Below are 72,089 nucleotides of genomic sequence, written 5' to 3'. Positions count from 1 at the left end.
AAATTGAGATGCACCACTACGACCGACTGAATTGTCACATTAGTTATATTTGATATATTATATAACCTTGCGTACTGAGAATCTGAACAAAATTTAATTTAAAAAGGGAAATATGTACATACTGGAATGGTGATAGTTGTATGTCAGGCAGCATTAGACTTCAGTCACTGAAATTTTGTTTAGACGTTCACCCAGGCTCTCTCAGTTAGCATGCTGAATGGCTTTGAGCCACAGTTTTCTTTTCAGTTCTAGTCTTTCGGGGATCTTTATTTGCTATTCACAATTTTGTATTAATTCTGGATGTCTGAACATTTTCATTATGAGAGGGGGAGGAGGAAACTAACAATAACTTATCAAGCACTATTCCAATTTAGATGCTCCTTTGAGATTTCCCCTTGACTGGAATGTATTTCATTAAGTCAGAAGGACATTGTGGCATGGAAGTCTAATTAGATGTGCTTAATGGATTTCTTGTCACACGTGTATGTAAATCTTTTTATGGTCCTGCATTAGATTTTTTTTTTCAGTAACTCTTTTTGCTGCATCTGGTTTGTTTGTTTTTATTATATTTTGTTTTTCATTTTCTTACTGAATTTCAGAATTTTCTGAAATTTCTTGAATTTTTTGCTACTATAATACAGCACAGAGTTTTTCTTGTTTGGAGGAGTGGGGATTTGTGATGCAAGTTTTCTTCCAGTATTCTTATAACAAATTCCAGGAAATTACAAGATGCTTCACATGCTACCGCAGTCACCTCTGTGTTTCTGCTTTACTGCCCACATTGATGTAAATGAGTATTTGGGAATTACATCGAGTTGTCACTTTGTACTAACAACCAACACAACTTTGTCAAAATGTACATTCTCCTTTTAAAAATATTCTAAAAATCTTTAGTAGCAACTGCCACAGTTCAGGGCAACTGACCTGTATTCCATCTCTGTAATCCACCAAGGGCATTCAACTCTTAGGTTTCCAGCTCCTTAGCCATCACCTCTCTTGGGCAGTCTGTCTCCCTGCCGATAGGGGTTTTTCCAGGCTGCAGAGTTCCTGCCTACACTGTGAGTTTCCGAGCAAGCCAGAATGCCTCAGCAGGCCTGCTTTACTTTCTCCTCAAAGGCAATAAATACAGCAGAACCTCAGTGTTACAAACTCCTTGGGAATGGAGGTTATTCATAATTCTGAACAAAACATTATGGCTGTTCTTTCAAAAGTTTACAACTGAATACTGACTAAATACAGCTTTGAAACTTCACTATGCAGAAGAAAAATGCTGCTTTTAACCCCCATCTTAATTTAAATGAAACAAGCACAGAAACAGTTTCCTTACCTTGTCAAATCTTTTTCGTTTTTTTAAAACTTTCCCTTTATTTTTTAGTAGTTTACATTTCACACAGTAATGTGCTGTATTTGCTTTTTTATTTTTATTTTTTTCATCTCTGCTGCTGCCTGATTGCAAACTTTCCAGTTCCAAATGCAGTGTGTGGTTGACTGGTCAATTTGTAACTCTGAGGTTCTACTATACACCCCAACTCCAACCTTGGGGTCTGGCAGGCATCAGTCCTTCAACCTTTCCCTAAAGATTGGGGCCCCCCTTGGATCAGAGGTCCTGTCCATTTGCTGGATCAGAAAGAAGGTTGTTTATCCAAGAGTCCTTTCTTTTGTCTATTGGTCTCTGGAGAATCCAATTTGAACCAGTATATGCAAGTGTCTCCAGGTGGCAGAACCTCTCTGAGGTATTACAACCTGAGTTAATTTGCCTAATCACATCTCACTGTTCTTGGTTCCTGGAGGGCTATGGTCCCCATCCCCCATGGAATTACATATAATCCTTAGCCCACAATGCTACATACATTTAACATAATAAGATCTCCCAATGATATTGCAAGAAATTGCCATATCTGTCACAGCAAGATACAAAGAGAGTCAGCTATACTTGGTTTGGTGTCTACCTGAGAGAGAATGGTAAAAAGAGCACACTAACAGGCCAAATTTAATCTTTATTTTTATGCCGCCTGTGGCATCCGGATAAACTGACAAAGCAGATTACACCTAATGAGTTAAACTTTTATAAAAATTAATAACTAATTTACTTTTTCTAAGACAGACACTGGTAACTTCTGTAACACACATCCAGTGTACAGTTCAGAAAACTTCAGTTCTTCTTGCAATTAGTTTGATATTTTACTTGATGCGTTAATATGTTTATAATTCAACTAATCAATGCACTCACCTGCAGATTTTGTTATGCTCTGTCTGATATCACACAACTCTGAACAGATGTTATAAATATCCATGCAAGACGTCCAATTCCTCTTTGAATCTTGTGAATTACTTGGCCTCAGTAACATTCTCTGGCAATGAATTCCATGGTCTAATTATGTGTTGTATGAAAAAGTATTTCCTTTTACCAGTTTTAAATTTGCCCGTTTCCATTTTAACTGAATGCCCCCTTGTTGTGTGTTAAGTGACAGGAGAACAGAAGTTCACGATCAACCTTCGCTATACATTCATTATTTTGCATACTTGTCTTTTGCATTATTTTTATACTTGTATACTTATTTTGTATCTCCTTTTATTAGTCTCCTTTCTAAGATAAACAACCCTATTAGTTTTTTCCCCTCCATTTCTACAATATCCTTTTTGATAAGGAGTGACCAGCATACATTATTCCAGATGAAGACAAACCATTAATTTACATAACAGCATTATAATATTTTCCGTACTGTTCTCCATTCCATTCCTTGTGCATCTTAATATTTTCTAGTTTTTTGGACCACAGCTGCAAACTAAGGAGAGGTCTTCATTGACCTGTCCACAATGATGACTTGGTCCCTTGGATGTTCCTCACAGCCTTCTCTAGACTTGTCTAACCTAAATAATTTTGTGTCAGCTGTAGATTTTGTAGTTTGTCACTGCTCACCCGCTTTTCCAGATTATTAATGAAGATGTTAAAAAACACAGGTCCTGATACAGAATGGGGAGGCACACTGCTGTTAGCCTTCATTCATGATGCAAATTGACCATCTATTATTTTGAACCACCAAAATAATTTGTATTTGTCACCTAAAAAAAGAGCTGAACCTACGTCAGCAGAGGTGAAAGGTAATAGAAACATTCTTCTTATGCCCCATAGATTGTGTGGGTGGGTGTCTCTCTCTCACTCAGGTTCCCACAGACTGCTACAATGAAGACCACAGCCTGCTCTGTACCCTTGATACAGTATAAAGACCAGGTAGTAGCCTTTATTTCTCTGTCTTCAACATGATCACAATTGCAAAGGAGAGAAAAAAGATATTGAAACTTTTTGTTCTTGCTTTCAAAGCCCTAAATCACTTAGCTTATGCTCATGTCTCTAACTTCAACCATTTCACATTCTTCCTCCCAACATCTTCTCTCTACTCCACTAATACTACCAGCCTTGACACCAGAGGCATAGCCAGACCTGATCTTCTGGCAGGGCCTCTGGCTGACATGGGTGGGCCGGCTGAAAAACCCGAACTTCCTGCTTATGGTCCCGTGACCGGAAGCAAGAAGTTCAGGAAGCCATCGGCTGAGAAAGCTCCAGTTGTGCAGTTGTTTAAGCGGCGCTTGGGTGGGCCTGCTTTCAAAGTGGGTGAGCCCTGGCCCACCCAGGCCCACCCGTAGCTACGCCCCTGCTTGACACCCCCTTCATTTCCTCCTCTCACATTCATGTCCTGCCTTCTTCCTTTCTGCTCACTAAGTCTAGAACAACTAACATTTACCCATCTAGTCACCACCTTCACTCTGTTCAGCCTTATTACAAACTAACTTCTGTCATGAAATCTACAAGAGGTTAGCTAGTTAAATCAAGATGTGACACTCTACCCAGTCAAAAAATGTACTTGCCAAGAACTGTACATGAATTAACCAAGTCACCCATAATCTTAATGTTGTAATCCTACACACAATCTTCCTGTTTGTCTCTACTTCAATCACTGAGTCATGTTTATACAGAAGACTACAAACTTTTTTGGAGCAATCATCTGACTCTTTTCTGAAGTGCGCAGCTGTGGATGCAGTACAAATAATTAAACAAGAGCCAGAAGGCAAAAACATAAATTAAAAGGACACACTCACTTAAATGATTACTACCATGAACATTTTTAGTCCAAGTCAAAATCTGTTATAGATTATTGAAAGATTATATGATCTATAGTATTACACATGTCCTCTTCCCATCCATAAGAGATACAAGAGTGTGGCATGCTCTTGAAACGGTGTGCCCAAACATTACCAAAAACCTTCCTAATTATGAAGGGTGGAAATTCATCTCTCCAAATACAGAACACCTTTTTACAAAAGATAGCAAAGTATCATCTGCCATTTGAATTCATACGTACATATAAATTCTCAAATGTGACTAATGGTTTTGGTTGCCTCAGTTATTGAGTGCCCAATGAGAGATGAATCAGGCCACTTTAAGTTGTCTGAAGTTGAGCATCCAAACATTGAGGCATCCAGAATCACTAGTCATTTTTGAAAGTTTAGGTCATTATGTATATTTCAATGGTTAATTTAATTAACATAAAGACTAAGTTGTTATTCTTGATTAAATATTCTCTCTCAAAATGAAAAGAAACCTTCCTTCCTTCCTTCTATTATCTTGCACTAAAATAATGCTTTTTTTGATTACTTCATTTCTCCAGGTTACATCAGTCTCTGAGTTCAGGCTGGAAAGCAAACATCTTTCATCCACATCACTTAGTGTCTTTTTCAGTTTTACTAAGAATTACAAATACCTTTTGTGTACTTCATTACCATGGAAATAAAGGCAGGTCCTTCATACCCAGGACAGATCAACTGAGCATATTTGAAAAGCAAATATACAGATACATAAAAAATTTAAAATTAGGCAAACTGAATACAGCTTGTCCCACTAATCTGTTATCCTTTGACACAAAGATTGTCAAGGGATCAATTTCAATCCACATCAGTAATGACTAAAAGCCATTAGCATATATAATGGCTGTTCATTGGTCTATATGACATAAATTGGCGGTCTCAGTTCAGTTCACAGTGGACAAGTGTCCACATCACAAAACTACCAATGATTAAATAGGCACAAAGATTGGAATTATTCTCTCTAGATCAGGGTTGGGGCATATTAGAAAAGCAGGGTGGAAAAATAGGCATTGCCTATGTTTTATCAGTCGCATGGATGAACTTCAATATCTAGGGCTTCAGTTAGGTCCTTTTTTACAAAAAAACTAAATTCACATTTAAAAGAAAGAAAATAAAGGAATCTGCAACAGTGCAACAAAGTAGAGGGATTAATAAAGAGGCAGGTGGTTTAGTGGATAAAGTAGAGCCTTCTTACTTGCAGTCCCAGTTAGAAGTATATGGAAGTGATATAGTAACTACAACACAACATGAGACAAAAAGATGAAAGAAGAGTGTATTTGCAGAAATATTTCTAAAACATGAGGATACAGGTGAGGTTAAAATAATGACAGCAGACATGGCAACATGTTAAGCTTTCCGCTAAAGAGTAAGGGTTTAACATATTGAGTTTAGTGTCATGGTAACATGTTAAAGACAATTATTTGTCAAGGATTTTTTATTAAAAGATTGGGGGTTAAGAAAGGTTTTAGAGCAGCATGAAGGAAGAAAAAGCCGTCAGCTTATAAAATTCCTTGTGTTTGCCTGCTGTTTTGGGCTCCAATTTTCCAAAGGCTTGAAACCTACCCCTGAAATTCTGGCTTCTTTTTTCTTCAGTGTGTAGTTTATCATAATCATATTATATCAGAGAGTCCACTAAAAGCAGCAAGGCAAAAAGGAATGGTGATGTCTGTTTGTCCCCTCTTTTGCTATACAGTGGGGGCAAGCACATATGAGGGTGTTTGTGTGGGGGGAAGGGAAGTAATCTCATCACAACGATAATGTATTCTAAGTGAAGCTCCTACAAAGACATAAGGAGCCTCCAGGGGAAGAGTGGTTTGTGGTAGAAAAAAATTCCCAACCCTAAACTAGGGTCATTTCACAGTTCTTTCATTGACGATAGATAAGAAGAAATTTATAAGTGCAAACATGACCAAGTAAAGGCAGTCAAGGTTAATATTCTGGTGGACGGAAGGGATAAATGCATTATTCCCCATGATAAAAAATGTGGTTTATCTTTTATCTGAACCCAAAGATTTTACAAGGGTTATATAACAGACAAGCTCAGCTACTCTCCACTGACTGCTGAATATTCTATAAAATATTAAAGACCTGAGAGAGTTCTGAAATAGGATCAGAATATGATCTAATATGCGTGCGTGCATGCGTGTTCATGATGGTGTTGAACCTGAATGCTAATGAATGAATGAAAATTAAACCTTCACTTTCTTTGCATTTCCTTCCACTCCTTTCGTATTTTCCCCTCTCAGTGAATACATTACAGAATAAATTATGAAAAATACATCTGAAGGAGGCTTGAGCCAGAAGATCCCTTTGTGGAGTCCCGGCTGACTTTGCATGCTCCTCAATCCCCAATTAACCCAGCATTGCTAAAATTAAGTTCTTTTTATAGCAGGTTATGAAAAATCCTATTGCCCAGATGCATAGAACAAGTAAAAGTGTTATCTGGGCAAGCAAAAAAAGGAGAGGTTACTTGCCTTCCAGTCACTTGAATTCTTCAGGATGTTTTTGTCCCTACGGGCACTCCACTCTAGGATGTGTGCACGCCCATGTGCTTTTGATCGGAGACTGCAAAGAAGTGCTTGCAGGCCAATGCCTATGCCAAACAACACTTTGTGCTCTGAATGAGGGCATACAGGCAGGTGCACGCCTGCTGCCACTCAGTTCCTTCTTAGCCATGAAGCCAGAGACTCCACAGCAGAGGGAAAAGGGGGCACAAGGACAGAAACATCTCAAAGACCTCAAGTTACTGTAACTTAAGTAGCCTCTCTTTCTTTTTCAAGTATTTGTCCCCCTATGGGTGCTCCACCGTAGGAGATTCCCAAGCAGTAATTCAAAGAAGAGATGGGTACCGGGGAGGCAACTCAACAACTGTTTGGAGAACTGTATCACCAAAGGCAATGTCATCTCTGGAAGCAGGTAAGTTGGCATAATGCTCGGCAAAGGTATAAATAGAAGACCAGTTACAGTCCTTACAGATTTCTGCTGTGGGAATGTCTTTTAGTAGAGCCATAGACATGGATTGAGCTTTAGTGGAATGTTCTGTTACTCTGGGGAGGGCTGTACCCCCAGTTCTTTCATAACAGGTCCAAATACAACCCAAAACCCACTTAGACAACTACTGCATAGAAATAGATTGGCCGTTCATTCTTCCGCAAATGATACAAATAGCCTAGGAGAGGCATTGAAGGACTTAGTACTGCCTAAATAGAAGGCAAGGGCCTGTCTAACATCCAGTGAATGAAGGTTTGATTCCTCTCTCTAGAGGCATGAGGTTTTGAGTAGAATAGAAAGGTGAATCTCTTGGTTAATCTGATATGCTGATGAGACCTAACAGAGAAAACGGGAATGAGAGCACAGAACAACTGTATGCATATAAGGTGGAAAATGGTGGGTCAGTCATGAGTGCCCCTGTCTCTTCCATTCTTCTTGCTGAAGTAATGGTGACCAAGAATGAAGTCTTAAAGGAGAGGTGGAGGAGAGAAGTGGTGATCATCGATTCGAAGGGTCTCTTCTTAGAGTGTTAAGAACCAGGTTGAGGTCCTGGGGGGCTGGATACAAACTGTACAGTCTTCTGAGGAACCTGGCTGTAACGGGGCGGGCAAAAAACTGAGAATTGCTGGATGGGTGAGTGGAAAGCTGTGATAGCAGCCAAACGTACCCTAACAGGGCTCATTGATACACCTCTCCCTTTTAATTCCAGTAGATAACCCAAAATCTTGGGAAGTGGAACTTCCAAGGCTTGAAATGAAAGAAAGCACCAAGAATGAAAGCGTTGCCATTTCTGGAGAGAAGTCTTACAGGTACTGGGCTTTCCACTTGACAAAAGAACTGACTGAACTGCATCCAGACAGGTCAATTCCATGGTCAAGAGCCATTCAGGACACATCCCTTGAAATTCAGAGAGGAAGGATTAGGGTGGATGAGGGACCCCATGTTCTGTATCAACAGGTCCTCTGTGCTAGGAAGTCACAGGTGTGCCACCTCTTGGCCAGGCTGGTGATATGAGAATAGTTCTCTCCGTGCATAGATTGAGAAAAGTCATGAGCATTAATGGTATCAGTGGGTAGGCATAAAGCAGGGCATGAGACCACGGAGTTATCAGCACATCTCCCAGAGAACTGAGACTGTAACCTCCCCTGGAACAAAAGAGGCAACATTTGGAGTTGTTTGGGGTGACAAAGAGATGTACTTGTGGTAGAGTCCAGATCTGGGAGATGCTGTGGAAGACAGAGTCTCTGAGTGTCCATTCGTGGTCTTGCAGAACTGTCTGTTCAGGGCATCTGCAGTTGTATTCTGAAGATCCGGTAGATAGTACACTGATATGTCTATTCAGTGGGATATACACCAGTTCCAGAGTCTTAGCGACTCTGGGCATAAGGGCTGGGCTCTTGCTCAGCGTTGACAGTTGATATAATACACCGCTGACCTGTTATTTAGCATTACTCTGACCGAGTGGCCTTGTAAGTCATGGAGGAAGTACCGGCAAGCCTATCAAATCTCTCTCAGCTCCAGAATGTTGATGTGAAGTATAAATTCTTACATGAGCCTCAGTTTGAATACACTGCCTATTAGTGCTTTCTTGACTGGAGAGGGGAGAAACTGAGTATGGGCTTTTCAAGTAGATGAAAAGGCCAGGAAGGCAAGTAACTGTTGGATGTTGCAGTTGAGTTACAGTAGGCTTTTTAGTAAGACAAACTACAACTGGATTCTTATATGTTTTGCTGACATAGCAGACTTGGAATCCAGGACAACTGATGATATTGCTCAGGGAATAAGAACAACCTCAGGGGGTATAGGGATCAAGGCAGAAGAGCTAGCTGGCCTGATTTTAAATGGTGCACTGCAGCAATCAGCACAGGCTGTTCAAATTATGGGCAAACCAAGTTTAGAAAAGATACAGTGCATAACAATATGAAGAGTATCAGCTACAAGCAACTTGAGCTTGCTGCCCTGTAGAACAAAAAGAAAATAAGGAAAATTGCTGAAACTTGAGAGCACTAAAATGTTGATTATAATATAACTAACATTGCAAACAAACACTTTATAAACTGTGATGGATCCAAGCCACAAAACTGGATACTGATCTGGATCTGAACACTCTCACATTCCCCGTAGGTTCAGATCTGAGAGTCTAACATGAAGATAGTCTAGCTTCCAATAAGGATCTTATCCCAAAGATCAAGGATGTTCAGATCCAAGGTTATCACCAGATACGTTTTCTTTCACTCAGACCATGATCAATCCAGACTAATAAATTCTGAAAAGCAGTACTACAATAAGGAGTGAACTAACAGATCAGCTAATGAAACTAACAATGCAGTAAAGCTTGGTTTATCATAGTGGATCGGTGGCACCATGACAGTTAAAGTTGAGACTAATTTACCATTTAGCAATTTATTTTTCTAAGTGCTGTACAATCCAAATGCTTACACAGATTGTCTTGAAAATTGTTGAGCCTTATGGGGATTCAGAATAAGGTAAGCAATCCAAATTTGTGGTTATCTGAGCAAGGGGTTGGCAAAAACTGTTGTATCCTCCAGCCCCCCAGAATCATCAAAATGTTATGTTTCTTGTAATGTTTTTTTGCATACCTGAGGTTCAAAATAGGGCTCTGATCCTCCCCAAACTGAAGAGATTTGGGGTGGGGCTGATGTGTATTTTAACTCATTATTTTCTGGTTTTCAGAAATTTACATATAGGTTCAACTCAATGTTGTGGAAGGCTATGAGGAACTGACAGACAACTTTAACTCTGCCTTAACAATATTTTGGGACAGTGAACTGATATGATATGCCTGGGAATGCAACATTTGCAAATGCTTGTGTACTGATAGCACCTAGTAAATAAAATTTAAGCATTCTCTCCATGCCAACAGAGAAGCAAGGGCTCTTTCTCCAATTCAGGAGCCAAACAAACACTCTGAAGAGAAAATAATAAATAGGTGCTGACTTGCAGGAGGCAATAGTACTTCAGGCCCCAACTTCCGTTGCTCTGTTGGGACACCCTAGAGCTCACGACTGCCAACATGACCCCAGGGTTGGAGATTAGTGCAGTAACACATCAGTTCTTAAGCTCATTTCTTTTGTGTTATACAGAAAACACTAACAAACCTACCAAAAATATAAAATGAATTAAAATATAATCTACCACAGTAGGGCTCAGTCTGGGAGTACCTAAGTATAGATGCACTAGAATGCTCAGCTCTGGCATCACAGCGGCACTTGTTCCTCTGTCCTTCAAAGTGTTTACTAATTAGGGTCTAGAAGCACTCATCACATCAGTGACACAGAGGCAGACCTCTTATGGCAGGATATAAGATATGTGTAGCTACATGCTGCAGTGAAAAGCAGTCTGTGGGCACACTGCAGGTGTCTACATGTGTCAGTGAAAGGCTCTGGCAGTGGGGAGTCAACGAGGAAAAGCTACGACAGCTCCCCACTTTGAGCCTTTACCCGCTGCCTCCCCACAGCCAGTCTTTCATGAGGCAGGGAAAGGCTCCAACAGCTCCCCACTGGGGAGCTTGCCCTACCACAAGAAGCTGCCAGAGCCTTTCCCCAACACAGGGAAAGGCTCCAGCAGTAGGCAAAGACTCTAATAGCCAGGAGGCAGTTGTAGATTGGGAGGCACAGCTTGGGCAAATAGAGAGCCATGTAGAGCACGTACCCAAAGGATTCAGAAGTATCTTTACCCATCTAAGCAGTGCCTCATCACGTACACTGCCATTTATAGCTGTGCTAGGGAAGCATGCAGTGTATGTACTTTACATGCTGCTGTGAGGAGTGTGCAGTGTAGTCATATCCAGAGATTACCCTTAAAAACGTGCGCATTTCACCAAAGATAAGCAATATAATTATGTCAGTGTCTGCAACGGTCCCTCTCTCTTGCCTATATTTACTACAGGAAATAACTTGAAATATTGTAGATAGTTGTCAAGTTGTGAAGGCTATCACTATGCTAGCACAGATAGTAGTATTACATAGGGTGCTATGAAAACAAACACGGACTGTTAACACCATTGGTACTTTTGGGATCATGATTGGTTACTTTTTTAAAATCACCCAGCACTATAAAGAAATTCTCAAAAAGAATGGAAAATTTATTTCACAATTTGAAACACTATCTCTGAGTCCATTTATTGCATCTCTGTGCAAAACACCACAGTGTGCTTGAATTAGTTCTTATTCTTTTTATCAACCAGTTCAAAACAGTAGTGTGTTCTTTTGTTTTTTTCTGAATAGTTGGTGCCTTGGGGTTTACTTTCCATGGGTTACTCATGCAAATAAGCTACACTGTGAATTTGGCAGTGGAAGACTGGTAGCATATTGAACTCTCCCTACAAGTTACAGTAAACAGGTACCAAGGCAAAGAGACTAGAGAATAGCTTTTCTTCAACATAAAGCTAAAACGAAATCACCTTTTCCCTGTAGCTGAACAGTAGGTGCTATTTTCACACATAGGGCTTGAACCTTCTGAATTAAAAAAAAGGAAAATTGAGTGATAACAATGCTGTGATTTTTATGGATTTAACTGCTAAAAAGGCATGCTAAATTTTGTATTTTCCATGTAGGGCTATAGAAATCTGGGGGAGGTTGACCGGTCTGCTTAACATGCTTTGAAATGCCTTGCTAAACAGCAAGTATGGTACCATTATTATTCATTATGCCTCTGAGGAAAATGATCAAAGGCCCAATAAATACTTTTTGTAGTTACACACAAATTCAATTTGAGCATCCCATTTTCTTTTTAACTTAACCATTTATATTTTATTGTTTTCAATTCATATCCAAAAGGCACAGGAAGAAAGTATACCATATAGTGACAATAATTTTTTTACTACAGACATTTCAAATTCAAACCCACATTTTTATTATGTCTTGTACTTTCAGAGACATTAAATAACCTGTGTTCTATGTCTATCTTAATAATCACCATTTATGCTTCAATTGTGTTGCCCAGGTTTAGTTCCAAGCAGTACACCATGTATTTTTCTATACGGTGATTACAATAAAATAAACAAATCCTCTTGATAAATCAGCATTATTACTGCATATGGTGTAGATCAGTTTAAAGCATAAGAGATGTTGTGCTACTGCAGTACTATGCTATCTACAATACATTGATTCTCATTTTCTTTTTTCTCTCTCTTTAAATACTGCAGGAAAAAAAAATCAACCCTTCATTGCTTCTTCTTTAACCACACAACTATTGTATGAGCTGGAGTCATTGTCTGGATTTAATTAACCATACCTGTATAATGTAGCAATATAATTTCTATAAGACTGCCATGTTAGAAACACTGGAGTAATATAATGGACTACTGAAGCATAGCCTAATCTGTTAAATTGAAGCTGCAACAATTCTAAAACACAGCAAGCAAGGCAATTCACATGTTTCAATGTACTATTAAAACACACTTATTCAATCGCACTCACAAATATTCTTTTGTAAAGAAAAAGTATATCTTATAGAAATGTAAGTTGGTCTGAAATTAAATGTATTCTGGAAACACTATTCATTCTCTTCAGAATATAACACAAAGAATGCATTGCAGAAATTCAAGTCATTGAATTATTGTGAAAAAAAATTGTTGTTTATGTATGTATCCTAAATTGTCTTTTCCCTATACAAGTTTATTAATTTTGTTCCATTTCAGGTCTATGATATACTAAAATATACATCTATACACCCCCTGCACACACACTCTGGATACAGTCTGCCATATTACCATGTGTTTGGTTATAGTCTCTGACCTGCTGAAAACAACTTCATCCCTTTCTGTTCAGTTATTCCCTCCTGGTAAATGCACATTTTATTATTTCCCACACCCAAAGACTTGTCTAGACAGGGCAAATGAGTGTTTTTAAATGTCTCACCTAACCCATGTTAATGAATATGTTTTTAAACATCACATAGGGATCATTTGTAGACATAGACTTTGATGTTTAAAACCTTCAAGGACCCAAGGGCTGGCCACAACTAGCTAATAAATTTGTAAACATCACTGTCTTTCTCTACACTAAGGGCATATCTACCTTGCCGGCTTGTCGCATGTCGTGCTGTGCTTTTTTGCACATAGGCCCTCTCATCCACACTCAAAGCCTTCAGATGCACATTTTGATGCAGGTAAAATCCCAGCTGGCACGCTCGAGGGGGGTGTGGGTCAAAGAGTGTGTTGACCTGTGACCCTGCCCCACCTCCCACCCACTTTGTAATGTAGAAGTAGTAAAAGTGCAGATACCTGGCCTCGAGTCTAGATAGTCCTCCGCTTCCATTCCCACAATTCCCTGAATCTGGATCTTCTAGCCCTTCTAGCTACTCACTTCTCACTCACCTTCTATATAACAGAAGCTATCTGCCCATTCATATATCTTTGATCATCATTTAACTCTTCATTTTCTATTGCTCCATTTTCTGAGCTCAGGCTAGCTTTGTCTAGCCATTTTGCATAAAAGATGCCCACCCCACAGCATGCTACTAAGCTTGCCAGAGGATCACACCACGGTTATAGTTAACTTCTGGTCTGAGTACACACAAGACCATGATTTTACTGAGAACTCCAGAAATATCTACCTCTCTGATATCATCTCGAAGAGGCAGACAGAGCTGGGCATTCACCAGACTGGTGTGCAGTGCAAGGAGCAGATCAAGCACCTGTACTGCCAGGCCAGAGGGCATGCAATGGGATGGGTTCAGCTTCAGTTGAGGATAGAAACCACAACATTTGCGGTTGACACATTTGCTGGCTTTCTCTGGTGGGCAAACTCTGGGCACATGTGTGCCATCCATGACTCAGTGCAGTTTTGAGAATTCCATTCTCGGAAAGACAGTTATTATTTCATGCACATTCCTTATGCCCACCACCTATGGGTAAGCTGCATTAAGAATCACTCAACAAGCTTCCACCACCACAACCCCAAAAATGGACTTGCCACCACTTGCTTTCAGGGGCAATGCACTGGTTTCTGCACTGGGATAGCCTCCCTCACACTACTCTATTCTGGTGCTGGGGTGTCAATGCAAGCTCCTTGAAGAACTCCTCGTGCAGATATTCTGGAGCCACTGATGGTCATCCCAGATCTTCATGATGATGTGATCCCACCGTGCTGGGCTAACTTTCCTGCACCAAAAGTGACACTCTACACATGGGGAATATGCATTTATACAAGATTCATCACGGCTATCTAGGCTGCATCAATGAATATCCCCCCCGCCTCGAGTCCCTCTGCCTTCTGTGTTTCATCAGAAAGTGCTCCCTAAGTGCTATCCAGTCTCTCACCGATTGTCTACTCCACTGCATGAACCATTAATCCGCAAGCAGAGGCAGCTCATCAATAAATCCATGGTTTGTCTCTTGGTAGGAATGGACAGAAGTGAGGAGTGTACAGATCTTAAATTTGGCTTAAATGTGACTGGCTAAAAGCACTTCACACAGGGGTTTGGGAAGGACTGAGAAGTTCTCTTACAGTACACCATGAACAATCACTAGAACAGCTCCAGTTGATGAGGTGCTAGAGATTCTGGGATATGCACCCAGAAATCTTAGCACTAGCACTCAACACTTGTAGCTGTGCCAGTGTGGATGCAGGCATGCAGGGTCTGGAGCATGTACTGCTCTGCAGTGTGGACTTTCGGAGATGGGATTGGCTAAAGCATGACCCAGGACACAGGTTCATGCTGCAATGTACATGTACCCTAAGTCCAAATGCTGTTTAAAAACCTGTTAATTAACATACACTGCTAACTCATTTTTAAACACCAGTCATTTTCCAAGTCAAGACAAGCCCCACGTGGATACAATCTCTTTAGTGCCATTCATACTATTGCTGCTTGCTGCATCTCCTTTGCTCTCTAGATCAAAGCAACTAATGCCATTATCTGTGGGGTACTCTGTTTCCTTTAACCATACAGCAGCCTTAGTAATTCTTTATCTTCTGCTAAGTCTCAGAATGAAAATGTATCCAGCATAGCTGCATCTGTTGTAGGCACCACATCAACTGCCATTATAAATAGGCATGGTGTTCTCCCCAAAATAGCCAGAAACATAAGGGTAATGCTCAGGATTCCACACTAAGAATTACCATAAAAATTGTAATATGTAGCAGTATTTATTTTTAGATGCCACACCAGTTGGAAATTGATTAAAGGGAAAAGGGGACTAAAAAGGGGAGACAATCTGAGTCTTGGAAAGAAAGAAAAATGAAATCATAGTTTATAATCGCCTCCTCAAAACTAGAGACCCTTCATACCATTCTTCAGAAGCTTTCACTCCAGTGGTTGGATCTGACGCTGCTCTTTATATCCTCTTAATATTTCTTCATTTTCATACAGCACACATCTACTTGTAACTGTCAGACATTTCCACGTGTGGGGTTACAGCTACATGGTTGGGAAATTCCTGAAGAATTTTTCATTTTTTTGGTTTTCCTATTGTCAAATGTCTTTCTTATTAAAATATATATTAGAAAGACATTTGAAAATGGAATTCCCTGACCAGATACATCTCCCTACCTTGAGTTAGATAATGCCAGGGTAGAGAGAAGGGTCTTCATGCACCAACCCTCACCAGCTACCACTAAAAACTTCCACTCTAATCAGAGGAGTTGCAGAGTAGTGATTCGAAGGCATTCCCAAATAATCTCTCCACAAGAGAGGGAAAAAATTTCATACCTTCCACTCATTGTCCTACATAATAGCTCTCGGTGCTGGAAATGACACGATGCAACACATTTATGCTATGCATGGTCAGATGATCACATTTAGTTCCATGTACCCAAAACCCCTGGATTGTATCAGAACTAGACAATTAAGCACAGATCATTATGAATTTTCTGAATTGCTTAACAAGTAGTAGAGTTGTAGTGTTGGTGCACTGTCATTCAGATTTGGAATGTCAAGTGATCAGTAAAAGTCCTTTGAAACAGTTTCCAAAAAAATTTAAACCCGGAGACATTTGGGCTTGTTGCTCCTGTCTTTTATGATTTACCAGCAGGTGTATCATAAACTCTCTGATGAGACACATGAACAGTGCAGCATCCCACAGTTAAAATTGGCTTAAGGACATAATTCTTTTCAAAAATATAGACTCACTCCCAGTTTCAGTGTGGCATATATAGGGACATCCAGTAATTGCAAGATAGTAGTGCTGATGCAGTACATTCAACTGAAAAGACTGCATTTAAAGTGAAAAAGTTCTCTCAAACATATCATGCTACTATTTATCTCTTTGAAGTCAATGTTCAAAGGAGAACTCTCTGATCACAGAATGCTCCAAATTTCAGATGAACTACCAATTACTTTTATCAGGGCAGCTGCCAAACTGGCAGCTAAGAGGTGACTTACCCAGCTGCAAAGACCCCACCCGGTAATATATTAACTGTTTTTTTAGCTTTACTAATACAAGTTAACTAAGTACCACAGAAAAATAAAATACACTTTTACCAAAATATTTAAAAGTGCCTCAATCTGCTCCTGCAAATCGGGGCATACAAATCAAGTGAATCATTTTGCAGGCAAATGTACACACCATGCATACAGACAAAACACAGGTTTTTTGGACAATGAAATCACCAGTTCTGATTTTAGTTTTTACCTGTTAAACAAAGTACTCAGTTCTGTTACCAAAAATCCCTGTATTTGGACACAGGTTCTGCTTATGTCCATTCTAAAAAACCACCTCTGTACAAGCTATCAAACAACAGCATTTGTTACACTTAGGAGGCCAGACTGCGATCTAAGTTGAACCAGTAAATACAGAGTAACTTCACTATCATCAAGAAGATAGCCTGGATTTATAATGATGTAACAGAGCTCAATCTGACCCAATTCTGCCCTTCCATGGACAGAATAGCACCAATCTACACGAGGGCAGCAATAACCCATAATGTCAGATGATAGAATGAAAATACACATTTCTACACCTAAATCAGAACTGGGTCAGCAGCAGCAGCAGCAGCAGCAGCAAATATTTCAACATTTCAATACTGTTCATTAAAAGAAGAATCTGGGAACCACCAGACACTCCAGTCTTTGTCATGTGTATAATAACCACCCAACTTCAACCTTCTACTTTATAGATTTGCTTTAAGTGGTATAAACTAGGTATCAGGATCAGATCTGAGGTCTAGTTACATCTGATTTATGTCACTCTTGCAGCATAAAGCAGATGTAAAGTGGCCAACTGAAGATTCTTTTTAGTGTGGGGAATTGTCACTTGGCATAGAACCAGCATAGCCAGCTGTACACCACACCCATTGTAGTCCATAGTATAAAGGATGTGTCAGGGGCACAGCTGAGGGAAAAGGGACATGGTCAGATTATAAATCAGAGCAACTCTGATGTCATCTTTGACAAACCCCATTTGGATTCTGCACCAGCAAGACCCAAGATCTCTCTCTTATAACCTAAAGTAGGTGAGATAAAGTATTGAAATTACTTCTATAGACAGGAGCAGCAATGCATTTTAAATTAAATATAACTCTGTTTTCATTTACAATATGAAAAATACACATTCTAGGCCTGATTCCTGGGACCTTCCACCTATGCAATCATTTATTTGCTAGTATTTTATACTCACTTTATACAACTATAAATGACTACACGAGAGAAAAGTGATGTAGAATCAGGCATCTCTGTCTCTTAATTCTCCAATCTATTAAGACCACTTTGTGCTGCATTAACGGTGCAAAGCGACCTTAAAAGATCCCTAAAAGGTGTGACCTTAAGGGCCCCTCACTGTCTCCTGGCAGAGAGCCTATAATACTGTAACTCATATCAGATCTGACACACTCACTTCCCACAACACACTACTATCATATGTATCTAAAAGGTGTCATGTAAGGGATCATATGTAAATTGGTGACATGCTGGTCCCAAAAACCACTGTGCGATGTATGTATGGGTTGTGTCGCAAGAGTTATTACGTATGGGTGTTGGAAATGGGTTCTTAAAATGTGTTTGGGAGGCAGTGCATGCACCAAGCCTGCCTTGGACAAAGCCCATCTGACTGGCTTGATTACAGGCAGAGGACAATGAAAGTACATCTACATATAAGGTAAACAAAGCCAGTAAGCAAACAAGCGGCATAGGAGATAACTTAGTAAGCATGCCAAAAGACAGAGTCTGCATCCCAGGAAGCTTCTTGGCTCTTGGGACAAAGACAATGGACTTTGAAGAAATATAAGGGAAGCACAAAAAGACATTCTAGTTATCCATCACTTAGGGAACAGCACCCTATTATTGTGTGAACACTGGATGCTCTTGCCTGGAGGATTGGAGATAACAGCCTGATGTAAGTGAGAAAACTGCTTAGGAAAAGATTGTAACTTCCTAAAATTCAGTTTTAGTCACTAGAAAGTGTTTCGTTTTGTTTGTAACCACACCTCTCTCTTTTTCTCTTGCTTAGTATCACTTACATTTCTGTTCTTCATTAATGACCTTATTCTTAGTTTACTATAAACCATCTCAGTGATGTTATATTGAAGTAAAGTGTGAGTCCTCAAGTAAATTAACAGGCTGGTGGGTGCAGTGTCTATTTGGAGGCAGTGAACATAATTTATGTGAGTGTCCAGTAAGAGGGACTAGACGCTGCAGAAAGACATCTTTGGGAGAAGCCAGGAATTGGGCTGCACTGTATGTTACCAGCAAGGCAAAGTTTAGACTGGCAAAATCCCAAAGAGTTTGCTGGTGAAGTGGACAGGCTGGTGTGGCAGGAAGCTGACAAAGAGTCTAATGTCCAGCAAAACTCTCACTTGCTGAGGCATAGGAGGGTCACAGTCGCTTACAGAGTTGGGTGTCCTGAAAAAGAACATCACAATGGCATAGTCTGCAGGACTTACACACAGCTTGCTGGTTGACTGAGGATCACACTTCAGGAATTGATAAACTAGATTTTTTAACTGATTCAGAGTCAGAAGATTGGGAACAGTCAGAAAAAGTTACAGTTTGTTGTTTTCTGTTTGTTTATTTTGGGTGAGGAAATAGAACAAAAGAAAGTATAAAAATGAGCAATAGTGAAACATGTATGAAATTAGAAACAGCCAGATTGGAGACTGAACAGAGAGAGAGAAAGAATAATAAGCTGTGATAGCAGAAGTGGGAAGCTGAAATGAGAGCCAGAGGGTGGGAGGCAGAAAGACAACAGTAAAAAGCAGCACACCAGCAAACTCTGAAAGTGTAGACAGCTGCCCACCAATGAACCATGCAACTGAAAGGGAGGGAAGCCCAGAAAAAGAGAAGGAAAAGCAGCATAACCTGAGCTGGTGGGAAAACCATGGACAAATCCACAGCTCCCAAGTATTTCCTGTCCCTAAGGGACACCCAGCTATGCCCAGCATACAAAGAATCCGATTGTATCGAAGAATATCTTACTACTACTTTTGAAATATTCTGTGAGTTGCATAAAAAACTGGAAGACAAGGAAGTCCCCACATTGGTTGCAAAGCTCTTGGGCAAAGCATTAAACACATTTAATGAAATAGAAATTCAATGGTCTTTGAAATACACTGAATTTTTAAAACCTTTATTGCAAAGGTTTCAAATTCCCCCTGAAGTGCGTAAGTTTAGGTTTAGAAACCTCAAAAAGGGTGATAAAATGAGTCAGAGATAATATGTAGTTAAGATGTGTGATCTGATGAAAAGATGGAGAAACGAGCTGAGAATTATTAGACCTCTTTGCACAGCAACATTTCCTGAGCATATTCTCTGAGGAGATCAGAGAGGCTATTTGGAATAAATCCCTGTGGTCTGTATTGGAGGTAGCTGATCTGGCTGATTCCCATGTACAAGCCATAGCATCCAGTGAGCGCATCACAAAGAGAAGGGCAGAAGCCTGGTATAACAGGGGGAATTCCAGTTTACCACTAAGAAAAGGGAAGGCAGTTGGGAGACTAGGCACTCACTTCCCCAGAACCAGCCACCTCCTGGCATTCACATTCACCGATCCCCTTCACGTAAGGATAGTCCAAGCAAGTTTTTCATATGTAACTCCACTGAACACCTGAGGGATAGTTGCTCTGGCAAAGGGAATCTAAGCCCACACCCCATCCAGCCCAGGTTAATGCACCTATTGTAAACACAAGACCCACAGAGATGCCTGACGGGTTCCTGGTGAATTTTGTAAGGTCTGACCCATTGGAGGCTGCTAGTGACTTTATTAAGGTTGCCAAAGTGAATGCCAAGAATGCCTACAGTGGAGGGACACTGGCATCCAGATCTCTCTGGTCAGAGAGGGCATGGTCAGGGAAACTGACATGTTAACTGGGGAAAAGGTAACACTCCTGGCATTAGGAAAGTTTAAATCTGCTATGCCTTTGGCTAAAAGTGCACTTGGAGTGGGAAGGTCTAGAAGGCATTTTAAATGGTGTGTTGAATTCCAGTAGAAGTCCTTGTGGGTAATGATGTACTATCTAAATCTAAGGTTGTTAATACAGTAACGTGTAGTGAAAAGGAATGTTCCTTTATAATCCCAGAAGGGAATTGTGAAGACAGAGAAACAGCTGAGGATAGAGGGGATATCTTCAGCCCTGGCTTAGCAAAGAGAGGCAGTGAGTCTCCACAGAGACTCCCAGTGGAGGTGGCAACTATCGGAACTGACAGCAGGCAGGCATGTCCCTAGAAAGCATAAGGGGAATCATGTCCAGAGGTTGCCCATTTAGGTGAAACAGGGAATGCTTTTTGAAAAGGAGGGAAGATTGTACAGGGAACCTCCCTTAGTGAAAAACAGGGGACTTGGGAAGCCTTACAAGTAACTGGTATGTGCTCTGTCTCTTTGGAAGCGACAAACTTCATAATTTCTGTGAGAGTTCAGTAAGAAGGACTGCAAACTGCAAAGAGAGATCTCTGGGGGAAACTGGGTACTGGTTCACTGTACATTACCTGCAAGGCGAGGAGTTTGCTGGCAAGGCAGACACAGGTGTATCAGGGAGCTGATGCAGACTCTGATCTCCAGCAAAGCTCTCACTTGCTGAGGCAGGGGGATATCACAATCACTTGCAGGTCTGGGTGTCCTGAACAGAACGTCAGAGAAGGCCAGTAACAAATTCCCCAAGTGCAGATGAACTCTCTGCTGGTGGAAGTCTGGCAGAAGCAGCTATGCTGCCTCCTGCACAAGTTGCCCACTGCCACACCTCCGATGAGGGGAGAAAGGGAACATTTTACAGATGGAGAGATTGAGAAGGAGAGCATGGCAAAGCAGAGCTCCACTATGCCCTATCTTCCATTGGCCAAGGAATCAGTGGCCTAAATTAAGCCTACCCTTGTGTTGCCCTGACATGTCCAGCTGAGTGGCTCTGAATCGGAGTTACTACCGGCACCTTGTGCTGCATCCATCTGCCACACGCAGCTATACGCTGCATCTGAGCAGAGTTCAGACAGAGCGGACAACCAAGCCTATAAAAGCATACTTCCAATAGCATTCAAATGCAGCAGCATGTAATCAGTGAACAATAACAGCATCAGGAAAAGTATCAGTAAGGCCAGGTCTGCACATGTAAGGTGTTGCCAGTATAGCTACACCAGTGTACAATACCGCAAAGAGCTCCTAGGGTGGACAAAGCTTAGACAGGCAAAACTTCACATTCTCTGGTGTAGTTTATGTTAGTGCTCCCACCCAAAGTGCAATAAGCTATTCCAACAAAAGTGCAGTTTTGTCAGTATAATTACATCTACACTAGCACATTTTGCTGGCACAACTATTTCGAATCACAAATCACACCCCTGACCGACACAGCTATTCCAGACAAAGCTTGTAGTGTAGACCTGGCCTAAGTCTCATTAGAGAGCAGTAATACCATCCAGTACATCTCATATTAAGAACATAAATAGATCCTCTGACCAAACTGTGTGATGATATGAGTCTAGAGCTATGAAACTTCAATCTGCCACTTAGCACTGATATCTAAGGTATCTTTAAATAAAATTCTGCTTTAGACCCTGCTCTATTGATCCATTCATCAATAGCTCAATGTATTCCCCTTCCATTGAATAAATCTCAACCTAAAGAAGGAAACTGAGAAAAGAACAACAAGAACATGAAAATAAAGAACAGAGAACGGAAAAATGACAAAACATAGTATAATCCCACCAGCAAATCATACTTCACTCCTAAGAATGAATATGACATATTAAGAAAAAAAGAAAGAAAAAGAAATTTTCTGTGATGATTACAAATTTTTGGCAGAAAACTGAACATTTCAATTTGGAAATGATGTCATGGTGTCTCACGGGAGCTATAGTCTAGGTGGGACATGTAGTCCAGCTGGGAAACCAGGCCAAGGGAGGAGAAAGGGGACGTTGGGCACACAAACTACAACTCCCATGAGTCACAACAGCGCAATTTCCAAATAAAAATTTCTGGTTTCTGGATTTTCTGTTTTTCAACAAAAAGCCTACATTTTTTGGAGAAAACAGATTTTTTTTTTTTTTTTTTTTTTTTTAAAGAAAAGTAAGTTTCGTCAAGACCTCAAATTTCCATTGAAAACATTTTTGATGAAAAATTTTCACTCAGCTCTATTAATCATAGCTCTGACATATTTAACTTGAGCATGATACAGTGAGATAATATCAAACTGTCAACTGTTTGTTTATTTGGATTACAGACACTTCAACTTGACCAGGTAGAACTACTAATTCAGTATTTCTGCCATCTAGATAGCCAGATTAACTAGATCAAATTGTATTTATTTTTATTTCTTCCTTTCTATTTCTATAAAATGTAGACAATGAATTACTCTAATAGCTGTGCTTGCTTTTTATTTTCTCAATGAGGAACAGATCTTTTGCACATTTGTTTTACCTTGGAACAGTATGTATAAAATAATCATAATCTAGACAAGTGAGATTGTGACTTAAACCAAAGAGTTCCTGCAGTTTCAGTCCTAGCTCTGTCTTCATTGGTAGTCTTGAACAAATCACACAGGGATACATTTTCAAGTGTAAATGCTTGAGTGTGTGTAAATGTATGAGGACACAGACCCGGCTTTATGTGCACAAAAATCTGAAGTTATGGGCATGCTTTTGAGTTTGTGCACATATCCACATTTGACAATCCAGCCCTTAACATCTCTCTCTCCCTGTTTTTCCATCTATAAATTGGAAGTAATAATACCCTCCTCACAGGAATGTGGTGAGGACTTACTAGTTAATGTTTGTGCACCTTTTTGGAAATATATTAAATGTTATGTCTTATTGTTATTAAAAATTGCATTCAAAAGATAACTTATGGTATTAAGAACAAAAAATAAATAAATGTAACTTTAAACGGAAGTTTTACAAGGTTTAAGTTCAATAAGGGTTTTTTGATAATCTTGGACATTCAGTTAGAATAATAGAAGAAGCCACATGCAAAAAAAGACTGCATTTTAAAAAAAATGTAATTTATGAAGGATAAGTACTGTAAATGAAGAAATGTGCAATTAGAGCCTGCCATCTGCTAATCTTATTACCAAGACAACTTTGCTTTTTAATAAGTGTGATTTTTCTATTTTGATTTGCAACTGTTAATGTAACTGTACATACTGTACCTATAATTACATGAAACCGGTATAACCAACACTTATATACTACTTATAAAGTAACATACTACCCAGCCAAGTTACTACCTACAATTTGTTTCCTTTTAGTAAATTGCCATTTTAGCCCAAAAATTACTTACTGAATATACCAAACGGATTGGTATGGCCAAGAAAAGCCCATGCAAGCTAATTCACCATCTCTGATTTACTATCTCTAGGAACAGATATAATGTAGCTTTCGCAGTTATTTGATATTTATTTTTATGCTTCTTTGTGTCTTTTATGCATGGCTGAAAAGTAAAGAGAGGCTTAAACAAAGAACCAAGATTTTTATATTCAAAACTAAAAATAATCTCCATTGAAAACCTACAGTTTGCCAAGTTTTCTTAGAAATTTAACAATTAAAACACAAAGTCCAGCTGAAAAGCTGTCAGAACACAGTCTGTTGAACGCAGACATTTTTAATCTAATTTGTTACTTTATTTTCTTAAGGCATTTTAAAGCAGTCTATTCTGAGACTTTAGTATTTAACATATTTTTAATTTATACATAGTTGAATTGTCCAGTCTACTATAAATAAATTTTAGTATGGTCATGGGAACAAACATGGACGTTTTTAATATTGTAAAAACATTACGGTATTTATAGTGTGCCAACCTTATCAAAAATCAGGTCACACACTAATAAAACACAGATTGTGTAAAACTAGAACTTGAACAGAAATGCTGTCCGGCATTTCCTCCGTCTATTTTGTGATATAAATTGGAACCCTGTAAAATAAAGGAATGTAAATTGTTTTTCCACTTTTCAGTGTTCATTTCCTAATGATCAGTATACGGCTTGTAGACCTTTTAGTCTATTACTAATGTTGTAATGATTTTTTTTTAATTAAACATAAGTATATATTATATTTTTATATGTTGTAGTAGTGCAGGTTGAAGTCATCTGCTGCAAATTTAACTCCAAATGCTTCCCTAGCAGAGGATCTATGTGCAAACCAGCCTTAGAGGAGTGATATCTGACGCGGAAGAGGAAATGGAGATTGTTCCCTACATACTCTTCTCCTAGAGTGGCACTTATATCCATGACAAATAAGCGAAATAAAATGGCAATACTCTGCCCACTAATGATAGGCAGGACAGCAGAGGCCAGTAGGAGGTGTTGAAGGGGGACAGAAGACAAATCTGATCAAGCAATGAGGGCTAGTAACCTGACTGGAGGTTTGTGGGGAGGGAAACTAGGGAGTTAAGTACTGAAGAGGAGGATCTGGAGCAATGATACTTCGACCTCAGTGTTTCAGAAGCCAAATGAGTGATCAATATTACCCAAAAGAGTCACATTAGTGTGTATTCATTGTTTCATTTACTACAGTACTATATATTCTTATTTAAACAGTATGATGAGAAATATTTAGTTTTTTATATATCTATAATTCTCACAGCAAAATGACTGACCAAGTATTATGATTTTATCAACCACAATTAGTTAATAACATAGTAAAAGCTTCCTGATTGGTTAATAACTTAGATTGGTTAATAATTAAATCACACTGTTTTAATATCGTGTGCTGCCACAGGAGACACATTAAAGAGCCACTTGCGGCTCCCAAGCCTCAATCTGAGTTTCACTGATCTGGAGTCTTAGGGCCTGATCCAAATCTCAATGAAGAGAATGGAAAAACTCACATTGATTTCAATGTGCTTTGGATCAGGCCCTTGATAAGGAAGCCGGGAGGATTGTCAGACTGGGAGAGGGATTGGCAGTCAGTAGTATCACTGCTAAGAGAAGCCCTAAGGTGCAGATGGGTCAGCCAGTGGTCACTGATGGTGAGAGCTTCAGCAAGAAGTGCCGATAGGGGAACTCAGGAGAGTAAAATGAAGCATTTTTCTGTACACTCCAGCTTGGTAAAGAAAGTGTTCATTAAAATGTGCATGAAGAAAAATAAATATAATTGTATGTAACTGAAAAAGCAAGCATACTGCCAACTATTATCATGATTAGCAGATCTTTCAATCTAATAGTTATCTCATTGTCAGGTAGAAAAAATTTCTGTTCAAAGCTTATTTTGTTATTAAATTACAGCAATGGTTTTAACATCGGTTTTAATTTTGATTATATAATCCTATTAGTACTTACGCCCCACTTATCCACAATAAATATGGTCTGTGTGGAGACAGAGAGAGAGAGAGTTAAAAAGAAATATAATTTCCATGCAAATGTAAGCCATCATTTCCAAATGGATGGAAAGCCCACGAAGGGGGAAAGATTTAGTGCTGGATGCAAATTTTGCTTAAAAGATTTTTTTAAATAGTAGTTAAGAACAACATAGAAATGTCCTGCCTGTTAGTTAATTGGATTTGCACAATTCAGATCTCCTAATTTGTACTGAAATGTTTTTCCTGCCTTCATTCCTCTCAGTCTGCCAGATGGACCAAGAGAAAATGTTAATTTTATGCAATCACTGCTGCCCTTAGTTCATTCAATTCAGAGGCCTCTGTCAAAACTTCCTTAGTCATGATTAAAGGAGAGGGTATCGTATCTATCATAACCATCTGGACTGAGAGCTACCAATCTGGACTGATTGGATAAAAGCCTAAACTACGCTAGAAACCAAATCTTTATTTGGGCTTAGTTGATGGAATTCTAAAATTATGAACATAAAGCAGACCTTGAGCTTGGCATTTTGGGTCTAATCTCCACTACCTGGTGTATTTAATGAGCTCTGAGAAAAGTAAATGCAAAATACTACCAAATCAAAATGTTAGCACTTTATATCCATTTTGCACAATTATCAATGTTTACATAAGAAGAATCATACCATTTGAGTGTATCACATAAGAAAGTTTCCCACTTAATTTAAAATCAACTCTTGAAATAGAAAGTTTTCAGTTAAATCAGTGTGGATAAAAATCAAAGATTTTAAAAAAAATTTAAAAATTTGATTTTTTTAATGTAAATTATAATAACTTTTTCTTTGTAAAATAAACCTGTTTAAAATGAAATTTGAATGTAATAAAAATATGTTAAGGCCTAAACTTCTTATAATCTCTTAAAACATTTAAATAAAAATTAAATATGCTGAATCCATGAGCCTCTATCAAAAACTTTGAGTTACAGGCTGCTTTTCTATATAAAAAAGAATCAGGTGGAAAACATCTGACATCAAATTTTAAAAATAGGGCACAATAGGTCACATACTGTATAAAGGGCTTGATCTCGGGAGGGGGGAGGGGGCGGTGGACCCAACGGCTGTGCTACAGGGTGCAAAATCATCACAGGTGCTAGGATCCGGCCTCTGACTCTAGGAGATGCCATCATGTACCTCATCAGGATCATCCACTGAGCTCACCTGGGTAGTCTCATACTCCTGTTTTATAGCATCTCCCTGATCTGCCCAGTAACTACCAGCTCTTGCTTCTGGATGGTTCTGGGCACTTTAAGTAAATGGTCTTGCTCTAGCTCCTGGCATGTGTACAGAGATATAAACAAATAGAAATTCATTAATTTTGCAACCTCTTCTCTCTGTCTCTCTGAACAAATAAAATACTGCAGTGTAAAACGCATGTGGGTTACACAAGCAGAAGTCTTGGATTGTTGTATATCCATTGTTTTCCTGGGATATGAGTAGGGGTGGACAGAGGAGTTATGTAACAAGGGAGAAGGACCAGTGTGTGCAACCAGATGTCAAAGCAGGATGCTTTGGGAAGAAGGGATTCTTCAGAGTACAGCCTTGAGTGTTGATTTCAGCACCTGGGAACAGGAGAAAAAGTGGATTGGCTGCAGTCATAAAAAAAGACTCTGTTTGGGAATATTTTCAAGAAATTCCTGTACTTTTTGGTAAAAGAGGAACAATGCACACCGTGCAACAAAGAGATGCAAGGCTTAGTTGTCAGAATGAAATAACATTATGAAAAATGCTGATCAGAAGGCAATGACTTTGAAGATTATAAGGTGGACATGTTTGAACAATCTGGATTAATTAGTTAATAAACTTAGTTTTGCATGATTCTTATGGACTGCCTACTGTGTTTTACTATGCTAGTAAATGGTAATTTTGATTATTGTCTCTGATTTTTGAAATTTGTGTTTTTGATTGATTACTTACTTATGAATTTCAAAATGTTTGAGTTCAAATTATAATTGGTATGTTAATTTGTTGTGGTTGTGGGAGTATTTATCTATTACATTTTTACTGTTATAATTTCTGAAATTATTTTTGTATTGCTCAATATAATCAAACATCCTAGGTGAAGATATCCTGTTCAAAAGTAAAGATTATTAGGCATTTATGTATTTTATCATTTAAAAATGTTTTTTCAGGCCACTTGGTATGCTAGTAGAGATAAGTATTTAAATAGGTTTAGATAATCCTTATGATTTATTATTCTCCCTATAAAACCGGGTTTAAAATCAATATAATTTAAACAGTGGTACAAAACAGCTGCAGTAGGAGGAATCTTTCATTTACAATCTCATTTCTTTAAAGCAGTGCACTAACACGCAGTGAGTGAGAGTAACCTTTTTTTACCATTTTGTTTCAGGATCCAGTTTAGACAAAAGGAAATATAAATGTGCATCATCTGCAACGTGTACAACTTCAGAATCATCTGCTGCAACTAAGCATACATCACCCAGACTTTTCATCATCCAGTAAAACCATGGATAAGTTCATACAATCAGGAATAGCAAATTCCAGCAAGACTCCATAGATAAAAAGATTGCTCTATTCATTTATGCAACAAATTTTCCCTTTCATCTTGTTCAGGAAAAACATTTCATTGACATGGTTCAGTCATTACAACCAGGCTACACTACACCCGGAAGAGTAGACATTGCTGGAAGCTTGCTGGATACAGTGCATGAGAAGGAAATTGAAAAGTGTGCAAAAAATATTGACAGGAAAAACATTAATCTGAGTCTTGATGGGTGGAGCAATGTACACATGTGCTTGTGTGACAACAGAAGATGGGATTGTCTATTTTATAGAAACAATTGCTACATCAGAAAATGCCCATAAGGTAGAATACTTCAACGATATAGCAGTAAAAGCTACAAAAAACTGCAAACAAAAGTTCAATTGTCAAACGCGTAGTTTTGTCACTAGCAATACTACTAATGCAGCAAAGATAAGAAGAAATAAAGAAGAAGAGAACAAATGGAACCTGAAGTTATAACATAAGGGGTGCAGTACTCATTTGATGCATCCTTTAGCCAAAGATTTAAGTACAACTCCAGGAATAAAAGAAAATGTAGTTGAAATTGAAAAATATGTCCATAAAAACCACTTTGCTTCAGCTTCACTGTAAAGAGCAAGAGGATCCAAACTAATTCTCTCCCAAGATGTATGATGGAATTATGTGGTTGACTGTTTTAAGCTATTTATTAAGAACTGGCCTATTCTTATGACAATTTGTGAAGATAATTTTTTCTACCTCCTAGTTAGAAAAAAGATGTACCAAATCTAGTGTAAAGATTCTATTAGGTGTAAATTAACATGTTTTATGGTTATATCAACCAATGAGAATGAACCTTTCTTTACAAGATAACTGAAGTACAAATGGAAAAATTGATTAAAAATCAAGGCTTTCCACTTGGTAATTTAAATAGCCAATTTAAATCATCTCCATTTAAATCAGTCCACCATGAGCCAAATTAAAAAAAAAAGACTACTAGAGAGACCTAGTTTTCTAAGATAATACCTCTATATGTTGGTTGGCCCCTGGGACAACACATTTACGATCAAGGGTAATTTAAATGTTCTTAGAGCAGGTAAAGGATAAGACTTACAGGGTGGAAGAACCAACTGAAAGAAATGGTGGAAATTAGACCACCACTTGCAGTTAGTTTGCAGTTTGTTTCTGCTGCTGCAAGCGGAGGTTTTATTGGATCCCTTGCCACTTCTGGACATTTAGTAACATTAGTTGCACAGAATGCTTATTTACATCTGAGTTTACAATGAAAGTTGTGCCCTTTTCATTTGCATGAGCATCCCCATGGCTACCCAAGCCTTCGTCATCTTGAGAGTGGATTCCTGTAATGCCGTCAATATGGGGTTATGCTGGCAAACCATCTGTCATCCACGGCTAGCACAGAATGTGATGGCCTCCTGTAAAAATGGTGGTTTCATAGAGGTATAATATTAAGTCTACATACCACTGGTTACTAGATGATTTTTGGGAGAAATTTAAGCTGTTGATTCTGATCTATAAAGCTCTAAATGGTACAGACTCTGCTTATATGAGTGACTGTTTCTGCTCCTATGTGACACCATAGTAATTGTTTTCATGTGAGGCACTTTAGTTGGTTGACAGACAAAGGAACAGGTGGCAGTGCATTTTTTGCAAGGAACTCTGGAATTCGCTCTCCAACTCTGTTTCCCAAAGTCCAGATTTGGGGACTCTAGGGATAGGCTACAAGACAGACTCAGATTTAGTAGGAAATGGACAGTAGCTATGTTGGAGACCATAATGAAGGACATGCTGAGGGTCAGGAAGGTATTATTATCCAGGAAGTCAATTCTAAACTTTTTTAGTTGTACTTCTATAAAACTTGCATTTCAAATTATATGGGATGTGCCTAGAGTTTAGACAGGCACAGACAGAAACAGATTTAAATAAATAAACAGGAACCTAGTGGTAGAAGTAGCTGTGGGAAATTTGCTCTGCAAGTTTCTATTAAGAAGAATTAGATCCAGGTGGAGTATTATCTGATAAGTTTGGCTTAAAGGAAGGGCCAGAGGAACACACTTCTTTCCCAGATCCACTTTTCTCGGTGACAGTATGGTTGGCTCCTCTCCAAAAACTAGCTCATCTATCAAGACCCTTTCACATAAAGTGTGTCTAGTACTCCTGCTACTTCCCATTCATCAGCCGTGCATGGAACAGGAGAATAGGCATGAATGATGCAAATTGGACGTTTGTGCCCCATTCCTCTTCCTGCTCATATCTAACACACTTTTTGGTCTTGGATCTTATAATGCTGGTAAGATCAGAGAGACTGAAAAATTTGAAGAGAAGGAACAAAAAGTGTTGGCATAAGGGCACTCATCTTACATTGGTCCATTCTCTAACTGAGATGTGTAAATACAGGAAAGTCAATCTTTCCACATTGGTGGATGTGAGGAAGATAAATCATCCAGGAAGGCATTTTCAAATATCAATGCTGATATTCTCTTACATTGGCTAATAAGACACTAAAATATGCAACAATATTTTGAAGGTTTAGGGTGAGGGAGATCAAGGAATTCTTTAGCTTTCTGACACAGCTGCAAGTTTTCTAAAGGGTCTTCTGTTTGCTGACTATAAACATTCCAGTACTGACTAAAAATGCCAAAACTCTGACTTCTCCATATAGACACAGAGTGTATGTCAAACACAACTTTTGGAATCTGTACACAGGTCAGCACAATTATGTCTTGGCACAGGGTCCTCTCAACTAGATAGGCCAGAAAACCACTCTTTCCCATCTGTTGTGAACTGGTGTAGAAGAATACCTTGGCATTCAGTCTCACAGCAGGTTTCCCCGAACAACTAAATTCAGAAAACAGCTCATTAGATACATTTAAAATGGGGTCAGGCTTTTTGTATGAGATGAGTACTGTGTAACACCAAATGGCAAGGAAAAAGATTGCTAATGTATCATTGCTGTTTTTAGGACAGCTCTGGCTCCACTAAAATCCTTAAGAAGGCAATATGGCTTCACCGATGCATTAAAAAACAAAAACAATTCAAGCATGAAACTTCTTGATGCTTCAACGCTATCTTTTACTAGCATCTGAATTAGATGAAAAGAAAACATCTTCCAAAATTGTAAAAAGGGCCAAATCTTGAAAAGTGGACAGTACTGGTAGCGTCAGCACTGATCACAATTAAAAGACTCCCACATTTGCACATACAAAGGGTAAAACTCAGATTTGCACACTGTAGCAGACGGGAGGTGTGGCCTCCCTCTGAGATTGACAGCGAGGGAGGGCCAACCTCCCTTTAGTCCGGCTGCACTCAAGCCTGAGTCACTGCTAGGGTCTTGGGCCCCTCCCCCCCAGGCCTGCGAAGCCTCGATAGGCTATAGACTATTTACTCGGCCTGGGCCTTAGACTGTTTGCTCACCCTGCCTACGGCGCAAGACTGAGGGTCTGGGCCACAGGCTGCTTGTGTGCCCCACCTGAGGGTCGGGGCCCAGGGCGTTGGGATTGCCCAGCTAGGCCGAAGAGGCCCAAAACCCGCTAATTTCTCCCCTCTAGCTGAAGCCTCCCAGCAGGATGTAGCGGCTGGGAGGTGTGGCATCCCTTGGAGTTTGACAGTGAGAGGGAGCCATCCCCCTCCCCATGCCGGGGATCGTTTACACACACATGATAGATAAATGATATTCTGTGTGTGGCTCCGAGGTGCACAAATTTGAAAATCTGACCCTAAGCATCTCTAATAGATATTTGGGGCCCAATTATTAGCTGAAGATCTGGCCCTTGTTTATGATGTGTTTGTGACCCAGGGACCTATTACTGCCAACTGGCAGAGGGCACTGGAGTGCATTAGGGTTACGCAGTGGTCCCCAAACTTTTTCTGTCACATCCACCACCTTACCTAGCCCACGCCAAGCCGGGAGCCATGGCTAGGAGCGGCCCCATGGCCAGAAGCAGGCCTGGGGCTGTAGCTGGAGCAGGAGCTGGGAGTGGGGCCAGGGTCTGAGTTGTGGCTGGGGGCTGTGGCCAGGAGTGGGGCTCAGCTCAGGGCTGCAGCTGGAAGTGGAGCCGCAGCCGGGGCTGGAGCCGGGAGCAGGGCTGGGAACTGTGGGCCACGGCCGGGAGCAGGGCCGCAGTCCATCCTAGAGTCAAGGCTGGAGCTGCGGCTGGGGCTGGAGCCTGGGTCGGGAGCAGGACTGGAGCTGTGGCAGTGGCTGGGAGCTGTGGCCAGGAGTGGAGCCGCGGTCAGGGCCATAGTTCCTCAAATGGAGTCATTTAAGCTTTCTACTGAAAGGCTATGTCACCCTGATCATCAAAATCATTGTGAAATGTATAAACAGATAACATGTAAGGAGTTATGTGTATATATATTGAAAATTATGCTCTTAAGCTCTGAGTTGGGGCTGGTCATCAGAAGATGACAAGTTTCTTTTAGGTGGAAGACGCTTATCTACCTGTCTGGCTCCATGTAAATTGAGCATTGTATAATTCACAGTGAATGCCTATTTTCAGACTGAGCAAACTGCTAATCAAGTGAGCAAAATACTAATCAAGCAGCAGGGGTTATCCTGTTTACAACTGAAGACAATGGATAGCTGGAACTTTATCTGGTGGAGCAGAGGAACACCCAGATACGCTTCACCTATGGGACAAGCCACCAGCTGGCTTTTCTTATGAATGAAGGACCACAGCTGATCTGGCTGTTTAACACTGGGATAGCGACTTTGGGTGAGCTAACATTAATGAGCAGAATGTCTTGTTAGCTAAGTTTAGTATCTAAGAAGCGTGCTATGATTTTATTTTGTGTGTAGCCCTTTGTTCTCATTTATCCTCCTTGCTTCATCTCAAATCTCTGTTCTTTGTTAAATAAACTTGTTTTCGTTATAAACATATCTAAGAGCTGTGAGTTGAATGGAGAGGTGATCCTGAGATGTAACTGGTAAGCTGAGACACACTGTTCCTCTGGGAAGAACGGAGCTGTGACTTCTGTGAGGGTCCAGTGGACCAGGAATGGACATTTGTACATAATTGGCAAATCAGACAATAAACCTTTGAGCTACAGCTAAATATATGTGCACTTTTCCTCACAATCTTGAAGCATTTATGCTTGCTAAATATTTATATGCTTCACATACAATTCTACTTATCTCTACCTCAGATTAGCAGCCATAGTTTTTCAATCAATCAATAAATTCTTAACAGCACATAAAGACAAATAAAAAAAGAACTGCACTGTACTTACTAAATTTAAATCTAAAAGAAAACGATGATTATAATTTATTTGTATTGCAGCAGTGGGTGGAAGCCCCAATCAGGGATCAGTTCCTGAGGCACTTTAACAAATGTCACAATTTTAGCTGAGCTCCCCTTGTTGGACACTCACCAGATGGCCACAAAAGCATCCAAATGCTGAATCCTATGTGCCTGTAGCTTGCTGGGGTTAGGCAAAGTTTAGGTACTGTCCCTAGATTTGGGGCTCTAGTCACACACTCCAGGTGCAAATCTGGTATCTGCCTCTTGGCATTGGGGACCCCATGTAGCCTAATTATCTAGACCTTGAAACTAGTGTCATCTCCCCCACATCTCTAGCAACTCTTGCACGTGTTGCAGAATCCCACTGAAGGTGTGAGCCTTCTGGTTTACAACGTACCTCTTTACGAATACCTGGTAACAAAAACCAAGAGACACAAAAACAGACTTTGGACAGGATTCAAGAACACCATTAGTCTTTACTTAGTAGTACAAGAAATATACAGATCTATACAAAATAATACACATAGCTACACCCATTCCCCTGTCTCAGCTTCCTCATCACTCTTTAAGTTTGGGCAGATCCATCTAGGATGTCCAGGATCCTTCCCCTGCAGCTCACGACATCTCATCAGAAACATGGAGACTCCTCTAGACCAGCTAGCCTTCTCTGAACTTGGTTAAATAGTTAAACCAGATCCCTATGGTACAAAAGCATCCCTGTCTCTTCCGCTGTCATACAGTTTCCTGTCCCTCCTAGAGTCAACCCCCCTTGGTTCCTTCAGTGATTCCTTTTTAAATCTCTGCTACACCAACTCTATCCCTTTGTCCTGTTTGGGTGCTTTCCACTCTCTCCCCTTCCCCCTGCCACCTACAGTCAAGTCCGAGGAAGTAGCTTCTCCCAGCTCCAGCCAACCTTCTTAGCACATGCATTGTTCAAGTAAGAGCATAGCTGTTCTCCATTGTTCCTGGTCTGGTAGGTACTGTGCTACAGCTCATGTCCACAGTTGGTGGATTCCACATTCACACACAGGCATTCCCTGATTCAACAATTTTATAACAACTTCATTGCATCAAACAGAATTAATAAATTGTTATAGACATTTTCCCCCAAACCATCACAGGAAGATTAAGACAAAATATGATAGGTGAACACAACAGAAATGGGAGAGAGGTGAGAGGAACAAGTGATGGGAGAAAAAAAAGTGTGTATGCATAAACAAATCAAGAAAGTGGTCTCAGTATTGCAAGCGGTAACCAGCCTAACCAGCGCTAGACAGTAGCAATCTGAATGCCTCACAGCAAAGGGAGGTTTTAAGCAGTGATTGAAAAGCAGACAAGATGGTAGCTTTGCGAATTTTCACAGGGAGTTCCTTCCCAAGCACAGGAAGCAGTATACAGGAAAGCACAAAGGTGCTTGTGGGAAAAGCGGGAAAGCATTTGTTAATGACAGAGCAAAAATGGGGTCAACTCTGCAATCAAAAGTTACATTTGAAGGGCACAGTTACGTTAATAAGGGGAAGCATTTTGTGCCATACCAGGCTTAAGATGTTCTTCTAAAGCCATTATTCACTGCTATCACATTGAACAGTTAATAATTGTGGCTTCGGTTTCTACATCAAGTTATCTCTGATTTACTCACCTAAAACAACTGCCATAAAAACCTTTCAACTTTTTACTAAACAAAAACAAAAAAGCATTAAAAACTGTTACAGCATTTGAAACTTCCAAAGATTTTTCCTTTTCTTTTAAAAGTGCAGTCTTTCATAGGGGAAAAAAATCCCTTGCTTGACAGCTCTTCAGTTGGTTTTAAAAGATTATATTAAATATCTTTTGGGGAGCAAAAGAAAAAGTTACAGGTGGTCTTAAGCTATTGCTGAGTCCAATCCTGTTCCCTTTAAGGCAAAGCACAAAGAGAAAGAATAGCAAAGACAGAAGATGCAGTTTCTGTCTACATCTTTCTTACTTGCAAAGTGGCTTTTGGGAAATTACAGACAATTACAAATTAGCTGTTAGGAAATGTTATTACAGACTGTTGATATGGTTTTATCTGCCACTGGCAAACATTACCAGTGTAGAGCTGAAAGAACTGTTTTCAGTTTGTCTTTTTCATTATGGTGGTGTCAGCTGGCTTTAAGTATTCTGCTGCCCTAGGCAAAATAAAAACATGCCCCCTTTCCCCCACTCCCCAAAGCAGAAAAGTTTGAGTATTTGCAGCAGAGCAGGGGCTGTCATTCTTGTCAATTCACTGCTCCCCTGGAGCCTGGATCTGGGAGGGGATGGGGCGGCAGCTGCACATGCCAGCGGAGACACAGGTGGCTGCTACCCGCTTCCCAGGACGCAGGAGGCTGCTACCGGGCTCCTGGCTGCATGGCAGGACCGGGCGGGAGGCAGGTAGCTACCGCCAGGACCCAGCAAGAGGCAGGTGGCTGCAGCCCAGCAACCGCCCTTTACGCTTTGCCACCCTAGGCAATTGCCTACTTTGCCTATGGCTAAGGCCGAACCTGGGTGGGGTTACAAAAAATTGATTTGTCATGGCCAGCTAAGCCAGATTCTTAAAGCAAAGTGAAAGAAACGAAAGAGGAGAAATAAGGGAGGGAAATTTTTAAAGCTGACACACTAGGAAAGGGGTGATAACAGGAACCCAGGCTTACATCACATGCACTGATTAGGATGTAGCTGAAGCTGGTGGAGGGGCTGAAGTTCTCTCTTCTCACCCAGTCTGGTCTGGGAATCTTTCAACATCAGAAAAATAAAATCTTAATGGTGTGATGATAGATTCTGAGGTCCTAGCAAATGCTGGGGGTGGCAAGAACCATGATGGGCAAGTTTGTTCCCTCATGTTGTTCACTGAACAAGCTATTTGCTTGGTCCAGTGGCCCAAGCAAGCTATTGAGTAGACCCCAGAAATCCAGTCTTGAAAACGATGCAACTGTTTTTCATCAAAATTATCCAATCAAAACATTTCTGTTGATTCCAATTATGACTACATCCCTTCAACCCAACACTATTTAATCTGTTACTATAGCAATTTTGTGACAGCTGAGGCACCTAATCAATTCTTTTAGCGTAAACATCCAGTTTTTAGGAGATTGTTTCCAACTTTTGCTTAATTTTATAAGGAATTTTATACAGCGGGCGAAGCTGGACTTTTGTTAGTTTTCACCTGCTTTGCACAATTCAGAACACAAGCCTTTTACATAACAGGGCCAGGTTATAAGATGGAGTGCATTTAAGGTAAGGACAAGAAATTTAGGCTTGAGGTGATAGGGAATGGAGAGTGAGTGGAGGGATGGGAGGAGAATAATGGGCCAGGAAGATGAGGGTACTGTCAATTAAATTACTGGCTAAGCAGTTCAATTGTATTGGAATAATGATTTAGACAGCTGAAGTGAAATCCTGGCTGTACTGAAGTCAATGAGAGCTTTGCCATTAACTTTAATGGGGCCAGGATTTCACTCTTGATTGCAAGACGAAACATGAACATCTGAGGAAAGAATCTGAATTTGAGACGGATCAGTACTGACAGTATTAGATAAGATTATTTTATCTTATGCATAAACCAGAAAGGAGGCAGACAACAACTAATATAAACTTCTCTGGAGTGCCTTACTCTCCTTAGCTCTGAGGCCTTGCCTACACCAGCATTTTCTCCAAAAATGTATCTTACATTGTTGCTGCCACAGGTTAAACTCCACCAGTGGCAGCAATGCTAGGAATGTTTGTGTAGACAAGGTGCCAGAAAAATATCCAGCATTTTTACCACTAGGTTGTCCAGATCTGCAGTACAAAAGCTTAGATGACATAATGATAAAAACCACCGCTAACCTTCAATGCTTTCTCTAGGTTAACAATTGTCAGAGTTGCTGTCACTGTTGGAGGGGAAATAGTGGTAGCAATGTTGAGGACATTTTTGGGGGGGAAAATACCAGCATAAACATAGCTTTTGATAGGTCTGAAGGACTTGTGCCTCATGTTCACACTTCAAATCTCTCTGCACTTTAGATTTCCAAATAAGATGCCTTCTGACAAATAAAGTTTCTAGTTCTAGCTAACTCTTTAGTGATTAAACGTGGGACTAACGCTACTAAGACCCAAACTAGAGCTCAACAAGAGAATACATATCCACAGAATCTCTCAGCTCTAGAGACTGAAAACAATGTGCAAAAAATATTTAAATTATTATTTAGCTAGCAAAAAGTTTTGATTATTTAAAACCACAGATCTTAATTCTTATCAAAGCTCTTTGGTGGCAAATATGAAAGTGACCAAACCCCCACATCAGATTCATTATCTTTATTTTGTCAGAGGAGAATGAGAATTATATTTTACACTTAGGATAGGTCTGCACAGCAGCTGAGAGGGTGCTTCTCAGAATGGGTAGACAGACATGCTAGCTCTCCTTAAAATGGCATGCCTGAATTAACAGTGTGGCCACAGCAGCACAGATAGTGGCTCAGGCTAGCTGCCTGAGTACATACCGAAGCGGCTGGGTGTGTTTCCCTTGACTTATGCTAACCACTAAATCAAACAGCCTAGAAATTGAAACTCTAAAATGTTTCCATTAATCTGATAATTTAATTATATCCTTTGTAATACACACTTTTCTTGAGATGTTAAAAGTAAATTTTAGAAGCTATAGAAACTCAGGAGACTTGGCTAGAATTCTGGAAACAGACTTTTTTATCATCATATGCTGAACTAGGTGTTGTCATGGAAATTCTCTCTCCCTAGGATGTTTAAAGTAAACAGCCATCCCTCTGCCTTCTTTCAGTTTTCATGAATGACAGCTTAACTACCATTGCCACCTCTTATCCACAGGTGGTTTTGTCAGTTTAGGGAGCATTTCTCATATTTTTTCACTTAAGTCTGGAATAGAGGCCAAGACATTCCTTTCTAATCACTGACCTTTCCTCCCCTCAATTTCTTTTCTATTCCAGCTGCCAGCCAAAATGCAGTGCTAGTCACTCGTTCATCTATATTCATAGATCAAAATGTATCTGTTTGAAATCTCCCTTCTTTTAAAGCCATATAGAAGTTTCTATCTGAAGATGCCTTTATTTTGGAAAAAATCCTTCCTATACACATGTAATAATATGTACTGTTTTCTCCAAGGAAGCTGACACTTACTGGGTTTCTGTACCTATAAACAAAAATGGCTATTACTGAGAACACTTAAGAAAATAATACACTGAAAATAAGAGGGAGCAACTCTCTCTCCCCTTCAATGTGTCCATTAAGATAAGCTGTTCCACTGATAACAGTATCTTCTGCCTCTTGGTCACATTTTCAGCATACGGCAATATACATTTCAAAATTCTGCCTGGATAGAAGGTTACTTCATTTAAGAGCAATCATCCATCTCTCTTCTCTTTGGTAGTGCACAATACTGTAAAAAGGAGATCAATCCAGGAGAGTTTTCTTGCAGGTGCAAATTAACCTTCCATTCCTCAGTCATAAGCATACTTTAAAATGAATGAAAATAAACCATGCAAATAGCTAAGCCACAGTATTTGCCATTTTCCCCCTTTCACAGTAGAATGAAATAGCTGAACATTTAACAACCCTCTATTGCACTCTCTTATTAAATCCTTTCCATATTCCTGTGGTAACCATTAGTTACCACAGTGCTAAATTCAATCAACAGTTTTCCTTAGGAACAGTGAGCTATTTAAGGTAAGAATCCCCAGAGTAAGTGAGTTTTTGAAAGAAGAAAGGTTTGGTAATAAGATACATTGCCATATTAGTGGCAGAATCCAATCAAAGCCTCACTCGGGTAGGCTAAATTCTAAGCTGTTGTAAGTAGGTCCAACTGAAATCAATGGAGCTGTAATTGCTTACACCACATTTAAACTTTGCACAATCTCTGTTGCCTACATTTTAGTTTTAAAAAAGCATCTCAGAGTAATACAGCGACCACAGGCCAGATCCTCAGCAGTGTTTGTGCTGCACCATTTTTTACACCTTCCTCAATCCTGGGGATAGCCATGTATTTGGTTGGCCACTGGACCAACTCAAAGCAGCCTTTAGGCTGGTCTTAGCTGAACCCATCTGCAATATTCTCCAACACGCTGTTCTACCAGCCATGGATCCCCGGAGCACAGTGGTACTCAGGTCATGGCCCTTCTCTCCAGTTCCATTACACAAAGGACTGTGAAGGGAAGTTACACAGAGCTGGTAATACCAGGTCTACATCACCCAGAAATTCCTCAGTGCCAGATGAATTCCAAGGTAGCTGGCTAAGTTGGCTTTAAGGCTGCTGTGCACAGCAGACTTTGCAAGGGCCAGATTTAGTCCAGAGAGACAGAAAGATAAATTGATTGATATTGCAATTGCAATAAGTTCTTCCATCTCAGTATTCACTGAAGGATCTGTGAACCTGCTTTTGTCATAAATTAGTCAAAACATGTAAGTCAATTTACATTGCTTTACTGTTCAAAATATTTTCCTGTCACCAGAATGTAAGTCCTTCCCTGAGCCTCAGCAGCATGCTTATTACTGTATGGTACACAGAAAAAATTGCAGTCCCTTACACCACAATGGTCTTCTAGTCTATACTAGAAAAGGAATGCAATCCAGACATATAATATACTGGCTGACAAGATGAAGGTCCAATGTCAAAACAGCACAAGTTCTTTTTAAAAAATGTCTTTAATTGGTGGATTATGATAAAAAGGCTTTGCAGAAGAAGTGTGTTTTAAGGGAGATGTTTAAATGAAGAGAGGGTGGCTGGTTTGAGGTACAAGAAGAGGGAAACTGTTTCAACCATTTGACCTACTAAGAATGTGAGGAGTTGTATTTGTCTTTGTTTTTTAAACAAACAAAAGTTTAGATTCTGTAGAAGTCAGCAGCTTAGATCCCACAGCTCACCACAATAAACTTTCCACTTTTCTATTTTTTCCAAGCCAGGCCTTTTCAGCCACAACCTATACCTAGTGACAGAAGTCCAAGTTATTGTACCAAGCTGATGAGCCTTGGGTAGGTGAAGCACGTCCCCATATCGCCACCCCTGGCTTGGGGGCTGCTCCAGTGTAAACACCTCTTTGTTCTTGCATTATTGGAACTGAGAACTATGAAGCAAAGAGGAATGCTCAGTGTGCTCATTTGCATGTAAATATCCTTAACATTTTTACAGCTTAATTATGAAATAGCAGCGCTGTATCTTCCAAGCTCTGTGAACACAGTAAGGTTTGAGAATGCCTGAAAATTTAATTATTGTCTACTGTAGTTTTATACTCTAATTAACAAAACCACTAAAGAATGACCAATCACCTCTCCTACTAAATAAAGAATAGGCAAACTTTAAAGAACAAATGCATGCTACAGCATAACGTCTTGTAACTCTGTAGGTTTCGGGTGACTCAGTTCTATTATGGTTCAAGGAGATACTTGTTCAGGCTGAAATAAATGGACCACTAATTCAGTAAAATCCACTGATGACATCTCTACAGACTCTTTAGGTTTTAAATATTCTTCATGTCAAAAACATTTTCATCATCTGATGCAAGGATGATTCAAGTGGTCTGAAGTCCTAGAAGAACCCTCATAATCTTACTAGCTCCCAGCTGTCCTCTGGGAGACAGTTTCTTGGGGGGGGAAAATGTCAACATACTGGGTATTTAAACAGTGTGTATGTCAGGGGACGAGGGGTCCTAGATCTAAAGGCCTGCAATTTTTCAGTATACATAACTCCCAGTAAAATCATTCAGCTATATAAGACATCTTTCTGTTGAGCCTTCCCTATTGCATTTACTACAAGCTTTGAAGTTCCCTATCCCAATGACAAGTTTGGGGTTGGCTTTTTGTTTCTATCTTTGGACCTTTAAAGGTAATTGGGTCAGGAGACTGCAACGATAGTCCTGTGGTTAAAACACCAAACTCCAGCAGAAGGGATCAGGGATCTATTTCCTATGCTAAAGGCTAAGTCACTTAGCATCTCTGTTGCTCATTTTCTTTAGCTGAAAAATGAGGATAATAATTCCAGCATCCTGCCTCACAGAGGTGTGAAGTTTAACTCCTTAATACTTGAAATAACTTTGGGATCCTCATATGGCAAGTGCTACAGAAGGACAGAGTATTATTATTTTGAGGGACTATAATACTGTTTGGAACTGTGTAAAACCTTCCCACAGTGATAGTTGTCATGTACCTAATAGGAAATGGTAAACATGGCAAACAAACGTAATAATAATGATGATGGCTTTGTAGATAAAAGTCCTGCAGGATCAAGCCCAAAACTGTTTTACTATAATTAAGAAATATATTTCTTTTTACCCAAGAAGCTCTCATTCAGGATTAAAAACATAAAACAACTGAAAACTTGAAGAAATTTAATTATATCATCAGTTGCTTGTTTATGAACTCTCACCGTAACTAAAGAACCAAATACATATTGAGGTAGTGTGGAAGGGTATTACACTTGAAGAACAGTTTCATTCCTGTGTTCTTAGATTGGAGTGTTTCTATCTCAAATCATCTAGACCATCCCTCACAGGTGTTCTTAAAACCTGTTCTTAAAAACCTCCAAAAATAGGGGTTCCCTACCTCCCTTAGTAACTTATTTGACCACTTAACTATCATAGAATCACAGAAGTGTAGGACTGGAAGGGACCTCGAGAGATCATCTTGTCCAATCCCCTGCAATTATGGCAAGACCAAGCATTATCAAAACCATCCCTGACAGGTGTTTGTCTAACCTGCTCTTAAAAATCTCCAATGATGGAGATTCCACAACCTTTAAGGCAACTTATTCCAATGCTTAACTATCCTGACTGTTAGGAAGTTTTTCCTAATGTCCAACCTAAACCGCCCTTGCTGCAATTTAAGCCCATTGCTTCTTGTCCCATCCTCAGAGATGAACAAGAACATTTTTTTCTCCTACCTCCTTGTAACAACCTCTTACATATTTGAAAACTGTTATGTCCCCCCTCGGTCTTCTCTTCTCCAGGCTAAATAAACCCAATTTTTTCAATTTTCACCCATAGGTCATGTTTTCTAGACCTTTAATATTTTTTGTTGCTCTTTTCTGGGCTCTCTCTAATTTGTCCACATCTTTCCTGAAATGTGGCATCCAGAACTGGACACAAGACTCCTTGAGGCCTAATCAGTGCGGAGTAGAGCAGAATTACTTCTTATGTCTTGCTTACAACATTTCTCCTAATACACCCCAGGATGATGTTTGCTTTTTTTGCAACAGTGTTACACTGTTGACTCACAATTAGCTTGTGATCCACTATGACCCCCCCAGATCCCATTCTGCAGTTCTCTTTCCTAGGGAGTCATTTCCCATTTTGTATGTGTGCAACTGATCCAAAGTGGAGTACTTTGCATTTGTCCTTATTAAATTTCATCCTGTTTATTTCAGACCATTTCTCCAGTTTGTCCAGATCATTCTGAATTCTAATTCTATCCTCCAAAACACTTGCAAAGCCTCCCAGCTTGGTATCATCAACAAACTTTATAAGTGTACCCTGTATGTCATTATTTAAATCACTAATGAAGATATTGAACAGAACTGGACCCAGAACTGATCCTTGCAGGACCCCATTCAATATGCCCTTCCAACTTTACTGTGAATCACTGATAACTACTTTCTGGGAATGGTTTTCAATTAGCTATGCACCCACCTTATAGAAGTTCCATCTGGGTTGTATTTCCCTAGTTTGTTTATGAGAAAGCCATGAGAAACAGTATCAAAAGTAAAGAAATAACAAATCTACCACTTCCCTTCTATCCACCAGGCTTGTTACCTTGTCAAGGAAAGCTATTAGGTTGGTCTGACATGGTTTGTTCTTGACAGATCCATGCTGACTGTTACTTATTACCTTATTATCTTCTAAGTGTTTGCAAATTGATTCCTTAATTATTTGATCCATTATCTTTAAGGGTACTGAAATTAAGTTGACTGGTCCGTAATTCCCTGGGTGTCCTTATTTTCCTTTTTATAGATTGGCACTATATTTACCCTTTTCCAGTCCTCTGGAATCTCTCCCGTCTTCCATGACTTTTAGAAGATGATCGCTAATAGCTCAAATATCTCCTCAGTTAGATCCTTGAGTATTCCAGGATGTATTTCTTCAGGCCCTGGTGACTTGAAGACATCTAACTTGTCTAAGTAATTTTTAACTTGTTCTTTCCCTATTTTAGTCTCTGATCCTACCTCATTTTCATTGGCATTCACTATGTTAGATGTAAAATTGCTACTTTTTCAGTGAAAACTGAAAAAAAGAGTCACTTAGCACTTCTGCCATTTCCACGTTTTCTGTTATTGTTTTTCCCCCCTCATTGAGTAACGGGCCTACCCTGTCCTTGGTCTTCCTCTTGCTTCTAATGTATTTGTTGAATGTTTTCTTGTTACCTTTATGTCTCTAGCTAGTTTAATCTCATGTTGTGCCTTGGCCTTTCTAAGGTCTGGTCTACACTAGAGAGTTCTGTCGACAAAGTAAGCTTTTGTTGACAAAACAGTGCTGGTGTACACTCTGCAATCACCACTCTTCCACCCCCCACCAACAAAAATACTGCTTTTTTTTTTACAAAATAAAACCACCTCGACGAGAGGTGTAGGGCTTTTTTCGGCATAGATAGGGGACAGAGTGTCAGTGTAGACACTACATCCCCTAACAGTGGTGGTGGGGCTGTCATTCTTGTCACTGACACCACTCCAGTGTGAAATTGACAAGAAAGTCAGGGAGGCTGGTTCCCACTCCCACCTGGGACTGCGAGCCTGGGGACGCAAACGGCTGGAGCCCAGCTCCTGGCTGTGGGGTGGCTGCTGCCTGGCTCTAGATTGGAACCAGGGAGGGGACAAATCCCTGTGTGGCTGCCGCCCAGCTCCCAGCTAGAACCAGGGAGGGGAGAAATCCCCACATGGCTGGGACCAGGGAGTGGGGGGAGGGGCAGCCCACAGGGAGCCCAGGAGCCTGGGTCTCTCAGCTCCTCCCACTGCCCCTTAGGTTGGAGGAAGTGCTCTTGGTGAGGACGCAGTTCACCGATCCAAGGAGAACAGTGTGGACATCAGCCACCGCTGAAACTATAGCGATGGCTGTAAGAAGTTGACATGTCTTATGTCAACTTATTTTTTTAGTGTAGACAAGGCCTAATTTTGTCCCTGCTTGTGTTATTTGTTTATATTCATCTTTTGTAACCTGAGCTATTTTCCATTTGTTGTAGGACTATTTTTTAAGTTTCAGATATTTGAAGATCTCCTAGTTAAACCATGGTGGTCTCTTTCCACACTTCCTATCTTTCCTTTGCAGTGGGAAAGTTTGTTCTTGTGCCTTTAATAATGTCTCTTTGAAAAACTGCCAACACTCTTGAACTGTTTTTCCCCTTAAACTTGCTTCCCATTTGATCTTATGTACCAACTGCCTGAGCTTGCTAAAGGCTGCCTTCTTGAAATCCGTTATCTTTATTGTGCTATTTTCCCTCCTACCATTCCTTAGAATCAGGAACTCTACCATTTCATGATCACTTTCACCCAAGCTGCCTTCCACTTTCAAATTCTCAACCAGTTCTTCCCTATTTGTCAACATCAAATCTAGAACAGCCTCTCCCCTAGTAGCTTTCTCCACCTTCTGAAATAAAAAATTGTCTCCAGTAAATTCCAAAAACAACGAGAGTCCTGTAGCACTTTAAAGACTGACAAATTTATGCAGGCATAAGCTTTCGTGGGCTGCAACCCACTTCGTCAGATGCAGGCGACTGGTGATGCATCTGACGAAGTGGGTTGCAGCCCACGAAAGTTTATGCCTGCATAAATTTGTCAGTCTTTAAAGTGCTACAGGACTCTTGTTGTTTTTGCTGTATACAGACTAACACGGCTATCCCTCTGGAACAGTAAATTCCAAGAATTTGTTGGATAATCTGTGCCCTGCCATGTTATTTTCTCAGCAGATGTCTGGGTAGTTGAAGTCTCCCATCATCACCAAGTCCTGTGCTTTGGATGATTTTGTTAGTTGTTTAAAAATAGCCTCATCCACCTCATCTTCCTGGTTAGGTGGTCTGTAGTGGACCACAACCATCACATAATCCTTGTTTTTTACCCCTTTTATCCTTACCCAGAGATTTTCACCAAGTCTGTCTCCTATTTCCATCTTAACCTCAGTCCAAGTGTATACATTTTTAATATACAAGGCAACGCCTCCTCCCTCTTTTCTTTGCCTGAACTTCCTGAGCAAGCTCCATGTCCTACCTTCAGTGGACAGGGATAACAATTGATCAGCAACTCTTTTACAATAGCCCTTAATATATTTCATGCCCCCTCATTCTTTTCTCAAGACTAAACGTGCCCAATTTTTTAAACTTTTTCTCATAGGTCAGGTTTTCTAAACCTTTTTACCATTTTTATTGCTCTTCTCTGGACTTTCTCAAATTTTTCCACACCTTTCCTAAAGTGTGGCATCATAGCTGGACAGAATACTCTCACCAGTAATGAGTACAGCAGGACAGTTACCTTCTATGTCTTACATACAACACTCCTGTCCATATGCCCCAGAATATTAGCCTTTTTCACAACTGCATCACTTTGTTGGTTCATATTCAACACTATGATCCACTATAAACCCGACTCTTTTATGCAGTACTACTGCCAAGCCAGTTATTTCCCATTTTGTAATTGTACATTTGATTTTTCCTTCCTAAGTGTAGTACTTTGTACTTGTCTTTATTGAATTTCATCTTCATGTATTAATTCAACTTGAACACCTACAACAGTATTGCATTTATATTGATAGTTGTGAAGGAGCAGAACTGAGAAGCACAGTTCACTGGGCAGGGTAGGGAGGGGACGATCAATCAATAATACCCAAAACATCAAAAAACAAAATAAAACTACAGAAAATGGTTAACAAGAAGAGTGGAAAATGGTGGGTAAGCAATTCCTACGATTATGTTAATAGTTTAAGGACCTAACCCCACAAGCCCCCTGAAGCTGCCATTGAAGAAATGGAATTTCTGTCTATAGATGGCTTACAGCACGGTAAAGATCTTAGTGATTATGGAACAGATTCACAAAAGATTCACATAGGTGCCTCACTGCCACTTTAGGTTCCTAAATCCCAGAATCAGGTCCCACTGGGATTCACAAAATACCCACTCAGCTGCCGCCAAACCCTGTAGGCACAAACCCATTCTGTGCCTAAATTTTTTAAGTAAAACTCCATAGGTGCCTGTTTTTGCCTCTGGGTATGTGTACTGCAGCCCCACGCCAGGCATCTGGACACCTGAGCACCAGATCAATGCACAAACCAAGGAAGATAGGTGTTCCTCTGCCTAATTCACCTGCAGGGCTCAATACAGTAAGCATGCTCAGAGCTCGCTCAATGTCACCACACCAAAGTTTCTTTGCGAATCTAGCCCTATGTCCCTTGTGACAGGGCACTGCAGCAATATACAGTTTGCCTCCAAGTTATGGTGTACCAATGAGGTGTTAGGAACAATGTAGTGCAACAACAATGAATAGTTGCACTCTTTATTGATGGTATTTCAGGTAAGCTCTCTTGGAAGTCTTATTAGCCACATTACAAGTAAACTAGAGGTGACTGATGGTTCACCATGCAACTACTTTGGCTCTCAAGACATACTTTTGCGTGTATGTTCCCTGGTTAAAAATTTCAGAAGTGCCTAAGTGACTCAGGAACCTAAGTCCCATGTGGAAAAGTGACTTCGGAGTATAAGTGTAAGTGAAAGTCTCTAGGACTTGGGCTAGTAAGTATCTAAGTCACTTCTGAAAATAGGACAGTCTCCTAATTCACTTGGGTGCTTTTGAAATTTTTGCCATCACATATTTAGGTGCTGCTGTGAGCTGTTGGTACATTCATATCACACATCTGGGCCATACTGCTGTGCTTGTACATTTTTAGTTATATTTTCAGTAGTGTCTTGATGCGACAGGTAATTGTTTCTGAGAATGGTATTCATAGCAGTAATTATTGTGGGACACCATGGCAGCTGTCCTCACTTTATAGTGTCTCCATGGAAGTACCTGGTATCATTACAGACTTTGTACTGCCATGTTACCTAGGTACCAGGAGATTTTGTATTTGCTTATGCATACCATTTTTTACACTTAGATAATACCAGCTTCATAAATGTCTTATTTCTGCCACCTCTGGACTAACTGAAAGATGTCAGTGATGCCTTCTTCTATGAAGAATACAGTTAATCTCCTTGGACAATATTTACATGTCATACTATGTGCACAATTTATTCCATCTGTGAAACAGAATAGCTTATTTGACAGGGGTGCAGGGATCAAGGCATGGGTTCTGCATGACAGATGTGCTTATATGAGTTTCCACACACACAGGGCTCAATTGTGGCTTATAGATACTGCTCTGCATTTGGAGCAATACAGAGTTCCAACCACCTAAAGGAGGTCTGGGAGGTATTCTGTTTCAGGGAAGCAAAATTCCTGCTGGAGCTACATGCCTGCAGAATACTGCTCAGCCAGCTTTGCTGGCCACTGTGGCAGGGGGAGGGAGAGAATGCCATGGCTCCACCTCCTCCGCAGCACTGTTGGGGTGCTGGATAGCTTAGGGGGCACTAGGAAAGAACAGTTCCAGAGGAGTAGCCGTGTTAGTCTGTATACAGCAAAAACAACGAGAGTTCTGTAGCACTTCAGCCGCTGCACTCCAAGTAGCACATAGACTGTGACTATGACTGGCTGTTACATAGGGGAAGAAAGGTGGAGGAGGCTTTTCACGCCCTCCTTCCATGCCCCTAGAGCAGTCAGACACAATCTGGCCCACAGCAAGCACCATTAAATCTGAACATTTATCACCTGCAATTGTCAAATTTATCCCAGCACAACATTTACATATTTCCCAATACAGGTACTAGGTATACAGCAAATGCTGCAGTAGAAGTAAACAGCATTGTACAATTTGTGTTAAGCTTTATTGTTTTAAATGGCACTCACTCTTCCACACCCCTTTTTTCAAGCTATGCAGTCCCATTTGTTTAACCACTTAGAATATGGCTTTTTGCTTTTCAGTCTTATATCGTAAGAAGACATAGACACACTGGGAAATGGCACATTTTTCCATTCTGACACACACTAACACATTCTGCAGAAATTCTGAGTGCACACCCATCTGCCTCTCATTTCTGAAAATGACTCTATAAATCCAACAGCATGCTTTATTATCTAGGCTTTGTAAATGGATGCTCCTATTTGTATAACTGCTTTAAAATATTGGAGAAGCCGTTTTATACAGAAACATTAATAGTAAGCAGTAATAACTTTGGGTGGATGGGGCAGACAATAGGACAGAGGTGGAGTCTCCATTGTGTAAAGACAGAGGTTCTCATAGTTTGGTCTGTCTGACATTGGTATAGGAGGGCCACAGTCAGGGGCACGAATTGATTTAAATTATGGTATCTGAATAAGAATCCATTATAAATAACATCTGACAAAGTGGGTTTCTGCCCACGAAAGCTTATGCCCAAATAAATTTGTTAGTCTTTAAGGTGCCACAGGACTCTCGTTGTTTTATTATAAATAACTTAACTGATTAAAATTATGAAAGTGGCAAGCCAATACTTTAGAGATTTAGATGTGAATGCTAAATCTGAAAAGTATCAGAATTCCAGGTTTAGAGTTTATAATTAACAATGTACTTTATGACCGCCAAGCCAGTGAGCTAGAACAAAAGATAAAACCTTTCACTGGATCACTGAACACTTGCCAGGAAGATCACATTAAACTCTAGGTAATACAATTTCAAATGTACAGCTACTAACTTGAGCCCTAGTTCATAAAACAATAAAACATAAAGCAGCAGTATTTTACCAAGATATTTTTCATATGCAAAAGGCACCTTTACTAAGAAAAGTACTCTCACCCTTATCTCACTAACTTCTCTTCCCCTTCTTGCAGTAACCCACAGGTTTACACTCAGGTCTTGAAAATAATGGCATAGTCATATACATGACAGGAAGTCACCATTTAAAACCAGAAAATCTAAATATAGACAACTTCTTACAAATCAGTGAATAGCTGCACAAGTCTAGGAACATTTCCTTGCATCTCTGGTATACAATAAGCACAATGATTTCTATCTATGAGGATGCGGTGGCAGGCCAGGGACTAAAGGGGCAAAATTTTGTATTACAGACTTAACAGTGTGCCTCTTTTAAAAGACTCCATAATTTGCAACATGAGAATTTTTCTGGATGCATTTTAGCTGGTGAATTATATAACAGAATAGTTTAAAATAAATTTTACTTTGATAACAAAACTCAAGAACAGACTATGCCTTGAGATTGAAACTTTACTTTAATATAGGTCATTTTTCTTTAATTCATCTTCAGTCCAATCTAAAAAACCTAACAGAGACTGAAATGTAAAGAATGTAACACACATACACACAAAAAATAGAGAGGGCCAAATTCTACTCTGATTTACAGTGATGTAAATTAAAAAACTCCATTATTTTCTGTATCAATGCAAATACTCTAGACTTACAATCATGTAACTCTGAACAGATTTTGGCCCATATTTCTTGGTTCTGATTCTAAAAGGAATCAATACACTTAATACAATTTATGCATTTTCAAATTTCACAAATCATTTTGAGCAGAATAATAATTATTTTCCAGATAAAAAACTAACAAGAAAAAAGAAATATTGCATTAATGACAGGTAATCCAGGAATGACTCCGTGTTAACCTGCTTGATGACTGTATTAACCTTTCCTTATAGGAACAACTTTTATTTATGGTGAAACCCTTGTCAGTGTCTCAGCATGTTAGCATGCATCTCCTACATACACCCACCACTGCCTCTCTGCTGTAAAAGAAAGAGCAGTAATTATAAAGACAACAACAATTCAAGACAGACAACTATCACAATACTGACAGTTTAATCAGAGAATTTCCATATAGCTTTCCTCAGAGAAGGCCAGCAAAGTAGAGTGCTTAGGTCATAAACACACACAAGCTAGCAAAGCTGTCTAGAGTCTTTTCAAAGTCAGTAATAAAAAATATTAATTACCTTTCATGAACTATCTCCATTACTGCCAATGGAAGCTGACATTCAGGAACCTCGAGGATTAATTACTTGTAATGAAGCTCACTTCTGCATTGCACAGTTAAACCCAACTCCCTACTGCAAATGAATTTGACCTTTTCTGCACTGCATCCTGTGAAATTTCTTATCCAGAACTGGATTACTTATTGTAAACATGTTCACTGAGAATCAGGTTCATGTATACCCATGTTAAAACTGGGACTAAATGTTCACGCTTTAAAAAGAAAAAAAATATAACTTATAAGCATGATTTAGCAAGCACTACTTGGTGAGCTATAACAGATTAACAAAATCACTGTACAAAACATAAACCTGCATATTAATGAGATCAGTAAAGCCTTTGAGAAAGCACACATGCATAGACATACACAACCAGTAGAGATGGGCCTGAGCTGTGAAGTTTGAACCCAGGCCTGTATTTGAAAACCCCCAAGATTTGCAAGGGGTGATTCAGATATTGGGTTCTGGTTCAGGGTCATATTTCTCAGTGATCAGAGAGCTACTGATACAGTTTCTGACAGCACTATAAGCAAATGCTCAGATATTCCCAATTATGGTACGAAATTTAACCACAACCATGCAATCCATAATGAGGTTTTTTTTGTTTTCTTTTTTTTTTTGGGGGGGTGGGTGTGGGGGTGGAAAGAATTAAGATGTAAGATTATAGGCATATATGTATGATTTCTTTGACCAGACGGGACTTGTATTATGTTATATCAAATTCTCTGCACTTCTGCCCGAAGCTCAGACTAGCTTGCTGAAAGAACACCTTGTAGTAGCAATGACCCGAAAGGCGGTCAAAGTAAGAAATAAATAAAATGTTCACCAAAATATTTTTTTGGTTCATATATATGAATTTGTCTCTGCTTTTTCTTTTTGTTGGTTGATAGCAAAATAACCTCACACTGTTCCTGGGCATCAGCAAAATGAAAACTTTGGCTAAAAGATAAAATTATTTAAGGGTTGCTATTGCAAACCTTCCCCATGTGAATAATTCTTGCTCAGGTAAGAAGCCCCATTTAGTTCAGTGGTGCTACTCATGTGAGTAAGGTTTTCAGGATGAAACCTTTATGTTGTTTTAAAAACAAGTGGGACAACCTTTGAGGGTGGGAGATGAGGAAAAAACCTGATTAATTTCTATGGGCTTTGGATCAAAACCTTGGTGACAGGATATCAAACTCTGCTGGAGTTTGGATAACTGAGCTGCTGGGATCTTTTGTTCTTCTTTGGAGGGGTTTAGGACACAAGTATGTTCTGTTTTCCACTCTCAATCTAGTGACAGGACTGCTAGAGATGGGTCAGAAGAAGAGGCTGAGGCTGGCTTCAGAAGGCTGCAGAGTGGCTGAGCAGGAGTGCTACTGACAAGGTCTCTACGGGCAGGAAAATAAAAAAGGTATATACCTGGCCCCTCTCTTCTCTGTGGGTCATGCAACTACTTCTCTACTTGCTCTCTTGCTGAATTTAGGCAGAGTGAGTGGAGCTCCCTTTGTAAGCAGAACACTGCAAACAACTGCTGCTATCACACTGCCTGGCAGCTACAAAAGTCAGTTACAGACATTTAAGATTTTTAAGGCTTTCCTCACAGTCATAAAAGCTAGAAACTTACTTGTTTTAAAACACAAACTTAGAACCTGCAAAACCTGATGGACTTGGTCCTGCTAATCTGGGACAGCTTCCTACTTGCCCCTGGAAAGTGGTCTTTGCAAGTTCTCTCTTTTAACCTGATGGCATTTGGAGATTAATTTGTGGATTTTCTGTTTGCTGCTAAGTGTTGGCACCTTGGTATGAATGTTTGTGATGTGTAGTGGTTCCTTTCAGTCACAGAAGTTTGGTTTTAAGCCTGACCCTTAATATTACAAAAGAAAATGTTGTACAAAGAAGTCCTCTCAATTTCTTCACAGACTTAATTCCTAAACTCCAACAATGTGACAATCTCCACATGTGTGAAGGAAAACTGCTAAACTTTATGAAATCTTGTGTGGGGTCTAGTGTATCTGCTTATTACCTAGCTTTTATAGGTCAGATGGGCCCATATGAGAGTTAGATTAAAAAATGGTTTGCTACCAATCTTAGCCCAAACATTAATGCCACTCTAATACTCTGTGATATACAGAGTAGCACAGCAGATTAAATAATCAGCCATTATAACCAGTCTCTGACCTTGCCTTTGAAGCAGTTGGCAGGGCAACATTTAAAACATGTTTAATGATCTGTTTACATGCCTGGATCCGATTTAATAAATGAATAATAATAATGAAAATTAATCTCATTTCAAGTTCCTTCTGAAGATGCTGACAAACATAACAAGAGCTTAGTTTATGACTTTCTTAGTTAGAAAAATACCTCTATTTAGAAAAGTACAATATCACCGACTTTCCTTTTTTGCTTTTAAAATTATTTGGGATTCAGTTTTGACAATTTTATAGAAAAATTTACTCATGATATTTTTCAATAATTTTAAATCCAGCAATAAAATAAACTCTAAAGATACTAAGGGACAGATATCAGATGGGACACCTCTAGTTGTCACATACATGTCCCAAGGATGCCATGTTTGGATCTATCCTTAGAATTAGGCCAACATTTTTCAATTTTTTTAAATTTCCATTTTTTTTGTGGGGAATCTTTACCATTTTCTAACCAGCTCTAATTCAGATAAGACTAGATTACACTTTAAATTCAAGGTCAAATCAGGTCCAGGTTTAGGGTTCATCAGTGCCAAAATCTTTCAGTCTCAAGTGTCAGAAATCTCCTGAGCACAGTTGATTTTTTGAGTTTCTCACCATTCCATCCTGATTCGTGGAACCCTTGTGAAATCAGATTGTACATTTCTAGATAAAAACTTGATTTAAAATAATTTCATATGCAGATAAACAGAAGTCATCAGCTTCTTAGACTGTTATTCTGGGATGCGGGGATAACTTCAGCGAGTCTGTTCTCTACTCTCCCCTGTGCTCCTTGAGACCTTATCATTGGCAACTGGGTGGAGAAAGTGTTGGGGGTAACCTGGAGGTATGTCCACAAACTCCATGGATACACTGGCTCACTAACCCATATATAGGGGAACAGTAACCCATGGCTTCTACTCTTGCCCAAAAATGGTTACTTACCTTCTGTAACTGTTGTTCTTCAAGATATGTTGCTCATGTTCATTCCAAGCAGGCGTGTGCGCTCCATCGGAAGGTTTTTCCCCCAGCAGTACCTGTTGGGTCGGTGCAGGCGCCCCCTGGAGTGGCGTCTCCATGGTGCTGTATATAGGGGCCCGCCAACCCCCTGCCTCTCCAGTTCCTTCTTGCCAATCGGCTCCAACAAGAGGGGTAGGCGGGTGGGTATTGGAATGAACATGAGCAACACATCTCGAAGATCAGCAGTTACAGAAGGTAATTCACTATTTTTTCTTCCTTGAGTGCTTGCTCATGTCAATTCCAAGCAGGTGATTTCCAAGCAGACCAACGGAGGAGGGGTCGGAGCGCACGAGATTGCCGACTGGAGCACTGCTCTACCAAACGCCATATCGTCCCTGGCATGCTGGGTAATGGCATAATGCAAAGTAAATGTGTGTATAGAAGACCAGGTTGTGACCCTGCAGATCTCCTGTGTGGTGATGTGGGCCAGGAATGCTGCTGACGAGACCCGAGCTCTCGTGGAGTGTGCTGTGAGAACTGGGGCTGGCACCTTGGCTAGCTCGCAACACGCCCTTATACATGAGGTAATCCAGGATTAAATCCTCTGAGAGGACACTGGAAGTCCTTTCATCCTTTCTGCAATGAAGAGCAATGAAGAGCTGATTCAATTTACAAAAGGGTTTAGTTCTCTCTATGTAAAAAGTCAGCGCCTGTCTGATACCCAAATGAGTGGAGACTATGCTCCGTGCTGCTGGCATGCAGCTTTGGAAAGAACACTGGCAAGAAAATCTTCTGACTAGTGTGAAATTGAAAGACCACTTTAGGCAGGAAAGCCGGGTGCAGGTGCAGCTGCATCTTGTCCTTCTGAAATACTGTATATGGGGCTCTGAGGTCAACGCCTTGATTTCAGACACTCTCCTTGCTGAGGTGATAGCGACGAGGAAGGCTGCCTTCCACGAGAGGTACAACAGAGAACGCAAAGCTAGGGGCTTGAAAGGTGAGCCCACCAACTTATTGAGCACTAGGTCAAGGTCCCATGCTGGAATTGGACGATATACTGGAGGGTAAAGTCTTTCTAAGCCTTTGAGGAAACAGGACACCATAGGGTTGGCAAATAATGAACGGCCCCTTTCTCCCGGGTGGAAGGCGGAGATAGCCACCGAGTGCATCTTTACTGATGTAACCACCAAACCTGATTGCTTTAGGTGCAGTAGGTAGTCCAGTACAAGAGGCAGCGACGCCTGCATTGAAGGGGTGCCCTTTTGTAGTGACCATACCAAGAACCTCTTCCATTTAGCCAAGTATGCCATTCTGGAGGATGGCTTCCTATTACTGAGGAGAACCTCCTGCACCTGCTCTGAGAACTCTGCCTCCCTTGGGTTCAACCATGCAGCTTCCATGCCATGAGATGAAGCGACTCTAGGCTAGGGTGACATAGACAAAGCCAACCATGGTTCTGCGTGATCAGGTCCGGAACTAGTGGCAGGGTGATCAGGGTGTGTATGGAGAGTTGCAGCAGCATTGTGTACTAGTGTTGCTTCGGCTATGCTGGGGCTATAAGAATAACCGAGGCCCCATCTCTCCTGATTTTCAGGAGGATGTTGTGGACAAGAGGAAACGGCAGGAATGCGTAAAGCAGGTGGTGAACTCAAGGAAAGAGGAACGCATCTGCCATGGAACCCGGGCTGTGTCCCCGATAGGAGCAAAACTGGTGGCACTTCCTGTTGGACCATGTCATGAATAGGTCCACTTGGGGAAACCCATACCTCTGGAAAATAATTCTCAGGATATCCCCGCAGAGAGACCACTAGTGGGTGTTGAAGGAGTGGCTGAGGTGGTCTGCCAGCTCGTTCTAGGCGCCGGGAAGGTAGGACACTTCCAAGTTTATGAAGCAGGCAATGCAAAAGTCCTAGAGATTGATGGCCTCCTGGCACAGTGGGGAGGAACGTGCTCCCCCCGTCTATTCATATAGAACATTGCCGTGGTGTTGTCCATCAATACTGATACCTCCGACTAAAATGCCTGGCAGGCCAACCTGACCGCCTGTAGCTCTCTGACATTTATGTGGAGTGACAGCTCTTCTGAGGCCAAAAGCCTTGGGTCATCCATTTGCCGAAGTGTGCTCCCCATCCCAAGGCTGAAGCATCCGTCACCAGCACCAGCGACGGTTGCGGCCTGGCAAGTGGGACCCCTTGGCACACGATGGGGGTCGAGCCACCACTGAAGGGACTCTACAATCCAAAGTAGGAGGAAGACCATTCAGTCCAGACTGTCCCTGTGGGGTCAGTAGACCAATGCTAGCCACAACTGGAAAGGTCTGAGTCACAGCCTCGTGTGGACCACATTTGGACCACATATGTGCAGGAGGCCATGTGGCCTAGAAGCATCAGGCAGCTTTGAGCTGTGGTAGTAGGAAAATTGCTGCGGGTCCATATTATGGCGCCCATAGTCATGAAGCAAGAGTCTGGCAGCAGAGCTCTGACCTGAATCCATGACCACCCCTATAAATTCTACTTTTCATGTGGGCACTAGAACTGACTTCCTCACATTCAGCTGCAGACCCAAGTTGAGGAACATTGCCCGTACTAGAGAGACGTGTGCTTCCACCTGCTTCTTGGAGCAGCCCTTGACTAGCCAACCATCCAGATACAGGTATACCTGGACACCCTGTCTCCTCAGGAATGCAGCAACCACGGCCATGCATTTTGTAAAGACTCTCGGAGCTGCTGATAGACCGAATGGGAGAACAACGAATTGGTAGTGCTTGTATCCTACTATGAACCTGAGAAACCTCCCATGGGAGGGTATTATTGAGATATGAAAGTAAGTATATTTTAGGTTGAGGGCGGCATACTAGTCCCCCAGATCCAGAGAAGGAATGATCAAGGCTAGGGAGACCATGAGGAATTTCAGCTTCCTTGCGAACTTGTTGAGATTCAGCAGATCAAGAATAGGCCTGAGCCCTCCTTTTGCCTTCGGGATTAGGAAATATCTGGAGTAAAACCCCATTCCCCTTAGCTCCTGAGGGACCTCTTCTACCGCTCCAGTGCGAAGCAGTTCCAACACCTCTCCTATGAGAAGTTGCCGTGAGAGGGGTCTCTGAAGAGGGACTGGGAAGGGGGGTGGGAAGGTAGTATAGAACAAAACTGAAGAGAGTATCCCATCTCTACTATGTGTAACACCCATTTCTCCAATGTTATTCGGGGCCAGGAACAATAGAAATGGGACTATCTGTTGCGGAAAGGGGGTGCAGGATCCAATAACTGTCCTGGAGTGTCGCCCTCGGGCGCACCTTCAGAAGTTTTGTTTTGGCCCTGGTGGTTGCTCCCCTGTGCCTTTGCCAGGGCAGCTGGGGCGTCCTGCGCCTATTGTTCCTGCCTCTTCTCCTGAAGGAGTCCTGCTGAGGATGCTGATAAAACTTTTGCCCAGACTGGGGCTTAAAGTGCTTCCTCTGCGTGGAGGGTGTATGTAGCCCCAAGGATTTCAGGGTCGCCGTAGAGTCCTTGAGGCTGTGGAACTTGGAGTCATTTTGCTCCAAAAATAGCTCCGCTCCTTCGAAGGGAAGGCCCTGGAGGATAGACTGGACCTCTAGAGGGAGGCCTGACACCTGTAGCCAAGAACTTCTTCTCATGGCCAGCCCTGAAGCCATAGTCCTTGCTGCAGAGTCTACAGCATCTAATGATATCCTGACTACAGCTTTTCCCTCTTCCACCATGGCCCCAAACTCTGTTTTGGACTCAGCTGGAAGGTGGTCTTTAAACTTCGCCATCGTGTCCACGAGTTGAAGTTATATCTGCTGAGGGTCGCCTGTTGGTTGGCAATTCTCAGCTGCAGGCCCCCACTGGAGCAGACCTTCCTCCCAAACAGGTCTAGTCTCTTAGGCTCCTTCGCCTTTGTTGGGCCCTGCTGCCTCTGCCTCTCTTTTTCATTCGCTGCAGACACGATGAGAGAACTAGGCTGAGGGTAGGTAAAGAGATACTCATATCCCTTGGAAGGGGCGAAATATTTCCTCTCTATCACTTTTGTTGTGGGTGGGATAGAGGCTGGCATCTGCCACAGCGTCTTCGTTGTGAACTGCACCTTTTTAGTCAGCGGCAGGGCTACTCTTGAGGGGCCTTCCAGAGCCAAAATGTCCACCATTGGGTCTATGGACTCTCAAACCTCCTCCACCTGTAGACCCAGGTTTTGGGCCACCCTTCTCAAGAGCTCCTGTGAGCCTATTGTCCATGGGTAGCACGCTGGTTGATGTCCCCACTACCGCTTCGTCAGGGGAGGAAGATGACGAGGCCTTGGGTCCTCCCTCCGCCTCAGAAATGTCCTGGTCTATCAGGTCCTCCATACCCGGGACCTCCCTACAGGCATCGGATACCACCTCAGTACCCAGATCCACCTCCTCTTCAGCACCACGTGCTGCACAAACTGTTCTCAGCGGCACCGCCTCCCTGCGCTCACTGACTTCAGTGCTGCAAAGCATGGAGCTGTGTTCCAGGGTGCCAGCCATGTAGCTCTCTGAGGCAATCGAATAAAGCTCCCTGGGCTGGGACTCTTGGGCTTGGTGATTCGCCCAGGGGGTCCAGAAGAGCCATTGCTGAGGCACCTGCCACTGCATAGGACAAGGTCCAGCGGGGAGTGCTTGCTCTCTACCTGCCTTATAGTATCGCCCCTCTGACCTGGGTCTCTTCGAGGCACTGGATTCCACCTCTGACCTGGACTCTGACCACAGGGACTACAATGATGCTGAAGTAGGTGTAGCCTTTGAGTGGTGCTTAGGTTCCAGTGATCAGTGCCAAGGTGAGGGCGATTGGTGCCGGGGGGACAGTGCCCAACACAGAGATGCGGCTGACCGGTGCAGGGAGGCTGATCGGTGCCGGTGCTACGGAGAAAGCAAACGGTGTTGCAGGGTGATCGGTGGCAGAGCGATGGTGACCAATGCCTAGGCAAAGGTGACCTGTGCCACATCATGAGAGGCTTGCCTCTAGACGACGATGCGGCTAGCGATGCCAGATGTCTTTGATCTGGCACCTTCACTCCCAAGATGGGGGACTGCCACACCATCATGGCAATCAGGTTCCGCACTTCCTCAAACATATCCGGCGTGGAGGGGAGGTCCAGCTCTTCCACCTCGCTTGCACTCACCAGGCTCGTAGGCACTTGCTGTGGAGCTGCCACTGCCAGTCATGGGGACCCTTGCGCCAAAGATGCCTGTGGGCATGATGGACCAGTGCCTTTGTCCATGGGACACCCCATAGGCGAGTGCCCCTTATCCGGCCTGTGCTTCTTATGGGGCACCAGCGAATGGGACCGGTGCCGAACAGTCTTTGCCACCCGTGAGTGGTGGTGCCAAGGCTCCCTCTGCACTGAGGACTTCTTTGGTGCCATGCCTCTTACTGATGCCGGGGCATTGCGCACCGACGCACCCAGTTCCAGGGATTGCGGCTGAAGAGCTGCCTCCATGAGGATCTGCTTTAGGCGCACACTCCTCTCCTTACAGTTCCTTGGGCGAAAACCTTTACATATCTTGCAACAATTTGTTTGGTGCCACTCTCCCAAACATTTCAAGCAAGAGTTGTATGGGTCATCTTTGGGCATAGATTTGTGGCAGGATCTGTAGAGTTTGAAACCTTGGGCCCAAGGCATACCCCGGGGCCCTGGGTAGGGGAGTCCCAGAGACGGGGAGACCCCTTACTGTTACTTAACATTTATCTATAGCTATATAACTACAACAGACTAACTCTAACTTTCTAACTATTTATAGAAACCACTAAGGACAACAGGGAAACTTGCAGAAGCAAGAAGACCAAAACTCCAATGACCATCACGGGCAGTAAGAAGGAAATGGAGAGGCGGCGGGTTGGCGGACACCTATATACAGCACCATGGAGGCACTAGGGGGCACCTGCACCGACCCGACGGGTACCACTAGGGGAAAAGCCTTCCAACTACTGTGCACGCAGCGTGCACACACCTGCTTGGAATTGACATGAGCAAGCACTCAAAGAAGAATATGCTATTACAACAGCTGCAATGTAGCTCCAGGCCAGCAATTGTGGAGCGGAGCTGAGGATTCAGTTCCTCTGCCTATAATCGTGGCTGGCAGCATAGTCCATTCACTCAGCCTGTGTTCATTCCCAGAATTTCTCCCTCAATTATTCCTCTTTACGTTTGGCTTTACCGAATCTGTTATATTAATCTCAGCCCAATTCGTCAGTATATCAGTTCAGATTTGTATGATCCTACACTCAATCAGTTGTGAAGTTTCTGCCATGGTGGTAATTGCTGATCATTTAGAATAGTATTTCATTTTTATAGTACTTTTATTTAGGGTGGTGTTCAGTGAGGGGAGTGTTTGGGAGAAAGAACGGCAAGAAAAAGATGAATAATTCAGTGTCAGTGACAGAGGAGCTAGGACAACAGACATATTCTCTTTGGCTACAGTTAACAAGATACCCACAACAATCTTTCTTTGCAACTTATCTAAGGGTCTTCTCCCAAAGCTATCCAAGATGGAAATGATTGAAAAAAGAAGTTATCACATGCAGAATATCATCAACTTCTTAACTTGGTGCATCTAATGAATCTGTGGATGTCCGGACAGCCTTCAAATTACTAAGTATTCTGTTAGAAAATTAATGATCATAACATGAATCTTCTACATATCTTACTGAACAAAAATCACTGAGTTGTGGAATGAGTTTAAAGAACTCAGCGTGTCACCATCCTGGCTTCAGAAAAAGGTTTGAGACACAAAAAGAAAAGCAAGATACTGATTCACATCATATGAACATCTCAGTCCTGTTCCCTTTAAATAACAATCACCACAGCAAGGAGACAAGTTTTTTTAAACCACTGGGAGCCACTATTGTTCCCATGTTACCAACAGCACATCAAATATCAGACAATGCATACTAGTCTTACAAAGAATTAGCTTACTTCACTCAGCTTTGATGCTAACAGCAGCATCTCCCAGTTATCCTAAAAAGCATCTGGCTGAAGCTGAACTCAGGTGAAACAGATTACATTGGTGGAAGAGGGAAACACTGTGAAGAGTCCAGTTGAAGAAATCCACAATCTTGATGTTCTTTAGGACTTCTTGTTGCAGCCAGTGGAAATGAGGAGGAAAATGTTGCCATGGGCCACGTATGGTTTTGGCTCTTAGTTTTTTGAAAAGTGCTTAGATCATATGATTCATTATAAAAACCTAAGTCGATAGATTCAGCCAGAGTCTTGTTGATATTGGGCTCCTCATTCAAAACCGCATTTATATTCATTCTGACATGCAGGAGAAGAAAGGCATTATTGTTAAAATTAATAAATTAATATGACTGCGCTGTTTTAAGCAGTTAGTATATTGCAATTTTCATCTTTACTTCTTTTAGTACGAAGAAGACAGATTGCAATGATTTGAACTAATGTGTGTTAAAGAATGTTCCTAAAAAAAATCTATTTTTCATACTAAATGGTCATAATTAAAATCAAACAAACACAAGTTTCCTGAGGAAAAGTTATTTTCTTTGCAGAAGGAAGGACAGACAAAAGTTTACAGTGCAAATCAATATATATTAACACTACTGTACTAGAGACCAGGTTGGTGCAAACTGCTGAATCTAACCTTCACATGCACAAATGGGTGATCCCCATGCTATGCACTAATGTATGTCAGAAACCTTAAACTAACATTTATATAACAAGGAGGTTGGATTCCTTATTTAAGTGCAAAACTCAATTCAGTCTTCACCACAGAGTCACAACCAGCACCTCCTTAATATTTCATTCACATGAAAAAGATAACTGATTAGACTGAAGAATCAGTTTCCAAAGACTCCCATTCACTTCTTGAAGAAACAGACACAGAATGCGCCAGACTCAGCCAGAGCATTAAATTCACAGGCTAATTTTTCACTTTTCAGAATCAGCAATTGATAAAGACAGCAGTAAAAACTTAAAGTGGTAAATTTCTTGGCACTTAAGCCTCTCTAGAATGGAACACAGCCCTATAACCATGAATAAACTCCCTGGAACATTCATGGACTAGTGGAAGTTGAGCATGAAAAATGTCAGGGATTATTGCATTTTAATCTGTCTATAAATTTAACCTTTATGTAGTTTAGATATCTAAGGATTTTGCCTCGTTATTCCCTTAATATTTTATATTCCTAGATCATGTCTGTGGCTTAAGGTACAGTAATTGAATAATTCTTAGAAGCTACATACAGTTTAGTCTCTTTCTAATTTCTGCATGATGAAGTCTCACAAATGAACAGAGGCAAGCCAAAAAGAAAAGGCCTTTTACAAAGTGATTAAGTTTAAAATGGTTGCTCAATTTATTAATGTCATCACAGAGCAGTAATAGTATTAAGATGAGAGACTGCATCTGCAACTCCATTCCCCTACCTGAAATTCATTAAGTATCATGCAGGTCTTTTGTACTGGCTCCTCTTTAGAGAGCCTTCATGCATTATTTCATGTGTAACCCATACTAAGATGTGTTGATAAAAGCTCAGTAGAAACAAAGTATGAACAGCCTGCCAAGAATCACAGAGACTTGGCTTTGTAGACAACATTAGGATCCAAGGCTGTGGAAAAGAAAACAAAAAAGGAGAACTGAAAACCAACATCTCTTTCATTTCAGGATATGGAAAAAAGAAGCATGTTTTTCAGCAGCTATTGCCTCCGTAAAATATTTAAAACTTGCTCTTTGTAGTACAGTCAGTTGTTTTTCAGAATCATGAACATCTCCAAGGTCACTGTGCTCCTGACTATAAAAAGAGAACAAAAAGTATTTTGGCAAATTAAGAGAATATTGAAGTTATCAAAGTAGCACTGGTATAATTGTTAGCTTTTGGGCAGCAAATGATTTTCTAGCCAAATATCTCAGGAAGAGTGTCATAGGTTTATAATAAACCTTCTTGTGATCCTATTACAGAAAATCAGAAAGTTATTTTGACATCAAGCCCTATTTTTTATAAAACACATACTATAATCATCTGCAAGGCAAATTGTTGTATATCAATACATGAAAATAAGTTGTTTGATAACCTTTTTTCTTTCGGTCATTTTCAGTGAGAACAGCTGAAAACTGCTGAACTCCTACAGTTCAATATGACAGATCCTAACTTATTTGTGTGATAATGAAAAATTCTTCAGAACTACATGAACACTTTGCAAGTCTCCAGTGAAAAATTAAATTTACACAAGTTTGCCACACTTTCCAGCTGACAGCACTAGGTATAAGCAACAGAACGCTTGGTTTTCTATATAAGTATGAATTGAGAAACATAAGCCTTTATCAAACTGTTGATGGTTTTAGCCAAGAGACAGAAGTTATGAGCATTTCTTTAAAAACACATAATTGCATCAGTTGCTTTATAGACAGGTGTACATCCCATCCTGCTGCTGTCAGAATAGAATATATTGTCTAAAATCTTCAGAAGTACCTAACTCTCTTGATAATCAACAGGAATGAGTGACTTAGGCACATTTGAAAATTTTACCCACATTATATAATACAACGTATTCCTTTCCTGTTGTTTGTCTTTTTTGGTTACTAAAATAACAACAAATCAGAATAAGCTTTCTCCCCAAAGCTGGCTGTTACTACACATTTTCCTAAAAGGATCCTTCCACCCCAGATTCTTGTTCCAGCTGTCCACAGAGATAATACAACTCCTCTTATATTCTAGTTGGAGGTAACAAGTTGATAATATGACTCAGGACTAATTGTTCTGTACCTTCATAGAGAGTTCAAGCACCTTACATCAAAATGATCCAAGCATACATATAATATGCTTTTGCAGTTCTTCCTACTGGATAGTAGAGGAGAACATGTAACATGCCTGATTTCAAAATGCACTTATCATAAAATTTAACTGATGCAGAAATAATAACTGATGCAGATGAATTCATGGCAAATAGCTGTATCCAGAAACCTGGGTAATAAAATAATCCTCCCAATCCTTATCCTTTTAACACCTGATTCATTATCTGCTGCAAATTAAGATCTGGCACCCTTATATGAGAAGCTGCAACAAAAACTGACCTTCTATACTGTGCCATAAATAAATGGAAAAGCAGTTCCTTTATACAAGATATTAGCTGGTGATTCAGGTAGTTAATACTTTACAACTTGATCCAACATTATTCCTGCAGACAGGAATTCAGATGTGACAGGCACGGGATTTGGCAAGGCTCTAGAACACTTTCTAGTAAAGTGGTACATCTGTAATGGAGAAATGAATCATGCAATATGAGTAAAGTACAATTATTATACTCTTCACCTTTGAAGGTAATTATCAACACAAAGATCTGATTGAGCCCTCAGCAAATATCAAGACAAATATGAAGTATATGTCCTGAAATTCAGCTATCAAGAGTCTGAAATCTAGGAATCAAATCTAGGTGATTAATAATAGCCTGAGTATATCTGGCTTGCATAAACTGAAACACAAAGGATGAGGAGTTTAACACAACAATGTACCAGCTGGAAGCCAAGAAATAATGGCCCTATTGAACAGGTGGTTTTAGCAAGGAGAAAAATTATACAAAACCCATTAGAGCAATTCAAATTAAATGAGCTTGTTTAAAAGCTGGAATTTGTTTTCTTTTTGGTGTCTTGTAGAAGTTAAAGAATAATTTGGATATAAATTTTAGGCAAAACAGATTGCTATGCTTTACTGAGTTCTGATATAGTACCTTTTACCTTCTTGGTATAGTCATACCAGTATTGCTTCCCACTCCAAACTTCTCCTCCATGTCACATTCCCTTTCCACAGTCACAGAAGTTGCTCTTTCATGCAAAGTTACACTTGCTATTTTGCCACCATTACTCTTTGCAAGTTCAGATCTAATTTGCTGTCTGCTATCACCCTTAAAGAATCTTATTCTCACAGAAAAGCTCAGCGTTTCATATTTTTTCTCCTTCAGAAGACATATTGTTCTTTCATTTTCCAGGTTGCACCTCATTTGCTACATTCTGCTCAAACTTCTAAGTCCTCTAGTTCTATCTGTATAATTTTCTGTCATTACTGGTATATGCAAAACCACCCAGTTTAATACTTTCTGTGAAGTTAAACCATGTACTGTTTACCATTTCTTTCAGATTATTAATAAAGACATTATATTAAAACAGATCTAATCCTAATCCTTGCAGCAGCCCAATACACCTTTCTCCAACTCGATATATTGCCTTTATACTTACCTAGTTTATGATTTTTCGTTCAGTTTTTGATACATGTAATACTGCTCGAATCTACCCAATTACATTAATTTTTCATGTCCAATTTTTGAGGCTCTGTATCAAATGCTTTATCAGAGCCCAGCCATTTAACCAGAACTGAAAATGAATTATGTGTAAAGAACCATTTAATAATAATATGAAGGAAAAAAGCAGAAGAACTAAAACAAATCTTTATTTCAACAGCTGCTGAGGAAACATAGGATTTCCTTGATTAAATATAACTTCAGCAATTCTATCAGGTGGGAAATGCTGCTTCTTAGAGAGCTGCTATATTTTTTTAGTTTTGTTTTTTGTTACCTTACCCCAAATTTAAGGACTAGGAGTCAGGAGCATTTTTATTATTTTAATTTTTATGTACATTCTGATTAAGAAATGACCCATTCTTACTAGACAAACAGACATTTCATTCACCATAGTTCTTTTCTCCCATCAAAATACCACGCAACCTATGGCATGTCTTAGAAAAACAGAACTTCAGTACAGTAAAATCATTCTCATGAAATTTGCCAGTCTCACTTCATGCCCTTCCTGCAGTCACTGTTCAGTAAATCCTTCAGCCAGACACCTCAAATCATACTGCACACAAATTATCTCATGTCTCCACTGAGACCTCTAACTTCTGTGCATACATATAAGAATGCAAAAGTTATGACAGCTAATCCAGTCATAAATCTAACATACCAAGGAAGTCCCCAAACTGTGGTCCATGAACTACTGGAGTCCTGCAGAAGTCTGTCTTTCATCCTTGTTTCCAGCTATTAAATTGCAGGAAAAAAAGCTAAAATACTTTAAATATTTTACTAATATAACTTTCCTATGTAAACAGTGTTGCAGTTGCCACAGGAAAATTGTGAGACTGGGAATATGAGGGAAGAAGGTCTACAAGCCACCCTCTCTGTTAATACGTAATCCACAGCGTGAATATTTGGAATTGCTGCAGCATACTACTGTAATTTCAAATTCCTGTCAACATTAAATGTTCACATTTGATATTCAAGTGAAAACTCATCCGTGCACTGATTCCCAGTGTTACTTGTAAGCAATCAGGAGAACACACAGCTCAATTCATGCTCACTTTGACTAACAAAGCGTGAAGGCCTTTCTTGTATCAAATACATTGGGTCAGATTCCCTGGTCCAGCAATGCAAAATATCCTTAAAGCTATCTTAAGTGGCCTAGTTCCATCCTCCCTGGAACCCTCCTTCAGGTAGTTGAAGGCTGCTATGAGATCCCCCCTCACTCTTCTCTTCTGCAAGTTCCCTCAGCCTCTCCTCATAAGTCATCTGCTCCAGCCCCCTAATCATTTTTGTTGCCCTCCGCTGGACTCTCTCCAACTTGTCCACATCCTTTTTGTAGTGGGGGGCCCAAAACTGGACACAATACTCCAGATGTGGTCTCACCAGTACTGACTAAAGGGGAATAATCACTTTCCTCAATCTGCTAGCAATGCTTATTAATGCATCCCAAAATGACGTTAGCCTCCTTAGCAACCAGGGCACACTGCTGACTCATATCCAGCTTCTTGTCCAGTGTAACCCCCAGGTCCTTTTCTGCAGAACTGCTGCTTAGTCTGTCAGTCCCCAGTCTGTAGCAGTATGTGGGATTCTTCCATCCTAAATACAGGACTCTGCCCTTGTCCTTGTTGAACCTTATCAGATTTCTTTTGGCCCAATCCTCCAATTGGTTTAGGTCACTCTGTATCCTATCCCTACCCTCCAATGTATCTACCACTCCCCGCAGCTTAGTGTCATCTGCGAACTTGCTAAGGGTGCAATCCATCTCATCATCCAGATCATTAAAGAAGATGTTGAACAATACCGACCCCAGGACCAACTCCTGGAGCACTCCGCTTGTTACCAGCTGCCAACTAGACATCGAGTCGTTGATCACTACCCATTGAGCCTGATGATCTAGCCAGCTTTCTATCCACCTTATAGTCCATTCATGCAACCCAATACTTCTTTAACTTGCTGGCAAGAATACTGTGGGAGACTGTATCAAAAGCTTTGCTAAAGTTAAGGTATATCATGTCCACTGCTTTCCCCACATCCACAGAGCCAGTCATCTCATCATATAAGGCAATCAGGTTGGTTAGGCATGACTTGGTGAATCCATGCTGATCGTTCCTTATCACCTTTCTCTCCTCCAAGGGCTTCAAAATCGATTCCTTCATGACCTGCTCAATGATTTTTCCAAAAACTGAGGTGAGGCTGACTGGTCTGTAGTTCCCTGGATCCTCCTCCTTCTCTTTTTTAAAGATGAGCATTATATTTGCCTTTTTCCAATCATCGGGGACCTCCCCTGATCACCATAAGTTTTCAAAGATAATGGCCAATGGCTCTGCAATCACATCAGCCAACTCCCTTAGCACCCTTGGATGCATTGCATCCAGCCCCCTGGATTTGTGCATGTCCAGTTTTTCTAAATAGTCCTGAACCTGTTCCTTCACCACGGAGGACTGCTCACCTCCTCCCCACACTGTGCTGCCCACTGCATTAACCTGGGAGCTGACATGTCTGTGAAGGCCGAGGCAAAAAAAGCATTGAGTAATTCAGCTTTTCCCACATAATCTGTACTAGGTTGCCTCCCCCATTCAGTAAGGGACCCCCACTTTCCCTGACCATCTTCTTGTTGCTAACATATGTGTAGAAACCCTTTGTTACTCTTCATGTTCCTTTTAACGCCAACTCCAACTGTGCTTTGGCCATCCTGATTTCACCCCTGCATGCTCGAGGAATATTTTTATACTCCTCTCTAGTCATGTATCCAAGCTTCCATTTCTTGTAAGCTTCCTTTTTGTGTTTAAGCTCACCGAAGATTTCTCTGTGAAGCTAAGCTGGTCACCTGCCATATTTGCTATTCTTTCTGTACATCGGGATGGTCTGTTCCTGTGTCCTCAGTAAGGTTTCTTTAAAATACAGCCAGCTCTCCTGGACTCCTTTCCCCCCTCATATTAGCCTCCCAGGAGATGCTACCCATCAGTTCCCTAAGGGAGTCAAAGTCTGCTTTTCTGAAGTCCAGGGTCCATATTCTGCTGTTCTCCTTTTTTCCTTTTGTCAGGATTCTGAACTTGACCATCTCATGGTCACTGCTGCCTGCGTTGCCAGCCACTTCTACTTCCCAGTTTGTGGGCAGCTGGTCAAGAGGAGCACAGCCCCTAGTTGGTTCCTCCAGCACTTGCATCAGAAAGTCATCCTGAAACTCTCCAGAAACTTCCGGGGTTGTCTGTGCACTGCTGCATTGCTCTCCCAGCAGATGTCAGGGTGATTGAGGACCCCCAGGAGACTGGCCCCTTCTTTTTTCAGGACCACATAATCAGGTCACTGAAGGAAATTTGACATCTGCTCAGGCTGCCTGTCCAAGGTTCACCCTTGTGAGTTTGGAGCTTCAGGAGCGTCTGATATGGATGACTAACGACAAGGTGGGATTTGCTTGTCTAGAGTTGCCAAGCACAAGTTTCATGGGTTTTTTTCTTTTCATTTGTTACTACAAAGAAAAAACTGAACAGTACTGTCAGCTTGCGTGTATACTGGGAGACTCTTCTTGCCCTTCTCAGTGGTCAGGGTTAAATCTTCAGAATTCAGTAAACCAAAGCTCTGCTATTAGCTATCAAATGTCTTATCTCTTACAAGGGGAAATTATTTAGAAACAACAAGACATACAGAAACACTGTGCCTTTATTCACAGTGCCTTAAGAGTGCCTTAATTCAAATTCTGAGATGTGGAAACATCCAATATAGATAATACATTCTTCACTGTCTTGTCATGACCATCGCATATCTGTAGCATTCTAGCAAAAATAATCAATGAGAAAAAGAACTAGCAACAATTTTTAGACTTTATTTTAGTGATCTTTCTACTGGTTGTCACAACTGTCTGTTTCAAATTGTACAAGCTCCAAAGGCAGGCCTCCTCTGACCATAACAATTTTGATTTAAATATGCAATCTAATGATTGCACTATTCAAACAGTCACATTGGTGTATGTACTCATATGCAGCAACTAAAACTAAGACTTAGTTGTTGCCTATGAAACATTCACCCTCGATGCCAAAAATCACACTTACTTTTTTTGTTTTTCAGTCATCCTAATTCAAAAGTTAGATAACACTGTTAAGAAAATTAAGAGCAAAAGATTCTCTTATCCAAGTAATAAAACCAAAAACAAACCCAGAAATTGAACTGGTTGCAATGAATGGAGGAGTTGGAGACAAAAATAGCGACCATGTTTTTTCATTAAAAGCACACATTATATATTATTTGCCAAGATAACACATTTTAAATATTTAAATATAATAGATTTGTTGAACTATCTAGATGTTAAATAGGACTTTTCTGAAATAATACAGAACTTCCTGTGGGAAAACATGCAGACAGGGTTAAAGGTGTGGAAATCTCTGCAAGGGTCAACCAGCAAAGACTTTTGCCTTGCTTTACAATTTAAAATGCAGAATTTGTCCTACCCTTTTCTCAAGCCTGGTCTACACTGGCAGCTTAGATCGATTTAAAGTCCCTTAATTGGAATTAATTACTTCCGTGGCTACACTGGCGCTACTGTTAATTCGAATTAAGGTGCCTGTAAAATCAATTAATAAGACCACCTCTGCAAGTGGTGTAGCGCCTAATTCAAATTTGTTAATTCGAATTAGTGTCAGTGTGGACGCAATAGGACTTAATTCAAATTAATTGACCTCCGGAAAGTATCCCATAGTGCACCATTTAAAAGTTCCCTCCCTCAAGCAGCCCCAGGAAGATTTAAATCTTCATTTCCTGTGCTTGCTGCCAGCATGGAGAGAGCTTTCCCACCGTTCTCAGCATGGCTACTGCAAAGCCCAAACGTGCTCCAGAATGGAACGAGCAGAGGTCTTAGACCTCATCGGACTGTGAGGTGAAGAGTCAGTTCTGGCTCAGCTCAGAGCCAGCAAAAGGAATCTGGACATTTATGGGAAGATATCCCAGGGCATGCTGGAGAAGGGACACTAGAGGGACGATCATCAGTGCAGAGTGAAGATCAAGGAGCTGCGCCAGATGTATCAGAAAGCCAGGGAAGCAAACAGCAGCTCTGGCTCCTCTCCCATAACATGCAGGTTCTATGATGAGGTGCATGCTATTCTGGAGGACGTTCCCACCATGATGCCTCCCTGCAGCATCGATACCTCCGCTAGTTCACAGTCCATGAACAATGAGGAGGACTCTGTGGACGAGGAGGAAGAAGAAGCTGGGGAAAGCAGGGGGCATGAGAGTGGGGTGTCGGTTCTCCAAAAAACTCAGGACTTATTCTTGACCCCAGAGCAGTCCAGCAGCACACAGGACAGCACAAATGATCCCGCGGAAGGCACATCTGGTGAGTTTTCTTTCTTATTAGCATTTCTGTCCTTGTACATTGGGTGGGGGGAGAGCGGCACGAGGAGGATCTCAGGCATTTCGTTGCCTGTACTGAGTGGTAACCCAGGGCTCATTTGATTTATGTGTTGAGAAAGGCTACATTTATCATCAGTTGTTATCACCTGGAAAATTTACTATATGTAATCTGTTATCCCTCCCTCATCTGGAAAACCTTTTCAGGGGAGGGCTGCCATGTTCCTCCCCCCACAGCAGGAATCTCCTCTGCAATCAAGGTAGCCAGCATCATGGCTTCTTGTGTTTTAAGCATTTCCGTGCCCATCCACAACAAGCCTTGGTCTCTGTACTTGGTCTCTGTAATGGTTTGAAATCCAGCTGAGATTTCCCACCCACCCACAACAAGCCATACGCAGCTGATCTCTGTAAGAGTTTGAAATACAAGCAGAGAGAGGAAATCATTTGCTAGCTACATTGTTTCATGGTCTAATTTTTTACATTGTAACATTTGTATCACTTTATTCACTCTGCTGCTTGTGGCTACATTGTCTCGTGGTCTCCTTATTGAAATAGTAACATTTGTATCACTTTCTTCACTATGCTAACTCTGGCTCCCTTGTTATTTCTCTTGCATTGTGTAGACACCCCGGCAGTGTACCAACCCTTAAGAAATGCTGCGGAAAGACTGTCTCAGATTAGAAACAGGAAAAAAATAAACAGAGATGACATGTTTTCTGAGCTCATGAATGCCTCAACATCCGCAGAGAGACAGCAAAGAGCATGGACAGGGTCACGGACACTCACAGACAAATGCAGGAAACTGATCGCAGCACCACGCATGAGATGCTACAACTCCTGCAGGACCAGTCAGACATGCTCCGGCACCTTGTGGACCTTCAGGGGTGGAGGCAGGACAGAATCCTGCTGCATCCCCTCCACAATGCTCCTGAAATGAGAGCTATGCTGCCCTCCACTTCCCCTGCCACCACGAGGTCTCGGAGCAGATTGTCCAGGATGCAGTACGTGCTCTCCTCCACCCAAGCAAACTACCACCCTACCCCTGGAGACAGTGAATGAATCCTCACCCACCCTTTCCCCCATGACATGAATGTTAAAAAATAGTTTTGCATCATTCAAAAACGTTTTTTTATTAAATATGCTCTTGATCAGGAGGGATTTGTCGGGCACAGATATCAAAAGGGTGTAGGGGGGAGATCATCAAAGGCAAACAACATACTTGAACAGAAATCACTCCTGCATCTCATTGCAGAACCTGGTTTTCAAAGCTTCCCTAATGCAAAGCACTCCGCGGTTAGCTCTCCGCATAGTGCTGGCATCGGGCTGATCATAATTGGCGGCCAGTCATTCTGCCTGCACAGCCCAACCCTGGGGGAGCCTTTTCCCCTTGACTTCACACATTATGAAGAACACAACAAGCAGATATCACAGAAGGGAGGTATTTCTCACTCATGTCCAGCCTAGTGAGGAGACTCCTTCATCTACCCTTTAATCGCCCAAAGGCACATTCTACAACCATTTTGCAACTGCTTAACCTCTTATTAAAACACTCCTTGCCACTGTCAAGGTGGCTGGTGTAGGGCTTCATTAGCCAAGGGAGCAAGAGGTAAGCAGGATCCCCCAGAATCACGATGGGCATTTCCACACCCCCATTGTCAATTTTTTGGTCAGGGAAGAAAGTGCCTGCCTGAATTTTACAGAACAGCCACGAGTTATGAAATATATAAGCATCATGCACCTTCCCAGACCACCCCACACTGATGTCT

This window comes from Emydura macquarii, unplaced genomic scaffold (genome assembly GCF_026122565.2).
Source record: "Emydura macquarii macquarii isolate MOO-44397 ecotype Brisbane River unplaced genomic scaffold, CSIRO-AGI_Emac_v2 contig_2531, whole genome shotgun sequence".
NCBI lineage: Eukaryota > Metazoa > Chordata > Testudines > Chelidae > Emydura > Emydura macquarii.
Note: the sequence above shows the minus strand (reverse complement) of the source record.